This window comes from Quercus lobata, chromosome 4, assembly GCF_001633185.2.
Source record: "Quercus lobata isolate SW786 chromosome 4, ValleyOak3.0 Primary Assembly, whole genome shotgun sequence".
NCBI lineage: Eukaryota > Viridiplantae > Streptophyta > Magnoliopsida > Fagales > Fagaceae > Quercus > Quercus lobata.
Window position 1 is genome coordinate 25766175 of NC_044907.1, and position 72089 is coordinate 25838263.

Sequence of the window (72089 nt, forward strand, 5' to 3'; positions counted from 1 at the left end):
TAGTATAGGTATACAATGCCAACTAAGCAATTACAATACAGTCTATGACACAGCCACATTGTGTACTTCTAGCAGCACTGACACAGCACCCCCTCATCAGCACCACACGCACACCTCATCAGCACCATACGTATGCAGTTGCATCACAGCAGCCCAGCAACATTAACATACCACACACACACACACCACACACTCCTAACAGAAACAATTTTGTGTTCTCCATGTTGCTATAAAATAAAATAAAATAAAAAATTGGTTTTGTTTCAAGTACTAATTAACAAAACCAAAAGCATCCTTTGTTTCAAAGAAAAGAGGACGGGTTATTTACATTTCATTTGATTGGCGGAAACAAATTGAAAGTTAAGAAATGGTAATTCTAAGGTTCTCACTAGCTACCAATTAATCCCCAGACATATTCCTTTCATTTCATAAACTAAATTTATTCTTAAATCTTGTTTATAAGATTGGTAAAAATAATTATTTTATTTATTCCTTATAATTTTTCATATAAATTTTGTGTAGTAGTCATTTTCCTATATTAGATAATTTAAAATATTTTATTTTTAATTCAAAAATATACATACATGAACATTATATAATGCAATAAGATCTAATAATCCACATTTCAGAATAATATAAATAGATAAAAAAAATTAAATATTATATTAAAAATGTTGATATTTAATGTACAGAATAAAAAAGTAAAATAATTTCATTGTCTTAAATAATGACACCTTAACAAAAGAAATAATTACACTATTAATAAAAATATTAAATTTGAGAGAAGTTGAATAATTTTTGTATAAATATAATATGAGAAATCTTTAATATGTCTATTGTTTATTTAATTATTAAAAAATGTTTCTTTTAAAGTGTAATTTTTTCTCGTACGATAAACAATAATTCTTTTAAAACGTAATTGTTTTTTTTCTTGTACGGTTGAAATTCATTAAAAATGATTTATTTTATCAATTTCTTTTAAAGAAACATGATTGTCACTATATATTCAAAACTAATTAGAAATTGATAAGTAGAGTTCAAATTCTTTATGTAATCATCTATTGTTCTTCATAAAAATATTTGTATTAGCAATGCAATCCTGTGACAATTACATAAAAAGCTCTCTAGGATTTAATATTATTTTAAGGCCAAAACTCTAAGGTTTAGCTTTAGGTGAATAAATGTTCACAATATAGTTTTAAAATTGATACAATTGTTATTACTTCATGTTAACAACAATAATAGAAATTCACTCAAGTTGTAATTGAGATCTATTCAATGACTAATTAAAAATCATTTCATGTGAATTCTAAGTGAAATTTGAATTTGGAAAAAAAAAATTATTGCAAAAATGAGTTATTCATGTGTAAAAATATGTAATAAATACAATATAATAAATATATGAAAAGTATTATGTTTACAATATTTTCATAATACTTCTACAAAAATTCATAGGTAATAAATTTTTATTAGTTCCAATTTAAACATACTACTGAAATTACTTTTTGTCCATTAATAACAACCCATAATAATCTGCCATTTAAAATTTATTGTGAAAGTATAATGAAATTATTGCGGACATAGCATTTCTCTGAATATACTATGTTTTGTGATTTTTTCCTAAAAGAATCATTTAATGTTCACATAATGCCTATTTATATATGTCTTGTATACCTGTTCAACAATTTTTCCCAAAATCGCAAAATCCTAATTCTTTTAAATGACATTGCGATTCCTTCCTTTTGATAAAGCCTATGTTTATTTCACAAAATAAAAATAATAGATCAATGGTTATTGGGTAAAACTTAGGTACAGTACCTTATGTACAGTATGTTAGGTACCCCTTTTAAATTGCAGACACCTGTCCAATTAAATGACTCAATTAACGGAAGTTTAACGCTGTCTTTCTTTTTCTTTTCTTTTTTTCTTTTTACTTTTTTTCACTCTCTCTTTCAATGAGAAAATCTGTAGCTTCTCAAACTTGAAACTTCTCACGCACAATCTCAAAAGCCAGAACTCAAAAGTACCCAATGACCATTATGCTTCTCAAACCCAAACTCTCTAAGTTCTAATCAAAACCAAGCAAATAATGGCGAAGGGACTGGCTTGTGTGCATCACATCGACAACAAAACTCAGATTTTTCCTGCACAATCTCAGAAGAATCCAGTGGTTTCTTTAAATTGACAATCCTTCAACAGTATTTGACTTCTCACACTTAAACTCTCAAATTTCTCAACGAAATCAAACAAAGAAGGACAAAGGGCAATATTGTCCATTAATCCCATTATTTTCATTATGATGCAAAGCCAGATCTGGTTGTATTCTTGGTTCACGTGGTGAATGAATGTTGGTTTATGAGGTTGACTTGTTCGTCTTCCTTATTTCCTGTATTTACACTTGAACTCATTCTTTGCACCAGATTTTCCCTCTAAAGAATGCTAGGACGTTTCAATGATATTCTTTTTGAAACTTCACTTAAGCCAAATTTCTCCTTCTTTGAGTGCGAAAAGTCGAAGAGGATCGATGGTTTTCTTTTCTCCTGGGTTTTCTAATAATGGGTTCAACACATCTGTGAGAAATTTGACTTTGGGAGATCTGAAAGAGACGGTGAAAAAAAAAAGATGTGTTAAGTTTTAACTTCCGTTAACTGAGTCATTTAATTGGACAGGTGTCTGCAATTTAAAAGGGGTACCTAACATACTGTACATAAGGTACTGTATCTAAGTTTTACCCATGGTTATTATACACACTAACACACGCCATAAATACATGCATGTTTTTAACTAAAATCGTGATTCAATTAAAAACAAGCGTGTGTATGTAAGTGTTATTTCTCAAAATAATAATATGAGCTAACCAATTTGATTAACTAATATGGCAGCTGTGATTCATCCTTTCGCGGAACACATAGTATATTTCATGCTCTTCTCAATACCGATATTGACCACAGTGTTCATCGGAACTGGTTCCTTAGTATCCTTATTCCTTAACTGGTTACAGGGCCGGCTCAAGGCCTAGGCAAGTTAGGCCTAGGCCTAAGGCCCCACTCAAAAAAAAAATATTCCTTAGAAAAAAAAGGCCCCACTTTTTATAGTTAAAAATTTAAATTTTTATACAATCATATATATTTTCTAAATGTTGTACATTTTTTTTATTAGTGATATACAAATTTTACTATTGGCTTACAAATTGCCATGTTATTAATCACAAAAAACGTGATATAAACATTCATTAGTTAAATTGATGAAGTTTATCAATGAGAGATAATATCACATTATATTTTGAACATTTTATAGTGCTTTTAAGTAGCGCATTTTTCTTTTTCATTTCTATTAAGACTTTCAAAGTACGAGACCAATAGAACCTTAACTCAATTGAAACCCTAAAATATTTCAAAAAGATGTTGCAAATGTGTTAAATCATCAATTATAGATTAATCTCCCCTAAGAGTTTGAGACTTTGATTTTTGTAAATTAATATCCTACAAAACCATACACCAAATAATATCTATCTCTCTCTCTCTCTCTTAAAATCAAAATTAAAAATTAGATTACAACTTTATTTAACTATGCATCGTCTTATATCCAAAATAAAGTATCTTTTTCAATCATAATATATTTTTATTTCTTTTTATTAATATTTATAATTCAACTATGATATTCAATTCTCTATATGAAATTAACATTAGTCTAGTTGGTATTATTTATGTATTTAATGTATCAAATTAACCTTAATTTGATTAGTATTAAATAATTTTGTTTAATTAATATTTACATATTAAAGGCCCCGTATAAATTTTTCGCCTTAGGCCCCAAATTATGTTGGGCCGCCCCTGACTGGTTATATTCTGTATATTGATGTCATGAACAACATGGGTCACTGCAACTTTGAGCTCATTCCAAAGAGGCTCTTCTCCATCTTCCCTCCTTTAAAATATCTCATGTACACACCTTCGTAAGTCTCTTACTTTTTGTTCTACTTTTGTGAAACCAATCTCTTGTGCATGCATGTATGTAATATCTATTGGCCATCTTTCCTTTTACACAATGGCCATTGCGGCAATTTTGAGACCTATAATGATGGTTTCAAAACGTCATTATAGATCCTTTTTTTTATTACAGCAGTTTTGAGATCTATAACAGCGGTTTCAAAACGTGGTCTTTCTTTTTTTTTTCTTTTTTTCTTTTTTTCTAGTGGTAGAGAAAAAAAATGACTTGCCGACGAGAACATGGTGTGTATTTTAAGAGTAGTACTACATTCAACTGTATTGAAATGCTAATAACTAATAGCTAGCCATGTAGTGACCAAACTGCACCATCCCTTATTTTTGTTAGACATCACTTGTCCAATACCTAAAGTTTCTTACATTAATTACTCCACACAAAACCCATGTGAGATTGTTCTTCACACTGCAACAGGAATCCAAATCTATCCATTACAGATTTGGACTTAAGGGATTTGTAGGTACCTTTGCTTTCTATGATGTATAAAGCAAAAGTTAAGTGATGGGCTCCTTTGCTTTGGGTATGGGCAGAGAATTTTGTTACATCACCATGGGTGGTGGTCCAATGATTTTTTTTGGGTGTACTGGAATGGGAGTTAGTGGTTGACGAGATTCATTCTCGTCATCTTCTCTAGTAGTGACTTTGATGGTGGAATTCAGTTGTGGTTGGATATTTTGATGGTGGTGCTGTCAGGCATCAATTGTGATTATTTATTTATTTATTTTGGTTTGGAACGTGAGTTGGGAGGCTGAGGAGATTGACTCCGTTTAACCCTTCCGCTTGTGTTTAATAAATAATTTCCACATGGCTTGATTTGTTTGATAGAGTATAGGGTAGAGTATTTAAGTTGAGACAAATAATTTCGATTCATTTAGTTATACTATCAAATGAAAAAGTAAATCTTAACAAAACATCAAAAATACAAATACTTAAGTTGTTTGCAATCTTACTCATCAAAGAGTAAGAAAGAATGAATTTTAAATAAACAATTTATGATATAAAAAATTAAATAAAAATTATTTAAATAAAAAGACCTCACTTAAAATTGTTGCGTATCAAATCAATCTGTCTAATTGAACACAAACTCACCCACATGGGGTGAGCTGGAGACACAATCTCAACTAAGTAGGTTACAAGTTGGAACTTTTTTATGATAAATATTTTAATGAGTAGATGATAACTTTCAATTTATGATAAATAGTAGTAATAATAACAACTTTTAAGTTATTTTTATGAATATGGAGAAAGGAGAATATTGACAAGAAAAAAGAAAAAAAAAAAAAAAAAAAAAAAAAAAAGTGGACATGTTAGTGTTACTTGCATATCTTTTTGAGAATTGATTAGAAACTTTCATTAAAAATGAACCAAAAAACAAAAAAAAAAATGTAATGTAATAGTTATTCCTATGGTTTAGCTATTCAATAGTTTAGTTATGTTTTTATTACAAGGAATAGTCATTCCTTATGAATAGCTATTCTTTAAAATAAGGAATAAATATTCCTCTCTAAAAAGGTTGTAATAACTATTCCTTAGTAAATGTAATAATTTCTAATATTTATATATTTCCAAATAAATAAACTTTTCATATCCACCTAACAATTATGGAAATAAAAAATCATAAAAAAATAACTCATCTCTCTAAAATTTAAAAAAAAAATCAGTAAATCTTTGTCACTGAGAAATTTTTTTATGTTAGTTTAAAAATAAAAATTAAAAAAAAAAAAAAAAAAACTGATTCTTCTGGGCTTCCCTAGCTAATACAAAAGCTGACGTTGTTGTTGGTGATGCGCAACCAGGTCATCAAGCATCCAAAGGTCCACTGATTCCCTTAACTCGCTTCCGCTTTCACTCACCAAACTCGGCTCCGACTCAGGCTCCAAACCCAGGAACGATTCCAAGCTCGAGATTTGATCTTTCAGCTCAAACCCATGATCAAACGGAGCGACCTCATTCTTGCAACAAATCTCGTTCTGAATCAGTGGCTGCAATAGCATCGGTGATGGTGGTGGTGGTGGCGGCGGTGGCTCAGTGGTTTCAAAACTCGACTCACTTGACCCGAGAAAGATGCAGCGCTTCTTAGCAGCCGGCGGTAGCGGCTCAGGAGTGGAAGGTGGAGGTGGTTGGTGATGGTGATGGGCAAAGTTGAGCTTGGCTTTGTCACCGCGGATTCGCATGGCGGCTTGGTCATAAGCTAGAGCAGCTTCTTCGGCTATGTTGAAGGTACCGAGCCAGACTCAAACACCTTTTTGTGGGTCTCTGATCTCAGCCGCCCAAGATCACGCTCTGTGATTAAAACCCTGATCTTTCTTCTTCTTAGTTCAATCTCTTGATGTCTAGTTTGTTGTCTCTCTCTTTTTTTTTTTTAATTTAATTTCTTGATTTGTGTTCTTGGATCTGGATTTGTTTTCTTATTGTTCTTGTTCAAGATACACTTAAATCTCAATTCATATGATTTTTAGTTTTTGATTCTGTTTTTAATTTTTTTAATTAGTTAAAATTAATAAATTAATTTTTTTTAATTTAGATGCTGACATGGTATTTTTTAATGCCAAAAAATATTTTTTATTATTAATTTAGGCCATGTGGACATTAATTTAATATTATTTATTCATGCCGTTTGTCACGTCAGCTTTCTCCGTTTCTGAAATAACGGCAGAGACCAAAACGGGAAGCGTTTTTCAGGATAGGGACTAAAAGCAGTAAAAATAAAATGTAGGGACTAAAATGGAAATAGCCTGAAAATGTAGAGACTAAAATGTGTTCTTCGCCATAAAAAAATAAAAGAAAGAAGAAGAAAAGGGAGCAAAATAAAATTCTATGCTATAGTAGTGAACAAAGCTTCCAAACCTGATAGGGTAATATACAAGTTAAATGAGAGAAACCTGGATTTGGTTGGACCAAGTTAAACACAGATGGTTCTGTTATTGGCAATCCAAGGCTGGCAGGTGATGGGGGTCTTCTAATTAAGGAATTCTAAAGGGGAATAGGTTACTGGTTTTGCTAGATCTTTTGGGGTGACAATCAGTATTTTAGCTGAATTGCTTTAAAGGATGGGCTTACGATTGCCCAATAGCTTGGAGTTACCTCCCTTTTTGTAGAATTAGATGCAGATGTTGTTGTAAATTTTTTTTTCCTAACCCTTTCTCCAAAATCTTATGTTGTAACACCTCCTTGATGATTGCAAGAACCTATTGAAGATTTTCTCAACCCAATAGACCAGCACATATTCAGGAATTTTAATTAGTGCACTAATGCACTTGTTAGATTTGGGACTTCTCAAGAACAAAAGTTTGTTACTTTTATTAACCCACCGTCTATGGTAAAGAATTTGCTAACTTTTGATAAAGTTGAGCTATTTTGTAATAGAATAATTTGCATTTAATCTATACAATAGTCATTGGTTGAGTGATATTTTTCCCTTCCATAGGTTTTAGTTCCCAATTTGAATCTTATTTACACGTTTTAAAAGAAATACTATAATTACTACAAATTTTACTATAAAGAACTTATAAACCGACATAACAATGAATGTAATAAATACATATTCAACACATAATAAATAAAGAGTAATACTTGTTGCAGATAAACTGTTACACAGTTTTACAGTCACCCTATTTTTGAATAAGAACTATTTACAAATTCAAAATCCTGACATGATTTCAATTCAAAAATTGGGTGTGTAAAACTGTGTGTAACAAACACAACCCATACATAAATATCTTAAGGACAAATTTTGTTGTAACCTAAAACTACAACTTCTTTTTAAAAAGTTAACATTGCTACACATTTTGGAAATCTAACAATTAGATTGCAGGTTCTTTACACTCTCAGCATATACATCAAATTTTGTACTAATCAAATATTATTTGTTATATGATTCATAAACCTTTTTTTATGCAAAATTTCATACTATAAGAATTTGCAATTTAAACAATTGATTGATAACATAGCTATTGACTTTTGATCTTCTGAAAATTTTGCAAACATAGAGGACATAAGAAGAAAATGTAATCCGATAGTAGATTTATCAAAATTTACATTCAATAAAAAAAATATATTAAGCAAAGTTGTAGCATTAAGTTACAACTAAATTTGTAATCAAAGGTTATCCGTATCGTACCATTTGTGATACATTATATAAATACGTGTAATAAAATTTGTAGTATAGTACATATTACTTAAGATAGAAAAAGAAAAAACACAACATTTTTTCTATCTTTAATAAATATTAATTACGATATCAGTATTGGTATAAAAAAAGGTCAAAATCAGCAAGCCGTATTGTGTAGGTAGTTAGGGAAACGACAATTGCATTCATGACCCCTTCTCTACGATGAAGTAATCGTACGGTAGTAGAAAAAGCATTATATATTTCCCTCCAAATTCATGCATACAAAGCGCAGAGCACTGTTGAAGGTACCTTAATAAGCTTAAAAACTATGGCTACCAAACCAGGGATCTTGACTGACTGGCCATGGAAGCCTCTTGGGAGCTTTAAGGTATATTAATTGCTCCTCCCATGGATAATCCCTTCATTGTAGGATCTGAGGATCACTTTTGATCTATATTAATAACTATTAGGATGCTATAAAAAAAGTTCACCATCATATAAGTTTAGTCTTTATTAGAATGGTTAATTTCTATATGTATATTTGATTTACTCATATGACAACACAAATTGTTTAAACTTGTGTCATATGATGCAATTGTTACCACAAATTTTTACTATATATTTTTTATAAGGGATATGTTAACTTTTAAAATATAAAACAAGAAATAATTAATAAATTTATTTAATATGTTGTTCATGCGACACTAGATACTAATTTGAAATTTTTTAGAAACTGATCACTTGCTCTATGACACCACATACTAGTTAATTCTTAAATCTTTTTGCTATGAAATTACTAGTAGTTTTAGCTTCTTCTTTTATTCAATCATATCCCATCATCTTTGTTCCTTTAATATACATGCATTTTTAGTATTTTAACTTTCTTTTTGGCCTCTGGTTGGGAAGTATGTGATTTTGGTCCCATGGATGGTTCATAGCACATACTCAATGATAGTCAAGGGAGAAGGCGAAACAGACCTTTTCTACTTTCTCACATTCCCGTTCCTTTTGGTGAGGATGATTCACAATCAGATATGGATTTCTATTTCCCGTTACCAAACAGCCAAAGGCAAAAATAGAATTGTAGACAAAAGTATCGAATTCAAGCAAGTTGACAGAGAAAGAAATTGGTCAGTAAAACTCTTGCTTGCTTGCTCTCAAAGGTGCATGCTTCATGGTATATGTTCTTGAGATTCTTTGAGATCAAATAAGGTACTTCTTGAATAAGTGCCTCATTCAATCCCTAAGAATCTCTAGAAATATAATTTTGCATTTATTGGGTCTACATCAGCTTACAAACTCAGCTTTTATCTTTTTTTAACTTTTATGTATAGTTTTTTAAAACCTTACTTTTTCCTACATCTTTTCACTTTTTCAAAAAAATTTAAGATACAAGTATACTTTAACATACTTTCAGCAAAAAGTTTATAGTAAAAAGCTAGCTAAACAGTTCCTAAACAAACACATAGTACAAACACATATTATTTTCATTAATATTACACTTCTTTCTTCTTCTTTTTGGGTTTATAGGGATGACCAGATATTGTTGAATGGGATCATATTTTATATAGCATACATGACAATCCCTCAGAGTCATAACCTACCCTTCTGGAGAATAAATGGTGTAGTTATCACAAGTTTGCTTCATTCGGGTCCAGTGGAGTTCCTCTACTACTGGTTTCACTGAGCATTACACCATCATTATCTTTACTCGCGTTATCATTCCCACCACCATTCTTCCATCGTCACTGAACCTATTACATGTAAGATAATTTTATTATGCTTGTTCCTCCAACAACAAATAAAGCTGAGTCACTTCATTGGTTTGATGGGAATTTTTATTGAGCTAAGTTTAACAAATTTAAAAAAAAAAAAAAAAATGATCCTCTTCATTTACTTAATAATATATGACAGAATATAGATGCTATGGAGTATAGAAGCAATTTTATTTGGTTCAAGATTTTAAAAACATTGTAAAATAAGGTATAAAAAAATTAAATAGACATATCTACAAATATTGTACGAATTTGAATATATATATATATATATAAAAGAAAGTTAGGGTTAATATAATGGCTATATATGTTAAGTTATTTCTTCTATTATATCCAAAGTTTATACCATATTTATGTTATCTTAGTATAATTTTATAAGACTGCTTTATAAAAATATATTTAATGTATCTATATATTCAATTTTTATTTATGTTTACAAGAAAAATATATTACAAGTTAACGAATGAAATGTTTTTTCTAATATATTTCTTCGTTCACCTACCTAACAAAAAAACTGAAAACAAAACAAAAATATTTGTCGTCGTTGGAAAATGCTAGGATTTGAGGAGTTTGGGGTAGCTGAATTCGAGGACAACTAGGCCTCCTAGAACAGAGAAGGAAGAAAATAAGATAGGAAGAACAGAGAGGAAAATTTAGGTAAGGAAAACAAAAATCTTTTCTATATCTTTTGTACAATCACTCTACAAGTTTAATACCCTCAATAGCTCAGCAGTAACTAACTTCCTAGTTGCCTTCTCAAGCTAGATGTAGAACTACCTTGCCAGCTAGCCAATCCAATCTTACTCATCCCTAACTAACTACATTAACTAACTCTGGTACAATACAATGCTAATGTAGATACACTTCTAATACTAGTATATATACACTATGGTATAGGTATACAATGCCAACTAAGCAGTTACAATACAGTCTGTGTACTTCTAGCAGCACTGACACAGCACCCCCTCATCAGCACCACACGCACCCATCATCAGCACCATACGCATGCAGTTGCATCACAGCAGCCCAACAACATTAACATACCCCACACACACACCACACACTCCTAACAGAAACAATTTTGTGTTCTCCATGTTGCTATAAAAAAAATAAATAAAAATAAAAATTGGTTTTGTATGAAGTACTAACAAAACCAAAAGCATCCTTTGTTTCAAAGAAAAGAGGACAGATTATTTACATTTCATTTGATCGGTGGAAACAAATTGAAAGTTAAGAAATGGTAATTCTAAGGTTCTCACTAGCTACCAATTAATCCCCAGACATATTCCTTTCATTTCATAAACTAAATTTATTCTTAAATCTTGTTTGTAAGATTGGTAAAAATAATTATTTTATTTATTCCTTATAATTTTTCATATAAATTTTGTGTAGTAGTCATTATCCTATATTATATAATTTAAAATATTTTATTTTTAATTCAAAAATATACATACATGAACATTATATATTGCAATAAGATCTAATAATTCACATTTCAGAATAATATAAATAGATAAAAAAAAATAAATATTATATTAAAAATGTTGATATTTAATGTACAGAATAAAAAAGTAAAATAATTTCATTGTCTTACATAATGACACACCTTAACAAAAGAAATAATTACACTATTAATAAAAATAATAAATTTGAGAGAAGTTGAATAATTTTTGTATAAATATAATATGAGAAATCTTTAATATGTCTATTGTTTATTTAATTATTAAAAAATGTTTCTTTTAAAGTGTAATTTTTTCTCGTACGATAAACAATAATTCTTTTAAAACGTAATTGTTTTTTTTTCTTGTACGGTCGAAATTCATTAAAAATTATTTATTTTATCAATTTCTTTTAAGGCTCAAAACATAAAAGGCAAACAATGTGAGAGGAAAAAAAGCAAGCGTTTCCATCAAATAGAAAAACATACAAATAAAGAAACATTATTGTCACTATATATTCAAAACTAATTAGAAATTAATAAGTAGAGTTGAAATTCTTTATGTAATCATCTATTGTTCTTCATAAAAATATTTGTATTAGCAATGCAATCTTCTAACAATTACATAAAAAGCTCTCTAGGATTTAATATTATTTTAAGGCCAAAACTCTAAGGGTTAACTTTAGGTGAATAAGAGCACGTTTGGTAGACTGTAATAGGCATTGTAACGTAATAGTTATCCCTATGGTTTAGCTATTCAATAGTTTGGTTATGAGGAATAACTATTCCTCTCTAAAAGGGTTGTAATAGCTATTTCTTAGTAAATGTAATAATTTCTAATATTAATATATTTCCAAATAAATAAACTTTCCATATCCACCTAACAATTATGGAAATAAAAAATCATAAAAAAATAACTCATCTCTCTAAAATTTAAACTATATTATTTTCTAGGAAATATATTTGTATGAATGAGATATTTCCTAAAATAGATCATAAGTTTTATTCTAATATTACAACTCACAACCAAACTAATGAATAGGTTTAGTTATTCCATTACAACACCTTTTATTTCTGGTAATAAAGATTACCATTCCTGTTGTAATCCACATTCAGTGTACCAAACGTACCCTAAATGTTCACAATATAGTTTTAAAATTGATACAATTGTTATTACTTCATGTTAACAAAAATAATAGAAATTCACTTAAGTTGTAATTGAGATCTATTCAATGACTAATTAAAAATCATTTCATGTGAATTCTAAGTGAAATTTGAATTTGGGAAAAAAAAAATTATTGCAAAAATGAGTTATTCATGTGTAAAAATATGTAATAAATACAATATAATAAATATATGAAAAGTGCTATGTTTACAATATTTTCATAACACTTTTACAAAAATTCATAGGTAGTAAATTTTTATTAGTTCCAATTTAAACATACTACTGAACTTATTTTTTGTCCACTAATAACAACCCGTAACAACCTGCTACTTAAAATTTATTGTGAAAGTGTAATGAAATTATTGTGGACATAGAATTTCTCTGAATATATTATGTTTTGTGATTTTTTCCTAAAAGGATCATTTAATGTTTACATAATGCCTATTTATATATGTCTTGTATACCTGTTCTACAATTTTTCCCAAAATCGCAAAATCCTAATTCTTTTAAATGACATTGCGATTCCTTCCTTTTGATAAAGCCTATGTTTATTTCACAAAATAAAAATAATAGACCAATGGTTATTATACACACCAACACACGCCATAAATACATGTATGTTTGTAACTGAAATCGTGATTCAATTAAAAACAAGCGTGTGTATGTAAGAGTTATTTCTCAAAATAATAATATGAGCTAACCAATTTATTGATTAACTAATATGGCAGCTGTGATTCATCCTTTCGCGGAACACATAGTATATTTCATGCTCTTCTCAATACCGATATTGACCACAGTGTTCACCGGAACTGGTTCCTTAGTATCCTTAACTGGTTATATTCTGTATATTGATGTCATGAACAACATGGGTCACTGCAACTTTGAGCTCATTCCAAAGAGGCTCTTCTCCATCTTCCCTCCTTTAAAATATCTCATGTACACACCTTCGTAAGTCTCTTACTTTTTGTTCTACTTTTGTGAAGCCAATCTCTTGTGCATGCATGTATGTAATATCTATTGGCCATCTTTCCTTTTACACAATGGCCATTGCGGCAATTTTGAGACCTATAATGATGGTTTCAAAACATCACTATAGATCCTTATTTTTATTGTGCCAGTTTTGAGATCTCTAATGGTGGTTTCAAAACGTGGTCTTTTTTTTTCTAGTGGCAGAGAAAAAAATGACTTGCCGAGAAGAACATGGTGTGTATTTTAACAGTAGTACTACATTCAATTGCATTGAAATGCTAATTACTAATAGCTAGCCATGTAGTGACCAAACCGCACCAACCCTTTTTTTTTGTTAGACATCACTGTCCAATACCTAAAGTTTCTTACATTAATTACTCCTATATCTTGTCAACTGAAGGGTTGTAGTTATCTTTGTTTGTTTTCTAAATTTAGTCTGTACGTGTAATGACTCCTTTCTTCTGTGTAGATCTTAATGGGTTTTTATATGGCATGCAAATAATCTATGAGATCGCATATATTCCTTTGGCTTTCGAACAATATTCTACAGTATGATCCAATCAGTCCAATTAGAGTTTGCCAACCAATTAAAAAAGCCAACAACTCAACCTCAATTCAATTCAATGACCTTTCAATGTGGACAAAAGTCACAAAACTTTATTGGAGAACTTGATCGATTACAAAACAGCTCAATAGACAATTTTAGACACATGTAGTGTTTGTATTGGTTCCAAAACTTCAATACGTGTTGTGTTCGTGTTGTGTCCAGACACAAACAAATCCTTTCAACATCTCTTTCTCCACATCCCAAACTTAAAATTACGATGAAATTATTTGTAAATCATGCAAATGAGACACATTTTTGTGAGCAGTAAGTATAATATACTAGATATAAAATAATTTATTATAACTGAGATTAGAGATATTCATGATGGAGATCATGGTAGTCTATTTTCATGTTGTTTGTTTAGCAATGAGCATTGCACCATATTAGAGGTATTGTTGTTTTACACACCAGTCCACCTTCAGAGACACCCAACCAACAAACCCACATCCAATTTCACACCGTGGTTGAATTTCAGCACTTATACACAACTTCACCTTGGGTACTTGCTAAAAATAAATATTTAGGTGCATCAATCTCAATGTGACATGCACTTAAAAGTATGTTGTGAATTTGAGTGTGTACATAGTTAGGTGTGTTTCCTAACATTATTCTTTGCGTAGGGGTGGAACTACATCTACTCTTGGTCCTAAGATTTTAGATTTTCATAATATGTATTATTAAATATTTGGAAGTTTTGGCCCATAAACATAGGAGCTAGCCCCCAACAATGCTAAAGGATCTTCTTTAGTGGTTATAGAGAGAACTTTTTTTTTCCTTGATTTTAATTTTTATTGTAAAATTTGCTCTTATATCTAGCTCTAAATTTTTTGAATCATCTATAGTTATGAAGACGTAATTATTTCCATTATAATTTCTTATTCACTTTTAGTAGGCTGTTTTGTTAAAATTTCACTATGAAGAAGCATGATAATAGATGAATTTCATTATATGATTGATTGTCATCTAGCATAACATTAGTAAGAGATAATAGGTAATTTAAAAAATAATTTTTCACATGTCTAAAACAAACTGGACAAATTTTGTACACTTATTAGAGTTTGAAAATAATAAGTTCTCTCCCCAAAAATATTTATTTAGTGTATATGTATACACATGTATCATAAGTATCATAACAATAATGTGGGATCCCAAACAAAATTTTTGGTTCTACCTTTGGTTTTTACACATGACTTACAGTAATACACACACACATATATATATATATATAGACACACACACATATATCATTAGCATAATGTAGGTTCTCAACCAAAAATTCATGGTTTCACCTCTAGGTTTACACACCCTTGGGAGAAAGAGAAACCTTACAACTGAAAGGCATTTGAGTTTTGTTAAAGTTTAGTTAGGTGAAGTTGAGTTGAGTTTTTATTGATTTGAAATGCTTTAATTGGACCAAGATTCCATATCAATAAATAGCAAAAGATATGTTCCCTCGATATATTATCATAATCATTAGTATTATAATTATTATTAAATGAATTAATTTCATGAATTTGTGTATAATCTTTGACTCAACAGGTTTCATTCACTACATCACACCCAATTCCGCACCAATTATTCACTTTTCATGCCTATATATGACTGTCTATGGAACAATGGACAAGTCCACGGATGCTGTATATGAGACTTCACTTGAAAGACCTGAAGAGTCACCAAAAGTGGTACATCTAACCCATCTGACCACATTGGAGTCCATCTATTATCTAAGCCTAGGATTTGCCACCTTGGCCTCCAAGCCCCACACTTCCAAATGGTACTTGTGGTTGATGTGGCCTATGACATCTTGGTCCCTGATCATCACGTGGATCTATGGAAATACGTTTGTTGTAGAGGCAAACACCTTCGAAAAGCTCAAATGGCAGTCTTGGGTGGTTCCAAGATACACTGTACAAGTAAAAAAAGAAAAACCTCTCTTTTTTTTCTTTTAAGTTCTTCGTATCAACCATTTTTGTTGGCTAATATGCAATTTGATTCAGCTTGTTTTTCTCTAACTTCCTATTAAAAAAAAATTGAAGTACAAGTTACAATGGCCAAGGGAAGAAATCAATAGCATGATTGAAAGAGCCATACTACATGCTGAAATGAAAGGAGTTAAGGTGCTAAGTCTAGGCCTACTAAATCAGGCAAGCAAATTCAAGTATTTATTTGCATATATCAAATGTATAAGATATCTTCTTCTCAAACCAGGGCCGGCTCAAGGCCTAGGCCTAAGGCCCCACCCAAAAAAAAAAAAAAAAAAATTCCTTAGGAAAAAAAGGCCCCACTTTTCATAGTTAAAGGCTCAAATTTTTAAACAATCATATATATTTTCTAAATGTTGTACATTTTTTTTATTAGTGATATACAAATTTTATTATTGGCTTACAAATTGCCATGTTATTAATCACAAAAGACGTGATATAAACATTCATTAGTTAAATTGATAAAGTTTATCAATAAGAGACAATATCACATTATATTTTGAACATTTTATAGTGCTTTTAATTAGTGCATTTTTCTTTTTCATTTCTATTAAGACTCTCAAAGTACGAGACCAATAGAACCTTAACTCAATTGAAACCCGAAAATATTTCAAAAAGATGTTGCAAATGTGTTAAATCATCAATTATAGATTAATCTCCCCTAAGAGTTTGAGACTTTGATTTTTGTAAATTAATATCCTACAAAACCATACACCAAATAATATCTATCTCTCTCTCTCTTAAAATCAAAATATAAAATTAAAAATTAGATTACAACTTTATTTAACTATGCATCGTCTTATATCCAAAAAAAAAGTATCTTTTTCAATCATAATATATATTTATTTCTTTTTATTAATATTTATAATTCAACTATGATATTCAATTCTCTATATGAAATTAACATTAGTCTAGTTGGTATTATTTATGTATTTAATGTATCAAATTAACCTTAATTTGATTAGTATTAAATAATTTTGTTTAATTAATATTTACATATTAAAGGTCCCGTATAAATTTTTCGCCTTAGGCCCCAAATTATGTTGGGCCGCCCCTGCTCAAATTCATATGTGCATGCATGCATGCATTTGTGTCCTCACAGAAACCTCATGGACCCTAATGTAAATTTTGCAGGGTGAGGAACTTAATAGGAATGGTGAGCTTTACATCCAAAGGTACCCTCAGCTGAAACTAAATCTGGTGGATGGAAGTAGTTTAGTAGTGGCTGTTGTGCTAAATAGCATTCCAAAAGGAACAACCGAAGTGCTCCTTAGAGGCAAACTTACTAAGGTTGCTTATGCCATTGCCAATACTCTATGTGAAAGGGATATAAAGGTTCGTTTTAATTGAAAAATCCTTACTCATTATAAAGCTTGGGTTGACTAGAGGAAGGCCTACATTGCAATGTTTATATTTTTATTTGTTGAAGGCCAAGAAAATTTGGAAAGTGCACCAACCTAATTTACTGTTGAATACCAACTGTTAAGGAAAATACACCAACCAAATTGGAAAAGTATGACTCGAGTGATCAGAAAAATCAAATGGAAAAGGAAAGCAACATTTTAATAATAAATTCAAATTAAACAAACGTGGGGATTATGTTCCCCACGTGTATATAAACAACGCACAGCAGAAAGATTAAAGATAAGAGACTTTGTGGATATAGAGAGTCCGTTTGGCATGAGCTTATTTGAGTTTTTAGTTTTTTTTTGATACTATCAATGAGTTTTATTACACTTTTTGGTACTATTTATGAGTCTCATTATACTATTCAATTGGCTTTTAACTTTTTTTTTACACTTTTAGCAAAAGGTTTTCTGTTTCAGCTACATAAACTGTTCTCAAACGAACTCATAATGGTTTCTAGCTGAACCACTTAAAATTTGTATTCCATTTTCTTTTATTTGTCTCTCTATCTTGAATTTTTTACATTATATTGATGTTGTTTATCTTTTTTTATATATATATATAAAAGAGAAAAAGGAGAAGATCATTGAAAACCACATTTAGCTTAAACAAGCTCACTTTTTTTTTTCTTTTTCTGACTAAGATGGGGTCAAAGGCTCAAAGAATACCTAACTAATCCCTCGGACATGTATAGCTTACCATCCCACATCGAATAATTACTAAGAGAAATCCTTTTAAACAAATTTGTTTTCTTTAATATATAAGTCCTTTCAAATATTCATATTTATACATAGGGATAACAATATATAGCATGCATTGCAGTCAATATGTAGGGTAAAAGGAAAAATTATTCAATATTTTATATACTATTTTCTCTCATATTAATTGTGAACCATTTTATAAATATTTCTGTCAAACTCCATATTAATTATTTGCGAAGAGAAGATGTTGTTATCTGAATTTTTTATTAATTATTTGGGAAAACTTGCTATAGCTATCTATGCTTTTTCATCCCATCTGTAATAAATAATTAAATATAATTGTATCAGGTGGCAACATTATACAAGGACGAGTATGAGAAGCTTCACTTAAGGCTTACCACCAAGATGAAAAGTAACTTAATACATTCAACAAGTTATGCTCAGAAGGTAAAATTTGCAACCATTTCATGACTTCTTGTGACAACAACCTGTTGTCCTTTAATCATTTTGGATTTAAGAAAGAAAAAAGTAGGCTTTTGTTATGAGTATTGAGTAATATTATTGTGCCAGTTAAAATTGATCCATTTTTTTTCATGTTTGATGTATAGTGAATTAGTGATCCGCGTATAATATTGAGACATTATTAAAAATGCACTTTGTAAAGCAAATACAGTTTACTGAAAAAATAAAAATAAAAATAAAAAACACTACACAACACAACACAAAACACAAAACACAAAAGGAACTAACAATTTAGAACACTTTGAAATGACATAACGAGTTTTGCAGACATGGTTAGTAGGAGATGGATGGACCGAAGAGGAACAACTGAAGGCATCAAAAGGAACATTATTCATTCCTTTTTCTCAATTCCCACCGAAGAACATGAGCAAAGACTGTTTCTATCATAGCACACCAGCAATGATCGCTCCCAAATCTTTTACGAACATTCACTCTTGTGAGGTTAGCAATGAACTAACATTTTCTTTTCCTTTACTATTAGTGAATTGACACTCTTATTTATTTGCGAACACATCAAAATCTTTTTATCTAAACAACAACATCACAAAACATTTTTCATTTTACCTTTGGTTTGTTGAAATGTTTCATTATGGAACAGAATTGGCTAACAAGAAGAGTGATGAGTGCTTGGCGTATTGCTGGGATATTGCATGGTTTAGAAGGATGGAATGTGCACGAGTGTGGGGACTCCATGTTCAACATCGAGGAGATATGGCAAGCAAGTCTTCGACATGGTTTCCAACCATTAACGATGCCCAACTGATGATGCTTAATTTGAGCTTGCTCTAATATAAATAAGAGTGTACATCTATTTGCTTAAAAAGATTTTTAAGAAGATAGATTTGACACTATATTAGAATTCTACAATAAATACTCGATGAAATATTATCTATGTCATTATCTAAATGATGATTTATCTTAATTGACCATGTATCTGAAACTGTATTTTATTTCTGTGACTTTATTTTATGAATTTATGGGGTTCGAATAATTGTGGACAAAGTCATGACATTGGTATGTATTATGAGGTATTTTTTACTCTTTTGAGAGAAGATGGAAATAGTAAGGTCTGGGTCCGTTTCGCTTCACTAATGCCATTTTTAATTTGACCCTAAAAAGTGTAGCTAGCCCAACTCAAACAGACCTATTTCCCCAACCCAAGATCAAATTCTCCTAAGCTTGGCTTTTGTAAGTCCATGTATGTCTAACACTAGTTCTCTCTATATATAAACTCTACTTAAGGTTTATTGTAATTCAGTGAATTAAGATTATAGCGAAAATGTAACTGTTAAGGTTTTCTTTTTGTAACTATAAACCGTTAAATCGAATCACATAAACCTTGTATTCTCTCTCTTCTCTCTTTCTTCACTCTCAAATATATATATATATATATATATATATATATTTATATCATTGGTATTAGAAAGGGAGGGATCCCTTATCAAAGAGTTTAACATCATTTTGCTCAGATCCCTTATCATTTTGCTCAGTCCTTTGTCTTGAGGTGATCAGAAGCCTATTATGCAAATGGATATCTGTCTTCTCAGTCACTGACAAGACAGTATCCATTCATTTAGCTATCAATCTAAACTTTATGGTTGGATTTTCTAAAATATCCAGCAGGGCTGATTCGATATTTTCTGGATCTACCCTTACACTTCTACTTCTTAATAATGGGTACTGTAAATTTTTTTTTTTTTTTTTTTTCAGTACTGTAAAATATTTCATATTACATTAAAACACTTCAAAGTAAATAAATTTGAAGCGTAATATTATTTTTCAGTTGTTTCGGCCAATGTTCTTTCCAAACAATTCTAAAATATTATTCATCCATATTGAAATGAATGATCAAATTTTACCATTTTATCTATAATTTAAATACATAGCAAAATATAATTTCTTAGTCATTTCAAAATAATTGGACAGGATTATAGAAACTCGACCATGGAATTACCTATATACACTTTCTTAATCCTAACAGCAACAATCTATGCCTATTCAGACGCTGTAAGCAATTATCAAATAAGTAAAATATTGCTAAAGGAAAACAAACTAAATGAACGAATTAATATGCAATACATTATTGAGGGGATGCTGTTACATAATAAGAAACAAACCTATAAAATATGCCTTGAGTTTTCACCCAAAACCAAGGAAATTTCAAGGTTGATCAGAGGATTAAATACTGAAAGAAACTGGGGGAGCAGACCTAGATTACGCTGACGATGATTTACAAGACAGACCTGATTTCTACAAAGTGGGCAAGTAGAGTTGGACTCCAACCATATGTCAATGCAATTAACATGGAAGCAGTGGTTGCATTTGGGCAATTTTCGGAACCTTTCGCCGTCCACGACTTCATGAAGGCACACCACACAGTATAAGATGTCCTTGTTGCCAGAAGAACTGTGGTGGAAGGTGAACATAGGGAGGCGGTGATGGTTGTGCCAGAAATTCTTTGAGCAAAAATGGATGGTGAAGAAGATGAATAATATTGTGATGATGATGACTATGATATGCTTGCAACTTGTTGTGGTCAATGTGGTGACTATGGAATTGGCTATTTGGACCATCAACTCTAAATAATACTCTTTCATTTGTTTTCTACCAAACTTTCAATGTTCTCCTTCTATCTACTCTCTTCTCGCAGACTCGCACATGGATGATGGAACTATGGAAGATGGGGATGATATATATGTCTATTATTTTAATATAGCAAGAACTGAGTCGTCAAGTTTTTTTAATTTTGTTACGTACGTAAATAATAGTAGCTTCCAAGAAATCACGAAGGTAGGTAAGTGTGAAGTCCCAATTTTCACACCATGCGTCAAACATGGGCATGTGGAGAACTAGTAAATTATTTTTTGCTCTTGTAACTGACTCTCTATCATAGTGTATAGACTCTATAGTCACATGTCATGCAAGGAATGATTCATATATTTGATGTATAAGATACGTTCTTCAATTAATAAGAAGTATATGTTTTATTTTGTTTTGTTTTTTGGAAAATCTAATCTAAAATATTTTCACCGTTTTCTAAAATTTTTAGGGTAAATTTAATATAGAAGTCTTTAAAATCCTATCTATTTATTATGAAATGAGAATATTGGATTAATTTAATCATGTCATCAACTATTCAATAAATATTATGGGAAATCACAGTGGAGTTTTGACATGTGTATCTTTCCCTCTAAATTATTAAACAATTAATGATATTACGGGTATGTTTTTTTTTAAATAACTAGTTGTAGACTCACATGATGTGTAGAAAAATATAATTATTTTGATATGTAGTATATTGTATGATTTATTATCTAAAATTTATTGTAGGTAATTTGTTTTCCCTAAAAATTAAACAATTTATAAAAGTGATTTCTATCTTTCTATCTTTCACACACACACACAGTAATCACCTTCTTTTGTGGGAAAAATATGGATTGAACTAAAAATTTTTATATGGATTGAAAAATAAAAATTTATATGGATTAACATATCTCTGATAAAACCTCAACACCTTTAATGAACTTTCAACGCATACGGCACCGCCTCTCACTGTGTTGGTGATGTTTAGACCAATTTCATTCATGTGTTCTTCTCAGCGATTGCAAGATTAGCTCAAAAAGGTTGAAGGTCGAAAGCTAAAAAAATTCCAAAGTGGAAGAGCCAATTGCATTTGAGATAAGAAAAAGGAAGAGAGTAGTAACGCTGAGTTAAATCAAAAAGTTGAAAAGATGGGAGAAAGTGTTAAACACTTCAAAGAAGAATAAGATATATGAGGTTGGTTCATGGTTGAATTCAACAAGTTAGTTTTGATTTCTGGGAGAGGAAGAGATAAAAAAGAAAGAAATAGAATAGGAGAATGACTAAATAATGAGTGAGTTAGATTTAATGTGGAAAAGGGATAAAAAAGTAACTAGGGATATTATGTAATTAATTGGTATCCAAATATATATAAGTCAACTAGGCAAGTCAAGCATTCTCCAAAAAAAAAAAAAAAACTAGGCAAGCCAGGAAACGTTAGACAATTGTGTTGTTGGGTAGATGAGGAGTCCAAAATCCAGATGCAAACTGTTTTGGCTTTCTTTGAAGTGGACTGAATTGTATTGAATTAGACCGAAATAGACTGAAGTGAACTGAATAGATCGGAAATGAATCAAAATGGGCCAAAGTGGGCAAATAAAAATGTCTGTCCTCATCTGAATTTTTTAAAACAGTTCTATGAGAATATTATTGCTCTCTTTTTTTCCCCCTTAATTTTTTAGCAGAACCAAATTTTGTTGGAGGTAAACATAACCGAATTTAAGCTACAATGAAAAGTGAACCCGATCCTATGCTAGAATGGCCAGACCTATAACCTACCAAAGAGAAAAAAACGGAACAAGAAGATCAAAACACATCACATGCACAAGCTCAAAGTCAAAAGTGAAACAAAACCACCAACCAAACGTGCTTTGGCAACTTTCTTATTTTGGGGGGTAATCATCCACCCACTTTCAGAACTAATTTGTTTTTTTTTTTTTTTTTTTGAGAAAAGAACTAATTTGTTTAATTTGTCACAATTGTGACTACTCTAGCGTGCTGCTGATGCTCTTTCCCCAAGTATAAGCATAAAATAGTTGCATGATGTGTCAGTGGCACAAACTGATTTGACAATTTAGCATACACGTCACCGAGAAGAAACCTTGACATAACTAATTGGCTATCAGTTCATTTACGCAAGATAAAGTAGTTAAAAAGTTTTAATAAACTGGCAATGATTTATTTAGGATCGAATAAATAGCTACGAAACGAAAGCCAGTGGTATTTTTGCATGAAGATGTTTAAATAGATAGTAAAGAATATATATATATATATATATATATCAGCAGGAGCAAAAGCAGTGTCCGGATCTTCAATCCAAAGAACTAGTTTGTGCCGAAAGTAACCAAATGACTATAATGATCAATTGATCATGAGCAGTGGTGGAGCCAGGATTTGACCTTAGAGGGGGCAAAATTTATAACTAATATACATGTGTTTCCATAAACAAATACATATTGTGTATGTAGCATACAACATATGCATCATATATACAAAATATTAACCAAACTTGACAATTAAATGCCAGTAATATGAATAGTAAGTGATCACTCAATATTGAAAGATCCCCTAAAATCATTGCATATCATTATATTTTGTATATTTTATTAGTTTTTTTTTGAATATATAGCCAATAAAATAATCCCCTTATATATTTTATGAAATTTTTCATGTAATTGTTTCCAAATTTTATTGCTTAATACTTTTGAAAGGAAACTTTTTTTTTTTTTGGGATGGTATTTTCATCTCTTCAATTAAGACTTTTTCTTCTTTATTTAAGTTTATTTTTTATCATTTTTTTTATAAATTTTGAACTTTAAAAAATATTAATAAAGTAAAAAAAGATATGGATATAAAATTTTGATACATGAAAAAGGAAAATTTTGGGCAAGGTCAGGGAGGGCAAGTGCCCCCTCTCGACCCCCCCTGACTCCGCCCCTGATCATGAGGAATCTTCTTTATCAAAAGCAGCATCACTTGTGGGGGGCAAGCAGTACAATAATTGGGACTATATATATATATATATATATATATATATATACCTATTGGGAGGCCTTTTGTAGAACACCTAGCAGATGTATTAATTTGTTTTTACTTACATAATCCTTATGGAAAAATAAATAAATAAATAAACAAGAGATATGGTTCTATAGAGCCTAAGTATTAACAACCAAAACATACCCCATACTTTAGGCCAAATTAGTTAATAGCAAAGTGATGCCATGTTGTCTTTGGCAAGATGGTATATGGGATGGATGTTTTATACAAGATTGAAGTAGAAGGATATCTTCCTTTGAGTTTTATAGAGTGCAACTCAATGCATCATTTATGTTTTATGCTAATGCTATTATTTATGAATATTTTATTTTTATTTTGCTAGGTCTTAATTGCTACTTAGAGCCAGAGAGTGTTGAAAAAGAGGTAGAGACAAATAAGAAAATGAATATTGGTGATACTGAGAAAAGTGCAAATATTATCAAGATCCTAATGAAGTAGTAGTAGATGGAAAAGGATAGTGATAGGAAGCATCAAGAAATTGAAAACCAAATGTACACAGTTCAAGGAAAGAGCAAGGCAATGCAGATTTCTATTGGTACCAGCTCTTATCTTTTAATGATCGCTATTAAGAAAATTTTATAATGGAAGACATGGTTAGGCTTAACATAGCCACTTTCTTTGTACTTACATAGGCTTGGACATTTGATCTTGAAGGACCAATTTTTAGTTTCAATCAATGCAAGTGCAAAATAAGGATTGGCTTTAAGAGATCTCTTTTTTTCTCCCCCTACCTCAAGATTTGTTTTTTTTTTTTTTTTTTTTTTTGACTTTGTATTCTTGGAAATAATTATAATTGTCCACTTTGCAATGTTAATGTAAATTGGGAGTTACAGTGAGAATCCTATAATGGTGATGGGGTGTTTTGTAAGGGGGATATTATAATCTCCTTTAAAAAAAGGAAGTTTATAAAAAAACAAATAATAGGGTTTTTTTTTTTTTGTCTTTTTCTTTTTTGACGGAAGTATTTAGTTTTCTGTTAATCATCTATAGAGTTATCATAAGATTTTTATGATATCACATTTATGATTAGTTGGCTTAAGGAGCTATCATGGAGTTTTTAAGATATCATGTTTACATTATTAGAGAATAATATTGGTAGGATTAAACACTTAGTGAAAATAGCAATTTCCTAACAATAGAATTTAAATATTTTATTATTATTATTACTTTTACATATTCTACCATGAATAAGAATTAAACTATCCCGCGCATTGCGCAGGTTATATGCTAGTATATATAATGTACAAGACAGTATTTAAGTGCAATTCGTTAGGTTCCCCTCTTAAGATTCTGTCATGTGAATTTTTTTTCATATGATGAAACTTTATTTTTTAGTTAACTATCCACATGTAAAAATTTTAAAAAATGAATCTAAAAAACTACACCTAAAATATTGTATCTAAAATTTGTCCAAATATAATTAAATAGACTTGTTGCAGGAGAGTTTTTTTTTTTTTGACCGAAATGATAGATGTTACAGGGGAGTTAAACGTCTTAATGATGTGAATGCCACCCAACCAATCTACCAGAAAGAGGTTACCACGCATCGCTTGTACTATACTTGTTAGAGGGAGCAGAAACAGGTGCACCTACTTGCACAATTGTTAATTCTTCATTGTTTCCGTGTGCACAACCCATAGCCGAAAAAGCTCTAAATTAGTAGGGTTTTTTTTTTTTTTTTTTTTTTAAAATGATTCAAGTCTGTTTCAGGACTACTATCTCCAAAAACTGTAAGAAAATTCTGGACCAATTTGACATGTAAAAGGAAAGCCTTAATTTTATAAATGCTATAGGACCAAAGTTTGTTTTCACAAATAACCGAAATTCAATTTCATAATTTTATCTTCAATTCTTTTAACCTTACATAAAGTTCTTCTGAATGAACCTATAAACCCTTTAAATTGTTTGATTGAACCAAGGTATTGTAGTCGTCCCCTCAGCCAATTCAATTTCAATTATATATATATATATATATATATATATATATATAAGGGGGACATTCTTAGCATTGTTTTTGTTTTCAATAAGAGCATTAGCAAGCTCAATCGGTAGGAACCTCAAAGCTATCTAGGACAGGAGCAAAGATGAAATTATCTCAATCCACACGCTCACACATACACACACAATAATTGCTGAACCTACAGAACTATTTACCATGCAAAACATTCAAAATTTCAATCATAATACAAAAAATTGCTACAGACAATTAATTGATTGCACTTAATGTTTTTCTGATCAAAGGTGAAAAAAGAAAATGAAATTTCAAAACATTTATATGTATGTAGAAAAGAAACAACAAAGCAATCATGTATATACAACAAAGTCTCACTCTTTTTTGCTAGGTCAAAGTCCCACTCTATTAAAGATTAAAGTGCAAAATTAAAAAATTGAATAACAAATATGTAGGAAGCCTTCCAGTTACTGTATAGTTGGTCTCGATAAGTTTAATGAAAACAGCTTCACCTGATGCAGATAGTCAATGGTTTTCCCATGTCCCTCATTGCTTAAAAGCACAGGCTTTTTTAGCAATGAAGAGCAAGAACACCAAGGAAATGCAACTGCTCCGAGTAAACAAGAGTAAGAACCCAACATAAGAGTGAGAAAGTTGACATCAACAAAAGGGGAGAGAGAGACATGCAAAGAGCAGAGGGGCAGACAATCATCCAGATAGAGAGAAAAGGCAAGACAAAGGGTTTGACATGCTTGAGGCTTGCATGGGAAAACATAGGCTTCACATACATGCCCTACTCAACCCTCTACACTTTATCTTTTCTTTCTACAGTTTTTATCCTGATGGAATGCAAGTCATAGACTAGAAAAATCAACCAAAGACCTTTATGTATGTATGTGAAACACCTAAGGCATGTTGTCACTCTTATATAATGTATAGACATGACCATTTCAGCTGAAAGTGATTCTGAATGTAAAAATAATAGTGGAAAAAATAAGAACGTACATCAGTAGGGCACGACATGCAGGCAGCACTTAGTAATGCGATGAAAAACTGCATTGGGAACCAACACAGCAGGTGTAGCATCTAAGTGACCGCTCTCAACATCTTCCTTATGTGCTTGAACTCGCCCATCATTCATTTGAATGAACATTTCTCCAAAAAAGGAAAATAGCTTCTGAGCTTCATGGGTGCTAATCTGGCTTAAACACTTGTATTTCAGCTGGTTAGGTCTACCTGTGTCATGAAGAAACCTTATCCTATATAAAAAATATTCAATTATACATGATAAATTAGCATTATTACAACTAGTTCTTTATAAATTCTTGTCTTCTCATATTACTGTACTCTAACCACAATCTTAAGTACTTGCTTGACAGAAACAGAATAAGAACAACAGTTCTTGAAAGGAAGAGAGAGATCCACAATATGTAAATTTATTAATCCTCAATGGACAAAACTTAGGTGCAGTACATTAGGTTCCCCAAATTAAAATCAAACAAATAGTTGCATTGACCAATAAAGCACAATGTAATTTTTTCCAAGAACAATAAATTCAACGCAACTGTGTTTTAACAAAATTGGGTACTTAATGTGCTACACCTAAACAACTGTACCTAAGTCTTACCCATCCTCAACATATGCTAACAAGTTTCAGTTTATGACAAAGTTACTTCAATTAAATCAACAATTTAAGTAACCTTTCAATTATGCACCCACAATGGCTCCAAAGAGAAGAGTTTCTCACTGCGGTTGTGACCACCAGAAGTCCCAGGTGGAGGAGCATGCACAGTAATTGGAAGAACCCACTCACTTTTGTCTCTTCCCTCTATCAGAAGCGGATGCTCATATCTGATGTCAGAAAATCCAAAGATTATTGGGATTCTCAACAACTACTGAAATAGCATATAGTTGGGTACAATTAAAATCTCTAACTGCAAAGCATGGTTATAAACTAAAATAGAACAGCAAAAGCCCTAGCATTGAACTAGTCCACAACTTCTAATAAATTGATTTAACTTGTCTCCTCAAGTCATACCTATGAGCACAAGTCAATGAAGAACGTAGTTAGATGCATGGCATACCTTATCATCTAATGTCGTTTCTTCATTTAAAGAACTAGTTATATTTATATATATATATATATATATATATATAACTAAAAAAAATTCATTAATAAAATAAGAACAGAGGGGTGGAGCTGGGGAGTATACAAAGGGACACCCTAATAGGGAAAAGAGCTACAATGAAAGTCATCTAAAGTACAATTTGTCCAAAAAACTACAAGTTCTGGAGCAGAAGATGGTCTGACTCAGTTTGCTCCTACTCAATAAAGAGTTCCCAAGAACTGAGACTTCAGCTGATTTATCAAACGTTCTATACCTTTGAAACTACATATATTCCTTTTCTCTCCATAAAGTCCACATCAAATACAAAGGAGTAGCCCCCCAAATTTCAGAATGTGCCATTTTGCTACATAAAGAACTAGATGCCAAAGAAAACTGCCATAATTTTTCCCTGACATTATTGATATTTATTGGTGCCATGTGTAAAGGCAATGGAGAATTGGTGGATCATCTTCTTCTTCACTATCCCATAATGTACAAATTGTGGACAATGGTGTAGAGTTTGTTTTGTCTTATATGGGTTATACCAAAAAGGGTACTCAATTTATTAGCAGCGTGGCCAGGTCCTTTTGGTCAACACCGAAATTTAGCTTTTTGGAGGCTTTACCACATTGCATGATGTGGTATCTTTGGTGGGAATGAAATGTGAGATGCTTTGAGGGGAGTGAACGGTCCATTCCTGAGATTAAATCTCTCTTTTTTCATACTTTATTGGTTTGGAATGTAGATTTTAATTATCTCCACTGTTCTTTGCTAGATATGCTTGAGCATTGTAATTTGAAATATTGATTTTATCCCCTAGTACACCCCCCGTGTACAAGGGTGACTCTTTTTTAATAATTAATTTTTTTGTTACTTATTTAAAAAATATCTTTCCCTGACATGACCATATAACTTTTTCACATCATGTACTTCAGGTATAGTTCTCATAACATGCAAACCTTCACAGCATACAAATCACTTGGACAGGAACAAGCAACAGTATTGTGATACTGTTAAGTCATACCTGGTCCAATCTACATTCTTTGGAGTGGTAAAAAATTCAAATCGAAGTGACCATTGTACGGATACATGTGGTGTGGAAAAGGACATGGGCCCATCCATGGGAATGGAGAAAAGAAAGCTCGTTTGCACCAAATCTGCAACAACCTCATAATGATCACTTTGAACCTGCAAGGATATTGGTCCAACAAACATGAGACATAACGAAAAGTAAAAAACCTAATAAGTAATAACTATCTAGCTCTTTCAAATTATTTCTGTAAGCTTTTCAAGATTAGTATTTGAGCAATGTAAGGTGTATGGTTTACAACATAAACTTACAAAAGGTGGACATGCTTGATTGGAAAGAACACAAGTGAAAAAAAAAAAGGGGGGGGGGGGAGAAAAAAGGAACCAGAAGCAAATGAATAGCATAGGTTACTATTCTATAATGTATTACAAATAAATAAAAAAATTATAAAGCACCAAGATCAACCAGAAAAAAGTGCTCTTTCTGAGAGAGAGAGAGAGAGAGAAGAATACCCCTAAATTTCCTAAACAAAAAATCTTAAGTCTTAACAATATTTGCAAATATTATGATTGTGGCACTGAGCAAAACTTGTCTGTACCTCTCAAATATAAGGACCCGACAGAAAACCTGTTTTTTGACATTAGACTTCACTAACTTCAAATCCATGTTAGCCTTGCCCAGTTCCACATCATGTGACAACTCTTAGTGACAATCATCAGAATCCAACTCTTAATCATCATTTATATATATACACACACACACGAAGATATTAATGACAAACAAAATTTTGACACAGCTTTAAAGCGTTGCATCAAACTTAAGATTTGGCTGAATATAATAGTAGTTTAAGGTTGCAATCAAACTGAGACAAGCTGAATATTGGCTGGTCACACTTGGCTCTACACATTTAGGAGTTGTTAAGAGTAGCTAAAGCTTGAACCAAGCTTAGCTAAGATTGTTCAAACTTGGCTCAGCCAAACTTGAGCTTCGCTTGTCAGAAAGCTCAGCTCCACATATATAAACAGAAACTTAGCATGAACTAAAGCTGCAACACGCACATCCTGAAGCTTTAGGCAGAGATTTAGAGAGAAATTTTATAATGAAATCCTTATCTAAGCAAAAATCTCATGAACAAACTACATACTATAAGAAGAGAAATAGCACAAATCTCACATATACCAAATAATGGAAAGAATAAACCAGAATTCAAGCATTCCATAATGGGATTTGACAAAGAATATAATTAAGTGTAAACTGTCTTCAAAAAAGGTACAAACACCTAATCCATCAAAAAGTCAATTCAAGTGGGATAGATTGATTTATAAATAGTTTTTTATATAAGTAATAAATTCATTGAAAAAGCACAAAAGGGGCACAACCCTAGTAAACTAGAAGTATACAAAGGAAGAGTCAAAAAGAAAAGAAAAATACAATATATGTGTTATCTAAAATTCATATTATCCAAATGAAGTTCTAAGTAGAATATGAGATAGAAGAAGCAGAAGTCACTCATAAATTGCCTTAAAAAATAATACCTTTGTAATTGTAGGGGAATTCCTCCGAGAAGGATGGATAAATCGCCGATTTACAGTCTCTAAAGTCTCCAATGTTATTGAAACCTGGAACACAAATGCTTTCATTAAGCATCAATAGCACTAAACAGATTGGTACTTACTTTTGATGATCTTTCTATTGCTTATGGAACCAAAAGTACCTCAAGGCATCTCCTAGCTCCTTCTTCATGAAAGAAAGTAAGAGTTCCACCAATCTGTTACCATTACAGGTTGTTGAAAATGGGATAACCAAGAACAAAAACAAAATGAAAACTAATAAGGGAGAAAAAAAGAGGAGGAGAAGAAGAAGAAGAAAGCCATAGAATATGCAAAACAGGCACAGGATTATAGCATAAAACTGAAAATGGACTTCTACAGACCTTCGCCAGGTGAAGGTCCAATCTTCACTGTTGGATGAAGCCAACGCCTCTATCTGGGTCCCACTCCAGTAAAGATCCACATGGTAGGACCCACACAGCTGCTTGGCACCCTCACAGTGCGAAGAATGGACTTTCATGAAGGTCTGTAGCATTTCTCAAACTAAAATTACCATATCACTGAAGTAATAAGTTGAGTCAGAGTTTTTTGGAGAAAATCTAAGCAGAACTTGATCATCCAGCCTGATATTGTATGACCTTCCTCGAATAAAGCCTTCTGCTGTAGAAAATGCTTGCATCTAATTAGTTTACCATGTCTTATAACACACTGAAATCATTTGATCCAACAGATATGACAAGTACATAGATAAATTAAATAGGAAAGTGAAATAATTTACATGCTACAGGCTCAACAGCTCCTGATGCCAGTGAAGGGGTTACACCTGTATCATCATCTGTAAGCTTCTGCTGCTGGCCTGGAGATACAATGGCAGCTTCCTTCTGTGGAGATAAAACATCTGTTTGCAAAGATAAGCTATATTCAGAAAAGCTGATTTGCTTTTTCTTTTTCATTTTTCCTTTATTTAATACATTTTAAGTGGGAGGGGGGATTTGACCCCTGGATGCCTCGGTTATAAACACCAGGAAATGCCAATTGACCAAAGGGTCATTGACGAAAAATAAAAAAACAGATGGCTTAAAAAACTCACCAGAACTAGAATCATATAAGACCTCAGCAGACAACGGAGGAAGTGCAGCATTTGAAGATAAGCTTGTATGTTCTCCTTCAAGATATGGAATGTCTTTAGTTAAAGACCTTGCTGTAGATAATTGCAAGGACGGTGAACTTCCAAAGGTTTTGTGTACATTTGGAATGTCTTTAGTCAAAGACCTTGCTGTAGATGATTGCAAGGACAGTGAACTTCCAAAAGTTTTGTGTACATTTTCTTTCATGGGATTGTAGGAAGAAACAGATGAGATCTCATCCCTTGAGCTTTCATAGCCTTCCTCAACTCCATCATATATGTCATTAGCTCTAACCTGTAAGGAAGTAATTCCGCTTTATAATCTAAAAGATCAAGTAAATGACTAAATTACTTATTAAGTGAAAATATACAATTGATCCCTCAAATTTGGGTTAGGTTCTATTTCAATCCCTGAAATCTGAAAAGTTCTTTTTTAGTCCTCAAAAGATTGTAAACATACCAAGTTAGTCCTTCCATAGCCTTGCCTTTAAAACAGAGCGCCGCATGGCTTTGTCAAATTTTATCATGTAAGCAAGAATTATAACAGCACGGCTATAGAAGGACTTAGCATGTTTACAATTTTTTGAAGACTAAAAAAGGAACTTTTCAAATTTAGGGACTAAAATATAACCTGACCCAAATTTTTGAGACCAAATGTCTTTTTTTGCCTAATTATTTTGAAGATGTTAGTGGACAGCATTGCTTGAAAGAACAAAGTATACAATGGCTCTATGCATGCAGAGTTTTAAGTGTGATAGTGTGTGTGCGTGTCAAAACTTGAAAAGTAATAGCCTACCCAATCAGAGTCTCCATCCATCTCTTTCCAAAATATATCCATTTGGATGGTTGTAGAAGGAACAATCCCTGAAAATATTGACAAAAGGACATTTTTCAGGTTTTCCTTTTAAATGCATATGAAAACCTATTAGATTTTACAATGAGCTATATGATACTCAAAATCTGTTAGTATCAAGAAGCTGAACTGCTTTTTTTGCTGATTTTAGAACTTGTAACATGACATTAGATAAATATTAGAAATAAATAACAAGATAATACCAATCCGCATTACTGGGATGCCTTTTTTTTTATATATAAGTAATAAAAAAAATTATGAAACAGATATATTCCTTTCTATTAAAAATTATATTAAAAAAGGTTCACTTTCATGCCTTTTCATTCATCGAAACAACCTATGAAAGCATAAAAAATCAGCTGGCACTATTTGACATACAGACAAAAGGAGATTCTTCACAAACGGCAAATTTGCACACCAAACCTTACTTCAACCATGGAAGTAAAATTGTCAAGAGCCTTGCAGCTCAACTAACACTTCTAGGTGTTTCCAATAGAGACATCCAAGGTTCAAATCCCCCCTCCCCTTCTTGTAACTATCAAATTATAAAAAATTATAGAAATAAAATTTACTTATTGAAAATATTACAGAAAAGTATTTGTTATGAACAAATTATCTGAGCATGTAGGGCACAAGCAGAAAGCTAACTCAGCTCTCTCTCTCATGCAAAAGTTGGAATAGCGGTGTTTATGATACCCATAGCCTGAACATCTAGAGTCATGATATTGATACACTTAAAAGTAGGACATTCATGGACAAGAGTACCAGCTAAAGGTACTACATGGCTGAGTTACAAATATACTCATTGATCCCTGAAAACGCTGGTACTATGGGAACTAAAACCCTGTTTAAAAGTTCACATGCATGAGTAATCTTACTAGCATGTGAATCAGGCATTCATATTTGCATACCACATAATGCACAAATCCATCACTATGAATGATTTTTTAATAGGTAATAAAACTTTTATTCAAAAAAACTGAGCATCATGTTCACGATGGTGAACATTCTGATCAAAAAAAATTACAGCAGGTTCAAAGACTCAATCTAATAGAATCTAAGAAATCAAAAATGGAAATACAATTTGTAAAACCCCAAACACGCGCCCACTGAAACAAAGTATTGAAGAGAAGAGCTTTTAAAAGATCTAAGGTTCCCTCCTTGTCTTCAAAGATGCGTTTATTACATTCCATCCAAACCAGCCACATTAAGCATGCCGGGACCATGTTCCATATGGTTGACAGATGCTTTCCAAACCAGTTTCTCCAAGCAAAGAGGAGAGAGCTAACTGTCATCGGCATTACCCAATGGATCCCAAATACCTTGAAAATTGCACTCCATAAAGCATGAGAAAACTTACAGTGGAGAAGAAGATGATCCACAGTTTCCCCATCACAACAACACAAACAACACCTATTAACCAAGGTCTGACCACGCTAAACTAGATTATCAATAGTGAGTATCCCATCCCTAGCTATTGTCCATAAAAAGAAAGACACCCGTTTAGGCACCTTTGTACACCAAATACACTCCCAGGGAAAAACCTCATTGCAGGGACCAAACAACAACTTATGGTAAGAGCGCACATCAAACACCCCCTTCTTAGACAACTTCCAAATCAAAGTATCCTCCCCCTCACCCCTCAGCATGTGGGAGTACATAAACTCAATGAAAGAACAAACATTTTCCTGCTCCCAATCCTCCGGAGCTCGACAGAATTGAAAATTCCAGCTCCTACTTCCCCTTCTGAGGCAGATACAATGAGGTCAGAAATCCAAGCCTCCTTAGAACGGGAACGGGTAAACAACAGAAATAGGGAATCACATGATTTTCTGATTGTATTTCATTTACTATGGTGATGAATCCAACTTCTCTCAAAGGCCACATTCAAGAAGGGAAACGAAGAAATCCAATTCTATAGGACAACCAAAAAGGCCCTTGGTAAATGAATTATATACTCATAAGATGCATAAAAATGCTCCAATGAGCATCAGTGCCGGTACTGTTTCCTATACAACTACTCAATCAATAGCCAATAGCCAATAGCCAATTGCAAATTGCAAATACATGGATACTCAGCTAGAGAAAGATAAGTGAAGAACTTCCCTCATTAAAGGTGAGAGCAAACTAGAACTTCTAATCAATATTCAACTCCACTTCAAGTAAAACACAAACAGGAGACGGGCGAAGATAACAAGAGCTTCACTGTTTATCACTCCCACTGATTTACATAAAAACAAAAATTGATTCAACATCCCACTTTTTTCCCCTCTGCTTAATAAGGTTTGAATACACACTTAAATTTGTTACAGAGACAGAAAATTCCAAATGGGAACCCACAGGTTGACTCAATAATTTTCACAAGCCATATTGTGAATCAAATGAATCCAATTCTGAGAAAGCAGTGACATAGGTTTTGGAGTAAATGAAACATAAAGGAAAACTCACCACCACTTTGACCTTCTTCCATTAGCAAGCCACTGGTTTTTTGAGTGACCCATACTTGTAATGGTATACGATCTTCCTGTATTGATTAAAATTCAACAATTAAAATCTAATTCATCATATCAAATCAATCTACTAAAAGGCTGGCATCTCAACAAGGACTTGGAGGTTTTCTCCAATATTCCCACCACCCAAACACATATATACACATGTATGTACGCCTCTATGTGTGTGTTTGTGAGCATGTGACTGCACATGTTTGCTAATGTCTGGACATAACAAATGCTATTCTTTTTTTTTTGGATAGGTATAACAAACACCATACTGCTAATGTTACATCTGCATCTGATGGAACAACCATAGAGAAAAGTCATTTTTTTATTGGTAAATTACACAAGTAAATATAATAAGGGTTAGGAATTTCTGGATGCTTACTTAATATTTCAGAAGCTTGTTGATATGTTGCAAGTATTCAGAGGTGTCAGAACAAATTTGGACACTGATACTTGTTGTTCCAGGTTAGAGGAGTTAAAATATCATGCGAGACATGTTACGGACTTATGGGACCATAACTAGAGTTGTCACTTCATTTATTATCACTCATGATGCACCACTGTTCATGTTGCTTATGCAATAGCCAGCATATCATGATTTGGTTATCAAAGACATTTCTCTATGGTTGCCAATGAGTTATGGCTCAACTGGCACTTCTCCAATAATAATGGGATGAAGGGTAAGGTCATGATTTCAAGATCCATATCCTCTAATGAATGTGAATGAACATATATCAAACAAAAAATCAGATAATGACCTAGCTAAAGAATACCACTTAGCTGGCATTTATGCAACTATATGTACCAACTACCATGTGCTGTACAATTGTATTAGACATCATATGAATATAACAACCATCACACTATTCATATGAAGAAAATTCCAAGCAAAATAAGCATTAGTGACTACAAATACTGTACAATGATGTCATCTTAGGCATGAAACCCCAGCTGTTGCATTGTGCAGTGTTGCGTTGATAAGCATGCTTCATAGTTGTATCAGACATTATATGAATATAACAACCATCACAAGATGCTATCCATATGAAGAAAAGGTCAAGCAATATAAAAGTTAGTGGCTACAAGTGTTTTTTGATAAATTAAAAAATAAATAAATAAAAAATAAAAAACCAAAACAAAACAAAACAAAGTAAGCAAGCAAAATCATTTCAGCAAACTTTAAATCAAGTTAAAGGAGACCAACCAGTTCACTAAAACCTTGTACTGACTCTCTATGAGAGTGGCCATTTTCCAGTATCAGCCATTGTCCAGACAAAGTACTTTTAACATAATAAAAGTAGCGAATGGTAGCCCCCTTGTAAGATGGTGGTATAATGTCTGGCAGCACAGTTCGCACCACATCTGCAGGTAGCATTGCAATGTTTGACAGAATCAATTGGCTTAAATCAAAATGATAGAATAGGAAACTTTAGACAGAGTTTGACATAACAATATTGACACCATATAATTAATTCACAACACTCAAAAAATTGACCATCAAAACAACACACTGCAACTTTTTACGAAAATCATCCAATTACAAGCTTGGATTCATATAGACTCAGCCAAAGAATTTTGAGTTTGGAGCTCCATGGAAACCCATGATTATCGACATTCATAAAGCACCGACCTCCAATTTGGATTAAAGGATTAACTCTTCTTCTATACCCTATAGTTCTACTTGGGTGTCATCATAGCAGAATTTCTGCTTGTACTTCTTTTGCGTTGACAAATTATTACCCTTCTCTATCAACCAACTAGCTATACAAGTGACATAACAATGTCTAAAGAGACATTCAAATGAATGAATATTTGATTCAACCAAAAGAGAGAGACAAAGCAGATATAGCAGTAAACAAAAAGCAATATAAGCAGATAGCATATAACATCAAGAAGTGCTACTACGCCCACAACATTTTCATAACACTTTCACAACAAATGTCAGGTGGTAAGTTGTTATTGGTGGTAAGTTGTTATTTGTTCTAATTTTGAATCCACCACTAAATTACTTTTTTGCCCATCCATAATAGCCAGTAACAACTTTATCACTTAAGATTTGTTATGAAAATCCTGTGGACATAGCATTTCTCTATACCATCACCTAAATTGATACTACTTCTATAGCAACAAACAAAGGAACTAACAGCTAATATAGCTGCAAAACAAACATTTCAGAAAACGATGTTCAAAATTCACTGTACCTATATGAACAAATGTTCTTTGAAAAAAAAAATCCTCTTTCCTATTTAGAAAAAGGGGAAATTGTTCTACATTTCTAAATAATCACCTATAAAAACACTTATTAAAAGCAATACACATGACCGACCCTGGTTAGTCTATTGAGGATCCATAGCGAACCACCGAAATTTTCAGACTAATAAGATTTGGTTGTTGTTGCTGTTGTTATAGTAAAACTAAAAACACTCAGTGATCCAAGCCTTAGTGTATTTCACAGTGCAATAAATTAATTTGTTATACAAAACACAAGTTCATGAATTCAACAAAAACAAATAAAATCACTGAATTTCAAAAATACTCATTACTCGAATTGAAAATTCATATGCAAAATCGCAAGCAAAACAGCAGATAACACATACAAATGTTCTTCAATGGAACTCGGTGCTATTCATTCTTTAACAATTTTTTTCCCTCTTAAAAAATGTTCTTCCAAAAAAACACCTCTTTCCTATTAGGAAAAGGGGAAATTTTACTACATTTCTAAATAATTACCTATAAAAACACTCTTCAAAAGTAACACATGTGACCGACCCTAATTAGTCTATTGAGGATCCATAGCGAACACCCCCGAAATTTTCGGACTAATAAGACTTGGCTGTTGTTGCTGTTGTTATAGTAAAACTAAAAACACTCAGTGATCCAAGCCTTAGTGTATTTCACGGTGCAATAAATTAATTTGTTATACAAAAACACAAGTTCATGAATTCAACAAAAACAAATAAAATCACTGAATTTAAAATAAAAAAAACACATTACTTGAATTGAAAATTAGAATGCAAAATCACAAGCAAAGCAGCATATAACACATACAAATGTTCTTCGATGGAATTCAGTGCTACTCATCTTTAATAGTTTTTTTTCCCTCTTCAAAAAATGTTCTTCCAGAGAATATAAAATAAAACTCTTTCCTATTAAGAAAAGGGGAAATTTTGCTACATTTCTAGATAATCACCTATAAAACCACTCCTTACAAGCAATACATGTGACCGACCCTGATTAGTCTATTGAGGATCCATAGCGAACACCCCCGAAATTTTTGGACTAATAAGACTTGGTTGTTGTTGTTGTTGCTGCTGCTGTTGTTATAGTAGTAAAACTAAAAACACAAAGTGATCCAAAATCGCGAGAAAAACAGCACAAAACACATACATGATTTAGTGGCACCGGCAGAAACAATCTGATTCGAAACCATCGAAGGCACGGCGCATTCCACAAACACAAATTCGCCTAATATAAAAAAAATCAAACACTCGCATTTCAGCTTTGAGAAAATGACAAAAACGAAGAAATTGAAGAAGAAGGTGAGGGAGAAAGAGAGAGAGAGACCTCGTCGTTGTTTGGATCCAGGTAAGGGTTTGTGAGTGGCGAACCATTGAGAATCGAGCTTCTCGACGGCTCTGATTTCGAAACCGATTCGGTCGAGCAAGAGTGACGAGGCGGTGTCGGGGTTGGAGATCTGGATTGTGACGATCAGAGGATCGCCGGGGCGGTACACGTCCTTGTCCGCTTGGATTTTGAGAGTGGGAACTCGTTGACGGAACTCGGACTCAGCGGTGGTGGTGTTCCGCGGATTTCGGTTGTTGGTGGTGGTGGTGATGGAATTGGAAGAAGTTCCTCCGCCGCTTCCGCTGAAGAAGGGAAAGCGAGGTGGCAGCATTGTAATGCGACGTCGTGTTTGGTGTGTGGTAAAGCACTGAGCTGAATACAGTTTGATTCCTCTCTCTCTCTCTCTCTCTCTCTCTCTCTCTCTCCCTTTGGCCTCGTGTTCTTCGTTCGGTGAGATCTGATCTGTCTATTCGGTTCGTTTTATTGGTTTGTTATTTTTTTGGGTCAATCTTTGGTGCGAGAGTGCAACGGCAACGCACACCTTTTTTTCTTTTCTTTTTTTTCTTTATAAAGAAAGATACATTTGACATTTTTTGTGGGTAGTGATGTTTGTTGGCAATTGGGATTCTTTAGCAATAAATGTAGGAAAAGGATAATAATCTAATTATAATCATAATTTATCACATAAACGATTTATAACAAAAATTTTATGAAAAAAAAATATATATTTTCTAAGAAAATATTGGACTTAGTGGATCCATAGAGGTTTTTATTTTTTATTTTTAAGTCTCATTCATTCGTATAAATGTTATTTAAAATAATATATTTTGACTTTTATTTTTATAATTCAATAATTGGAGATGGAGAAACTTATATAATGAATGATTGTATAAATTAAAATATAATTTTAATTTCATTTGCAATAACACTAAAATAGTTGTAGGTCATAAAAATAAATAAATAAATAGTTGTAGGAGAGTGGTCCTTTGATTGTGTTCTACGGATCGTGAACTATGAGTCCACTAAGAAGACAAGGTGATTTGAGAGGCCGAGCTCGACGAATATCCTTTGGAAGAATGGGCCTAGACTTAATCGAGGGACCAAGGACCCACCCTAGGAAGGAAACTTTTTCTCCACTTATGGATGCTGATGAAATATAGCCGATTAGATAGTATCAACTGAGGGTACCCTACCAATGACATAATTGAGGAGAACCTAGAGCCCATGAAAGATGTCCGAGTAGTCTGAGGAACTCATGGAGGTAGCTCCTAAATCAAGCAGTTGTAAACTCTGCATTAACTAGATATTTTCACCTTACACAACCGCATTTATTACTGAATGAGTTCATCTTCATCATCAAAATGAGAGGAGGAGACACCTGAGGGGACAAATATCTCTTGACTCTCATCATGATAGTCCACTAAGAGAAGAAGGCTTATGGGTCTAAATAGAGGCTCCATGCACACATAGAGGGACACAGAAAGTTAGAAAGAGAAAATAGTTGAGAGAATTTGTATTTGCTTTTGTATGCATTTAACCTTTACAAGAATAAAACTTCTTAGTTTATCAATATTAAACCCATATTATTCAATTTTTACTTTTGTTTAGATCTCCCATTGTGGATTATCTATCTCTCGTTCATTATAAATTAGTTGTGACAATCAAGTGTTGACTTAGAGCTCAAACTTTAGTTAATTTTTTACCACACAATGGTTATAAGAATATATGATTGTATAATTCAAAATTAGCTTGAGAAAATATGAGCGTAATTTTAAAAAAAAAAATTTATATTCCTACTTCAATAAAAGATACAAATAAAAAAGTAAAAAATTTTACCCAATTACAATTTTTTTTTCTTGTCATTCTCTTTTTCTAAAACATAGGAAGTCCAAAGAAAGAAAATAATTTTACTCCTATCTTTTAATTTTAAAAATAATAATTGTACCCATCACTTCTGTTCATATTTCATTCCTTTCTAATTTATTATTTTAATTTTTTATTTATAAATTCCTAATATCCTAGACCTATTTTATTGAAAATTTTTAACAAAAAAACGTTTTATAACGTTTTAAAAAGAATTTTACTTTCAATAGAATATATTTTACAAGTTTAATTACATTTTACTTGCAAACAAACTAGGAAATAAAAATGAAAAAAAATATTTTCCTAAAAAATATTTTGCTTACAAATTTGACTATTTTTCCCATAGTTTTAAAAACTGAAACGGTCAAAAAACCGAAAAATGGACTAATTACCAATTTTGTGGTCCAACCGAAGTTGAACCAATAGTCTAACTGATGACGTAATAAATAATTTAATTTATGAATAAATAATTATAATAAAATAATAAAATTAAATAAATAAGAATATAGCTACTGATATTTACTAAAAAAAATAAATATAAAATTTTAGAAATATTTTCATGTCAAATTTTAGTCAAATTCAAAGAAAAAATAAATTATCCTTTTTTTAGAGGAAGAAAAAGAAATGAACCTAAACAAACTACCAAATAAAAAAGGTTATGGTTTTAAAGCTTTATAATCATATATATAATTTTCATTACTTTTAACAAAACCATTACGTATTTATTTAAAAAAATATTTATCTATGTTAATATAATTTCACATCTAAATATTTCTTCTAAAAAAAATTTTGTATTTATTATAAGAATATTTTATGCTTGTTTACGTGGCCAAAGGACATCCAACCACGTTTTTATACCATTCTACCTTATTTCGTAATCATTTTCTCACATATTCTCAAACAAATATGAGAATTTTGCCCAATCTAAAAAAGTGTCTCCCCAAAGCCCATCATTGCCGTAGACTGTGAAGTGTGGTAGACTGTAGAGAGTGTGGAAGAAAGAGGACGACGACCCAGAAGAAAAGGATCCTGCTGTGATAGTCTTTGTAGTCAGACATCTACAGAGCCTTAACATGGCATCAGCATGCATATTATCCACACCATCCTCATCTTCATCAGCGTCTTTTCTTCTTCCCTCAGAGTTGCTTCCAAGCCGCGCAGTGAAACCCACCTCGCTTTCTTGGGCATCTTCCTTTCCCAAGCTTGGCATCTTTGGCTTTGTTTCCAACACAAGCCCACCAATCCCCACACTCAAAAAGGTATGCCATTTCAGCTACTGTCTCACTTTCCCCTCTCTTTTGGTTGATTTTGATAGAATTGTAGAAGTAGTTGAAAACCCAGTTGGTAAATCTTGGTTTGTCATGTTGAGTATGGTATATTAGTATGTAAGTGGACTTAAATCATTTTTCAGCTGAAAACCCAGTTTGTGGATTTAATAAACACATCCAGGTCCTAATTGAAGGGAAAAATATTGACTTTCTCAGCATCATTAGTAGTTTTAAGGTTTGGATAATCACCGCATTTTTTTTTTTTTGCTAGAATGTTAGAAATAGTTAAAAACCCAGGTGGTAAATCTTGGTTTGTGGTGTAGGGTATGTATGCAAGTGGACTTAATAATTTTTAGCAGAAACCCATTTTGTGGATTTAATAAGCAAACCCAATTCCTAATAGAATTATGGAAGAAAAAAAAAAGAACCTTTTCAGCTAAATTAGTAGTTTTTAAGCTTTGTGGTAGCCGAGTGGAGAGCCCAGAAAACCGGTTTGGAGGGTTGCATTTACAGTGATTATTATTAACTATATGATCCAATTTGATTCTCCGTGCTATAAAAATTAGTTAGTGTTGATTTTAGAGCAGAGTCTGATGTGACTATTGTGTTTGTTGAAATTCTTGAGACAATGATTGTAGTGTTTTGAAAGGAAAGGTGATTGATCTGAAACATACATTGTAATGGGGAGTGGACTTACCCAGTTGGTTCTGTGCGTAATTATTTATTACATAGTCTCAAGAATTATAAATTCATTTGTGGTTCAATTAATTAGAAAGGTGGCTGTCAACTTGGTTGAAAACTGTTTTTTTGTTGGTAAGTTACACATGTACCATCATGGTTTTGAACCCACAATCTTACCAGCCACCCATTCTTATGGAAGGAAGAAGTTTCATTTAGTCATTGGCTATGTTCTACTTGAATTTTACAGCAACAGTTTAAAGATCTATATCTTGATGTTAACTTGATTTGAGTGGGTAATTAATTTCCATTAATTGAATAATAGTATGTTAAATTCGTTGGGATTCAGGCCAATTTAGCATATTAAACTACTAGCCATAAAGGCTATCTTACAAGAATGCATTCATTTATGAAAAAATGAACTGTCCTGTTGGAAAATAAATTATGAATGAAACTTCTACATTTTAGCACCATTTCTGGTTTTATGCATCCATAGAAACTTTGTGCTATATGACATATAAATGTTATGCTAAGTAGGAGAAGCCAAAGTAGATATCAGACGAATTTCACTTTATGATTATGTTTTGGATAGGGTGAAGAGATTAAACATAAAGACAATTGTGTGCCCGAAACCTCGCAATTGAGTTGAAACAACCTAGAGTGAATCCATTCTACACATGCACTTACGAATTTACTACAAACCACTAGGTTTAGGGCATAGAGAAGGTGTTGCTATTCTGTTTAGGTCTGAAAGGCAACTTGATCCTGTAGGCAGGAGTCTTAAGTCATCATAATTAAGGTAAGGTTCAGAGTTAGGGTACAAGGAGGGAAAGTTGTTGGGCACTCAAGCTCGCCTAATCAAATATATCAGCCTCCACTAGTTTTAAGTAGAATCTTTACCTAATCACATCAACCTACTGCAACCCTTCTCATTTAAGGCTTGAGACAAGACATGGGCAGATTCATTTTCTTAGTTATAAAAAAAATATAATTATTGGTAATCATTCTGTTATTCAAAATGCAGCACATTGCATTTCAGCAATTCTAACCACTCTTTGAATATGGCACCTGCTCATGAGGATGACATTCAATTTTCCTTGGTTTGATCTTCTCATTTAACCCTCATTTGAGAAGACTACCAATTGAATGATCAAACTAGATGAGTTGGCATGTTTATATGAGTGTCTCGAGGGTTAGGTGCGTTGCTAATAGAGAACAACATTCCAACACTGTTGTTATGATGTCTATACTTACTAGTTACTACTGTGCATATGGAGAAAAAGCTGCAAGTAATTTTAAGGGTCTGTTTGGATACCATTTATTGTTGAAAACTGAAAACTTATTGTTGAAAACACTGTAGCAAAATAATTTTTAAATGTGTGAATAGTGCTGTGAGACCCAATTTTAAAGCAAAATTTGTGTTTTTCTGTACTTGTGGGTCCTGTGAACATTGCACAGGACCCAGGAAAAAAACACCAAACGCAGACGTGGGTTGTTTTCAGTGCAATCCAAACTCAGCTCAATGCTAAAGTAACCCCCCTAAAGAGGAGCTCATTTATTTTGTGGAAATTTTTTTAGGGAGAGCCATTCTGTAGATTGAATAATAAAATTTTGTTTGAAGTGGCCTTTTCGTGTCTGCCTTCACCTTTTTATCTTGCAAATTTCATTCTGAATAGGCCACTGCATATTTCTCTTTCATGTAGAGAAGCTTAATTCGCTTGCTTGGTGGAAAAAGGTTGTTTTGTTGGTATTTTTGTTGTTCCCAAATATATTGGGTAATAACTTCCTGTTTATTTTTACCAAGTTGACCTCTCGTATCTGTTGCTTGAGTTATGATTTCTAATGCCTATAGCCTGCAAGACTGAGGATTAAACCTTTTTCCCAAGTGAAATGTGCACCCAATTAGTCATTCTTTCTTGAGGTTGGTTGTTATGGTCAGTTTCACTGTTCATTTGGATTACAAAAAGTAATGGTTGATAAAATAATAAATACATTCTTCTTTAAATAATTTGTATACTCTGTTCAGGTTAACTCATTAATATTTCTTTAAATTAAAGGAAATCAGCTCTATCACATTTGTTTTTTTAGGATTCTTTCATTCAAGCTGCCTGGACCCGGAGATCTCGAGGTGAGCTTGCTAAAAGGCCTAATAGGAAATCATGGAAGCAAAGGACAGATATGTTCATGAGGCCGTTTTTACTTAATGTTTTCTTTTCAAAACGATTTATCCATGCCAAAGTAATGCACCGGGGTACCAGCAAAGTTATATCTGTTGCTACTACAAATTCAAAGGATCTGAGGCATTCATTACCATCACTCACTGATCACAATGCCTGTCGAGTTGTAGGGCAACTAATTGCGGAGAGGTCCAAGGAAGCTGATGTATTTGCAATGTCTTATGAGCCTAGAAAGGATGAGAGAATTGAGGGTAAACTTGGGATTGTCATTGATACCATTAAGGAAAATGGGATTATATTTGTTTGAAAGCTTTTTTTAGTATTAGACTGCTACCAGTACTATATTTTCCATCTTCCAGTATAAACTGTCTCACTAGCAATTGTTTTCCATTTTCCAGCTGATGTATTTGCACATCAACAAGTTTTTAGTTTCTTCCAATATTTTAATAATTTTTCTCAAAAGTCTATAACTCAATTGGTTAGTACCCCTTTCGATTTCGAATAGAGACATTCAGAGTTCAAATCTTCCTCATCCCAAACTATAAAATAAAAAAATTTCTCTATCCCAAATTGTTAGTCTTTTGCATTTGACAGTTGATCAAAAGGTTTTTTTTTTTTTTTTTTTTAATTATCTACTATTTGTGAGTCTCGCAATACTTTTAACTTTTTGGAATTAAGCTAGTTTTTACTTTTTTGTCTCATGTCTTCTCTCTCCGTTGCTTCCTCTTGCCATATTTTGGGAGCCAAAGTGCACATATTCTTGATTCTTTAATGATGGATGAAGAAGAGCTCATATCAATATGGCAAGAGGAAGCAATGGAGAGAGAAAACATGAGAGAATTTTGTTGCATGAGAGAGAAAATATGATAGAATTTTGTAATTTACAATAATAAATAAGAGAGAGAACTAAAACATGCTATATTAATTAAATAAGATAATATTATTTTTGAACTATTAGAGATCTATGGTAGTGAAAATGTGTAAATTCAACTCCTCTCTCTCTCTCTCTCTCTCTCTCTATATATATATATATATATATATTATTACATGTCACTAAAAGGTGTTAGGAAACTTTTTATTTTTTTTTATAGAGTTTCAATGTTTGGCATCCGTTCTTGATAATAATTCTTTATCATTGGACCAAGACACCAATTGATTTTTTAGTATAGGCGGAGATTGAACCCTAAATCTTTTATTCAACAATCAGAGATTTTACGAGTTAAGCTAATTGGAACCTACAAAGCTATTAGGAAACCTAAATGGTTAAAATTAATTTTAGTGAATTTATAAATATTTACTTTTTATGGTTTTTATTATTATACCAAATAAAAAAAATTATTATATAAAATTTATAAAAATAATCATATAAATTCCTTTCATACAAATAATTAATGCACAATTATAGATAATTAATATATGTATTTACTTTATTAGCTAATTCAATAGACTAATATTTTGATATAAATGCAAACTTTTTTGAAGTAAATAAAGAGAATTTTAAGAAATGCGCCACATGACACTCTAGAATTGACAGTTGAAGCATCAAAGGTTTCATTAATTGTGGATACATGACAAAAGGAATTGTTTTATCTACAAACTGCATCTTCACAAAAAGCAAAGATTTATTTCAAATTTGTTTTCTTTCTATCCCAAAGTGTCTTTCTCTGAAGATTGTAAGCAGTAATTAAAAAAATCAAATCGTGCCATCTCTGTAATAAGTGAATGTGCATGGCAGTCGTCAACTCGTGTCATATGGTGTTGGGTTAAGTGCCTCAATGAGCACAACCCTTATGTTTAGTTGCCATCATTGAGTTTGAAACTCTAAGCAAACTGCTAGTGATAAGCCGGTGGAAGGTGAGGATGATGTAAAGTCATAATGGCCCTTATGCCTTATGAGTAATAATACTAAGTTTTCAATATTTTCACAATAAGTAGAAAATTGTTAGCCACATATTATTTGTTATGAAATTGTTGTGAAAAATATTGTGGATGTAACATTTCATATATATATATATATATATATATTTAGCAATCCACAATATTCTCGAATGACAAACTGAATTTCCTGGTAGTGATCTCCTAAGTCAAGATTAGCATTTTTTGATCCCATGAACAACTCTATTCCCATTTAGCCTCGCTTTTATGAATAATATAAGGATTTCCTTATAGTGACTTTGTATCTAAGCATTACCTCATCTTGAAAATTGCTCATGCCTGTGAAATCTTGTATTGGCAGTCTAGCAGATACCATAAGCAATAAAAATATTTTGTGGTTCAACTATACAGAAACTTAACACCATTTTCATGCCTACAAAGTCAGCTCTACGCATTAACTCAATTTCATGCCTGCAAACTCAGTTCTACACATTTTGGGAGCATAAGGTGGCAATTTGATATATTTTAAATTTATTTTATGTTAAAATTATTAGTTTCTTTCAATATCCCAATGGTGATCCTCGCTGGTAACTTCTTTACAAAGCTATCAATTTAATATTTATTTGATTTTAACAATTTTAGGATCAATTGAATTGATTTCTTTTTTCTAATATCATAATGATCACTCCAAAATCATGAAATATTAATCATATAATTGGCATGTTATATGCATTTCATTCAAAATATGGCCACATTGCTATGATGATATTTCATATGTGTGGATCATTTTAAATATAAAATAATTATTTTTAAAAAAAGTTGCAAATTCTAAATTGTATTAAATACCTCAATTTAGTTTCAAGAATATTAATTTCAGACTTCATTTAAATTCATGGTTTTAAAAATTGAACCAAACCAGCCAGTTGAACTGGACACAAAACTAATCTAGTAAAAAACTGAAAAAATTGGCCATTCAATATTGAAAACCGTAGGTTTAAACGGTAAAAATTGGGAACTAAACCCATTTTCGTTTCTTTGACCGTTTCGGTTTTCAAAACCTTGTTGAAATTTGCATCCATGAAAATCCCAATCTAGGTCCAACTTAGCACATTTTGGAGCATTTTATTATATGTTAAATATTTTGAATTTTATTTCATTTAAGAAATCTATTTTTTTTATCTTTTGAGATGCAAGATTACAATTAATTTTGTTTTTGTGTTCAAGGTCCACCATGATTTCCTTTTTAATTGATAATATCTCTAATTTGCTTAATCTTTCTTGTGAGATAATCAATCTTAAAGATGTTATCAATTTTAATTTTGAATAACTTTTTTTTGTATGTACAAATGTAAAATATATTGTTAGTTAATATTTTGTAAGCGATAAATGTTTTAAAAAAAGAAACTAACCTTCTTTTTTTTTTCATAATTTAATATGTTAATTTGAATATTTTCATCTATTTATAAAAAAATATTCTAAAATTTTAATTATAAAAATAAATCTAAACAATAAGTATTAGAATAAATTGTTTAAAAATATCAAGCTTGAAAAAATGGTCATAGTATTATTTTATAGGTTTCAATAATGAATGTCTAGAAAATTATTAATTCCAATTTTAATTTTAATAGATAGAGTAAGCAAATAAAATTTTTGAGAGAAAGAAAATTTTCACTCTTAAACTATCGCAAATATAGTAAAACGCATAAATAGAATATAATTTTTTATTCTTAAACGCATAAAGAGAATTCACAACATTAAAAAAAGAATATAATATTCTAAAAAATAATTTTTAATCATTAAACTGCCTTAATTAAAATCTGAACATTGTAAGACACAAAACATTCTATTGGTCAATAGAAGTTTTTTTTTTTGCTTGGTGGAAGTGGAAGGCCTTAACTTTTTTTTTTATTTAATTATTTTTTACAATATTATAAGACAGATAAATATAATTTATTATATTTTATTTGGGGCTTAGGCCATTGCCTAAATAGCCCAATGCCTGATAAAAAAAAAAGTGAAGAAAAAAAAAATCATAGTTGACATTAGAATAAGGAGGTTTATTGCTATTAATACCATTAATCTTGGTATGAAGAATTCAGTCACAATAATAAAAATATGGAGTTACAAAACCCCGTTGCATAAACTACAACCTTCTATAATAATTGACAAATGTGAGACATAACACCCCCGATAAAGTACAGTCATAGAGCGACAATACATCACCTGAAATAAGGATACCAGGAAGAAATATTAGTCAGCAAGCTGAAACATTAACTCGTACAATTTTGCATAAATATATATATATATATATATATATATATATAGGCATCTATTTTTGCATGTGACTTCTCAATTCTCATGCAAACTATGTACTACTTTTTCCATCATGGATAGATTTCATGTAAATTGGTCGTACTACGATCTAAATCACTACTCTTCGCAGGAACCAAGAAACTGAACCTACTTAAAATTGAATTAACAGATCCAAGATTTTAAGGGAAGAGGAAAAAATGTCGTTGATTTATAATATATTACTGTATTCATATTTATGAAAATAATTTGTGTCTATGTAGCTTCGAGTACCCAAGGAAAATACAAAAACATGGAAGCCTATATAAGTTGTTCAATATATGTGCATTGTGCTTATAAAGATGTGTGTCAAAAGAACATGCTCATAAATATTCCGTACTTTAACCATGAAACTCATCGATTGCCAATTCAGCAAAGGACAACTGATAAATGTGGCACATAAAGATGTGTGTCAAACGGAATGAGATTAGATGCAATACCTAGGGTATTGCACCTGATGCAATTCACCCACTTCCTCTCACAAATTTATTTACATTTTTTACTTTTTAACTTTCCTTTAATATATTTTATTTAATAGTTGAGATTGAAAGTTACTTTTTCAACTTTCAATCTCAACCATTGATTACAATTGCATTAGGTGCAATATCTCTGAGTCCATGTCAAACGAACATGATCAGAGATATTCCTTTCTTTCACCATGAAAATCATTAATTGCCTATTTAGTGAAGGAGATATTCCTTTCTTTCACATGCACATACACACACATATATACATCAAGCATTTCAATTTCTCAAGGAGTTGTGCATAAACAAGGTAACAAGGCACATACTATTCCTTCGATATGATGTGGGAGATGGCACTCGTGTGAAGTTTTGGGAGGATGCGTGGTGTAAGGATTGTTCTCTTAAGGAGGCTTTTCTAGAATTTTATCTCATTAGTCGAACATGATATTCTTCCATTGCGGAGGTCATGCAGTACATTGGGATATACAGTTTTGTAGTCTTGTCGTTGGGTGCACAATTGGTTATTACAATCCTTTGTTTGTTTATGGATTTGGTCTATTCCACGAATGTGCGGGTAATTGGATCTTACAAAGCTTGTTGGAAGCCAGCTATGAGTAAAGGCTTTGAGGTGCGAGGTTATCATCTTTCTCTATACCCTACTTTTTTTTTGGGGGGATGAAATTCTCATCTCTTCTCTTTACCCTACTACTATCATATCTTTTCCTTGGAAAATGGTGTGGCAATCAAAGGTTCCTCCTAGAGTAGCTTTCTTTTCTTGGTTAAACTCCTTTGGTAAAATTCTTACTACAGATAATCTTCAAAATAGGTATATTCTAGTTCTTGATTGGTGCTATATGTGTAAGGGCTGTGGGGAATCGGTAGATCATCTTCTTCTTTACTGCCCTATAGCTTATGAGTTGTGGACTACAATCTTTTGTTTGTTTGGTATTTATTGGACCATGCCGCATAGGGTTATTGAGTTGTTAGCTTCATGGCAAGGAAAGTTCATTTGACATCGAAATATAGCTATTTGGAGGTTCGTACCATGCACTGTTTGATGTGATGTATTTGGAGGGAATGCTAGATGCTTTGAAGGCTGTGAATAGTCTATTCTCTAGCTTAAGGCTGTTTTCTTTTTTACTCTCCTTGAATGGAGTTTAGTGTTGCCGAAATATTCATGTTTTTCCCTTCCTGTTTTAATTGATTTTTGTAATTTGGGTTCTTGGTTCTTGCCCCTATGGTATATTTCCAGTGTACTTGGGTTGGCTTTTTTCCTTTTTAATAAATGTTTTTTCGTTATCTACCAATATATATATGTGTATATATATATATATTGAAGAGATTGTCAAACATGTGAGATTTTTCTAAAGTTCAAAATCAACCATTTTTTGATCCTAACCTAACCAAAACAAGATGACCGTCATGGGAATTGATGCTAAAAATGTATTCTTAATCACAGATTTATTTTAAAATTTTCTTTAAGCCATGATTAACTTCTGATTTCAGTGGCATTTCTCAGTTCAAGAAGTGAACAAAGTTGTAGCACATAGTATTAAAAAAAAAAAAAAAAAAAAAAAAAAAAAACCAAAACAAAACTAGAATTAAGAATAACATACTGTAATCATAAACAAATATATAGAAAACCTTAAAAGTTCATGATCAAAGATTTACCTCATTAGACATAAAATTTGAATTTAAGGTAGATTTGCATCACTCAATCAGCCTGAAAATACCACAGATCAACATCAACGATGGAAAAATGTGCAACAGAAATGGCCACATATATGTGTTCAGTGAGTGAAATAGAAAAATAGAACTTTAAATTTCTTCTTTTTCTGCAGTTCATGTAGTAGTTAATAGCAATATGCTGCATAATGTACTTTGAGGGCCTAGTCACTGTCCTATATATGTTGTTTAAGTTTAATACAGACAACAGTGAAGTGGATTGGTCATAAGGCTAACTCCAAGAACTGTAAAATAGAATTAACACTTAGGGAGGACACATGTCACAACTTATTAATGACATATCCAACTAATTCATTGAGCATAAACAATCAACTTCATTGAACACAACTCAATATGTGGCAAAACTTGCTTCTCTGCACATTATATACACATACATGATATTTACACCTTTGCTCATGCCATTTATGATTTCTATTGGTACCACAGAAATTCAGTCAATTGTAAAACTATTCCACGATGGTGGCACAGGAAAGCTGATTGATTCACTACTGCACAACTCCCCTAATTCTATGAAATGTGGAAAATATTAAATATTCAATATTAATTTTTATGTGAACTAGAACTTCAAAAACTATAAGCTGCCAATAAAGCTAAATTTACCTCAAATCATTTTATTCAATAAGTATAATTACAAAAGCACACTTATGTAATTATTGAGACAACACAACCCTCAATCTACAGCATTTAAACTCAATTCGTGAGTTTATTCCTCATAAAACAAAGTCTATTTTGAAAAAACCCCCACAAAGCACGACGACGATGACCCTTTACCTTCTCATCTTTAGGGGTAAATAGAGCTTTAACTGACTCAAAAACCTCTTCAACAGGCCTTCCAGCATCAATCTGGGGATGAAAGAACAACTTTAGTATTGGGATAAACATTTAAGAAGATTTTAACCAAAAGTTATATATACATAACTTAGAACATCAAGAAAAAATTACCTTTCGAACTTTCTCCCTAGCGGTATAGTGCTCAATCACAGGGAGACTAGATTCCAAGAAAACCTTAAACCGCTTCCTAATGGTTTCAATGTTATCATCTTCCCTTCCCTTCATTACACAGAAAAAGAACAAGAACAAAGAAAATTCAGATTTAAGGGGAAAAACCTCAGGAAAGATACAATTAAACTGAGGAAGGATATTAACTCCCGCAGAAAGAGAGAGAGAGAGAAAGAGAGAGAGAACACAGCTGTCTAACCTGGTTCCTACTCAAAAGACGCCTCTCCATCTCTTCTTCAGGACAATCAAAAAACAGGACAAATGCTGGCTCAATTTTTGTCTGCATAACCATCAAGGCATTGTGAAATCTTAGTTTCGAATAAATATAATCTAACTGATCTACTCAGAGATATCTACTCCAAACAGGACAATATATTCTAAAACTAATAAAATCAAAATAAAAAGAAAGATTTATGCAGAGGGCTTACAACTTCCTCAAACGCTGCTCGATTTTCCTCATTGCGAGGAAAACCATCAATAAGAAATTTGTCATTTCCATTTTCCTGCATTGCTCGTTGGAGAAGCTTAATGGTTACCTCCGAGGGAACAATCTTTCCTTCTTTAATCATGTTCTGAATCATGGTGCTGTAAAGCATGAGAAACAAAAAAAACATTATATAGTATCCAATATCCAGATCCAAGTCAGAAGACCAAGAAGAATATTTCAGAATTAATAAATAGCAAGTATTGTCAGAAGACCAAGCAAAATACATTGTAAACAATAATATTAAAAATTTGAAATATATATATTTGGAGCAGTGCACAAACATGCTTCCAATGATAATGCCCACATGCTGCACAATGGTGAATCCAATAAAAGCATAGGCAGGGAAAAAAATGGCACTGAGCAAACAAATTTATGATATATGAAATTTAGTGGACAATAACAAGTACTAACTTGTTACCAGATCAATCATTTCATAGCAAAGGGGATAGCAAAGGGCAGGTTTGGGATGGGGAGCCCCTTCCCAACCCCAGGGCCAACGGGGTAAATTAGCAATCCAAACATAATCAATCATTTTCGAACTGATGATTCACAAAAGCACAACTTTTAAAGATTTAGTTATAACATTGTAAGACTTCATGCCCAGATTGATGCTCTACAAAGCTGGGTGTAACTTTCTTTACACATGATGGTAATCATGCTAAGTATAGCTGTTCAATACAAACACAATGTTAATAGTTTAGATAAATATTCATATAAACCTTACCCATTTTCAGAACCAGATTTGATTTCTGCTCGGAGAAGATCACCAGCACTGAGATGGGTATAACCAAAGTGTTCAACAATATTTGCACATTGGGTACCCTTTCCACTACCCGGGCCACCTGGTCAATGAAAAGAATCAGGAAATCAACTTAGAATGGTCTACAAGAACTTTTAAAGAAATGGGAGGAGGATGACTGGCTTGAAAATAACTTGCAACAAAAGCAAATAACACAAGCTCTATAATGATATAATAGCAAGATCCTTAGATCCTTCATGCAGTAAGATTATAACATTGAAACACAGACACACAATACAAAAGTCTTAATAGACCATCCAAAAATCATTATTTTATTTAGAACTCTTTGAATTAGTGGTGTTACTTGCAGCAAACCTGTTACTACAATAGCATAAGGTTCTATGACATACATAGAAATCAACAACAAAGCCTTAATCCTAAAACTATGGGGTTGACTATAAATCCTCAACTGAGTAATTGGGGGTTTTCACATGTATTACTCATCATTCTATCCTAAATCTTACCCTGTTACCTCCTTAATTTACATGTCCTCTTTTACTGCTTCTACTAGTTTTTTATTTTTATTTATTTTTTATAAGTACCTCTTCTACTGCTTCTACTAGTGTTATTTCAAGTCTTCGCCTACCTCTCTTTGTTCCCTCAACTTGAATCAAATGAGTCTTCCTTACTAATGCATCAATATCAAGCTACCCCCTCCCTCACCTTGAGGCTTACTTTTTGTTTAGAGACTGGCATGTAGCCAAATTTTAATATTAATACTTTAAATTATTCCAAGATCCCATTTATATTCTTTCAAAGGAACCTAATTGGAAGTTTGGGGCGAGAGGAGAGGTTAAGGGAGGGAAGGAGAGAAGAGGAGGGGAGGGGAATGGTTACCCCTTCCCCTTCTTTGGATGTTTTAAAAATTTACGGGAAAAAAGAATAGATTTTCTTCCCCTTTGTTTGGATGTTTAAAATTAAGTAGGGGGAGGAGATGAGAGAGGAGATGGTCATATTAATTGACAATTATGACCCTCTTTTGCTAATTTTAAAGAAATAGTTATAAATTGAAACCACATAGAGTAAATTTGACAAAAAAAGTTAAATATAAGTGGAACCCCTCGCTCGAAATTCCTCCAATTTGGGGAGACTGAAAAAGTGGGGTTACTGGGTTAGGAGGGATAAAACACCCTTCAAACCCCTCCTCCTCCCCCTTCCCCTTCCCCGTTATAAAAACATCCAAATAGGATTCATTAAATCCTGCCCACACATTATGGATGGCTTCGGTACTTCACCATTATTCTAGGACCCATTTGCAGTAGGACAATTAAAAATTAAGCTTTGGATCAAACCAGAGGGTTTAGACATATTCATTTGATGCAACAGTTGACTAATCACTCTCTCATTCATTGATGAGGTAAATAGCTGAAGTGACCTCCTTTTCACTAAAGAAAACAGTTGTTCAAATGATTTTAAAAGCACATAGGTGTCATTTTATGACGTCATATCTTAGCATCATGGTCATTTGCAATTATAAATTAATCCTAAATAACCTCCAGTCTTTCAAAACTAAACAGAAATCATTTATTGTTTCAAAAGGTGACAGAGCTGATATAAAAAATACAGAAGTATCTCCAAAGAAAGAAAAAAAATTTCTTCTCAACTCATCTTTTATATCATGTAGATTTCAAAATTCAATTAAGTAAATTAATCATTTAGAAAGCAGTGGGAACAAGACCTTCCCACAGCTTCCCTGGCAATCCTTTTTTTATTCAATGAACAAAAAACTAACTTAAAGTGAAAGCCAAGAAGAATCAACCCAAAATCTTTTACAGGAACTAAATTCTGATTCCCTTATATTTTAAGCATATTAGCTTTTCTAGCAGTCTGACCAGGTCAGATACTTGGTGAATAATTGAGATTCTCTTGCTCACAAAGACCTTATTGGAAATAATATACAAGCAGAAACCATACAGACTACAATTAACTGTAAGAAACATCATAACCAAAGATTTCGAGCCAGACATTCACCTAAAACAAAAACAACTGTAGGGTTCTTCACAGCTACGCTTCCATTAACCTCCTGCAGTTGAATAAAGTTATCATGTGATAACATCAAAAGTCAAAACAAGAAATATTCCAAAACAGAAAAGATTCTCTCATAGAAGAAACTGCATGTATGCATCAATAAGAACAAACATACAAGCTAATTATCATTTCCCAACCCTAGCAAAGTCTAATTGTTTCAAGGCACACCATAAACAAACCCAAATTCCAGAAGACCCCATGATTGCCAGAAACTACAAAGTCAATATATACCTTGTTTGTAGATTTGACAACCGATCCCATGAGCACGAATTAAGTTCCTTTTCTTAATAAATTATCTGCATAAAGCCAAAGTTACAATTAAACAAACAAATACACAAACAAAACTTGATCTATTTTGTTTTGCTACACAAAAGAAATAAAATATTTAGCTGATTTCAAATTGATTAAGAAATTGACATGCTAATATACACAAACACAAATATATTCTTGCATGCATATGCAAGTATATAAACATATTTCCAAAGCAATGTATCAGATCTACATGGCCACATGATATTCCAACTTAAAACAAAGATTTCCAATCAACATTTCAACTATTACCAAGCATCATAGTTATTCTTTGCCAAAACGAACACATTTAAATAGTAAAACAAGATTTCACTTTGATCCACGTGGTTCCTGCACAATTCACATCTTCCAAACAACAAAATCACATTTGTTTTCCATCCAAATCTCAACAGATCCAGCTTTAACAACCTAAAATCCTCCATTTACAGTAAAAAGAAAAGGCAGATAAACCGTCAAAAATTCAAAATTCATGTTCCATTACTTTCCCTCTGTTTTCTCAAGGTTGAACCAAACATGAACAAAGATTTCCAATCAAAATTTCAAATATCAGCACGCATCATTGCTATTCTCGACCAAAAACGCGTACATTCAAATAGTAACATCAAAATTTCACTTTGATCCACGTGGTTCCTGCACAATTCACATCTTCCAAACAACAAAATCACATTTATTTTCCATCCAAATCTCAACAGATCCAGCATTAACAACCTAAAATCTTCCATTTTCAATCAAAAAATTCAAAATTCACGTTCCATTACTTCCCCTCTATTTTCTCGGGAAACAAACACGAACAAGCGAACTTTAAAAAAAAATGCGGATCTAACTCAAACACCCAACCAAAAATGCGAAAAATACAAAATTCAACTGAATTTCACAAAGTAGAGAGAGAGAAACGCAAAGAAAAAGAAGCTTACCTTTGCAATAGAGAGAGAAAGAGAGGGAGAGATCTGAGAGGTAAATGGGGGGAAATGAGAGAATGACACTGGTGCGAATAAAAGGGCTCAGAGTCACGCCCTTTATATAGAGGTGGAAACAAACAAAAAAAAAAAAACTGATTTCCAAAAGGAAACAAAAATTGGAAAATTGGAAATTCTCTCTGTGAGAGCTTAATCGGAGCGTTTTGGACGGTACAGGGAATAAGGGTAGGATTGGGAATTTGGAATTTTAGGTTGGTTTTGCGTAATTCTAACGGCTAAAGCCACTTTCAGGTTTCACCACCACCTGCTTATTAATTCTCTACTCAAAGACTTTAAGTGATTCTTAAGCTGACTTTAGTTTACTTCTTGGAACGTTTTTTTAATAAAAACTATTGCATGGTTTGTGTTCACCAATGGATTGAAGAACATGGCTTGGTTTGGTCTTTAGGGATACAAATAATTCTTTTTTTTTCTTCTTAATTATGATTAATATTCGCCAATCACGGCAAATTTTTCGACATTTATGCGCATGTATATGGGGTTTTAGAATAGGAATAAATCTATTGACACGTATGATAGATACTTTCTGACTAGTGGATTTGAATCCCAAATTTGGCCATAAACTTAGAAAAATTATTGGCTCTTTGTAGAGGACCACATTGGCAATACACTTATTTCTGACTAGAGGATAAATTTCATATTCTCTAAACAATTTAGGTACTCCACTCTTTTATGATCTAAGATTCTAGATTCTGTCATATCAGTGTTCTATTAACATTGTAAAATCTAGACCCTTAAATTATAAAAAAATGGTTAAGATTTAAAAAATCTATCAGTAAAGTACTCTAGGAAATCTAAAATATTTGAATCTCAAATTTGGCCATGAACTTGGAAAAATTATTTGGTCTTTATGGAGGACCACATTGGCAATGCATTTATGTAATTTTTATGACTGTGTTGGTGACTAGGATCTCAGTCAATAAATTATAAGACTTAGGTGTTGTGGACCTTGTGGTCTTCCATGAAAATTGAATAATTTCTCACAAACTTGGTTGTAACTTAAGATTACAACTCCTATTAAAAAATTAATATGATTATATATTTTAAAATTTTAACCATGAAATTTTATGTTTTTTTTTATATATTCTTAACACTCTCATCAAATTTTGTGTCAATAAGATATTATTTGTTATTTGATCCATAAACTTATTTTTATGCATAATTTTATACTACAAAAGCTTGAAATATAAACATTTGATTAATAAAGTAACTATTGATCTTTGATATTTTGAAAATTTTGCAAGCATGAAGGATATAAGAAAAAAAAAATGTAATCTAACAATGGGTTAGTTAAAATTCATATTCAATAAAAAAAATATTAAGTGGCCAAATTTTTTCCCTTTTTCTATACTCATTACATTAGTCAATTCATCTTTTTACTATTCTTATCTTCAACTAATTGTGAAATGGTATATCCATGACGTGAGATTGTTGGGTTGTTTAATGTATATTTGTTAAAATTATATAGAAGAGAAAGATTAAATTTTGGTCAAATGGTCCCTAAAATTTTAACTTATGAATGATTTAATCTTTGAGAGCATTTCCATTTGGAAATGTCAAAAACAATATCATCAAAGAGTCACTTTGTCTATTTTACATAATCACTTTTACAACATACTGTACATCTCTCTTTTTTTTTTTTTTTTTTTTTTGGCATTCCATCATATTAATAAAATATTATTTTATAAACACATTAGCAACAAAAGGTAAAAAAAAAGTTAAACCCAAGCAAGAGAGTGTTAGCCAGCAAAGGGGAGAGAAAATAAAAGGGGAATATTTTTTCTTTCTTTTTGGTGAAAGAGGAATTAAAAGTGTGTGTTTGTGTACTGATTTTTTTGTGTCTATGTTTGCATTTCTCTGGGTCCCGTGCACTATTCTCGGACCCGCAAATATGGAATCTGACAAATGCAACATTAAAATTAGGTCCCACGGTACTATTTATATTTTTAAAAATTATTTTGCTACAATGTTTTCAACAATAAGTTTTCAATTTTCAACAATAAATGATATTCAAATAGACCCTAAATTAAAGATAATTAAGTAGTACAACATTTAGGATAAATAAAGCTATAAGCTTGTGCAAAAGTTTTTTTTTTTTTTTTTTTGGGGGGGGGGGGGTGGTGGTGTGTGGTGTTTAAGAATGCAATACAAAAGGTTTAAGAATGCAATAGAAGAGTTCCCTTATTTGGCCAAAGATTCAAGCAATGATTCCCTTTGCAGTGGGTGTGACTGATGTGAGCTTTCTCAAAGTGTTGGATAATGGACCTGTAGTCAAAAATTTAAAGCACCACATGGATGTTGCATCTAGCAAATTATAGTGGGATGTAATAATGTTAACAACAGATTGTGCATCAATTTCAATGAGTTGCTTGCAGATATTGAGGGTTCTTGCAAGGGCAAGGCCATCACGTCGACCCTAAGGCTCCGTTTGGTTGGTTTAGTGGAAGAGTGAAATGATGAAAAATTGAGGGAGGATGGAAAAGTAAGAGGATGGAAAATATTTAGTTTTCCCTTGTATGTGTTTGGTTGGAGGGATGGAAAAGTGGGAGGGTGAAAAACTCTTTTGTTTGGTTGAAAAGAAAAGTGGGAAGATAGAAAATGTAATTTATATAAATTAACTATTATACCCTTATTACATAATAGGTAAGAAATAGATTTATTTATACTCATTAAATAATATAAAATTTACTAACAATTATATTTTTCAATGATAAGTGTTACATTCACAACAAAATTTATGTGGAAATGTTGTTACTTTCACAACAATCTGTTACTTAAAATTTATTGTGAAAATATTGTAGTAACATTTCTCAATTAGGATTTTTTATTCTTTATATTATTTCTCCTTTCTCTCATTTCATTTCATCCATACGTTGTTTTGTTTTGTTTTGTTTTTTTCCTCCTCCATACACGTTTGTCCTTATCTCTTTATCTCCCCCTTCTTTTCTTTCTTTTTCTCCCTTATTCAAGAAGTGCTCTCATTCTCTCTTCTTCTTTTATTTCTCCAGCTCTCGCTCTCTTGGTTTTTTTTTTTTTTTTTTTCATACATGTTTGTCCTTATCTCTTTATCTCCCCCTTCTTTTCTTTCTTTTTCTCCCTCATTCAAGAACGTTCCAGCTAGTGCTCTCATTCTCTCTTTTTTTTTTTTTCTCTAGCTCTCGCTCTCTGTTTTTTTTTTACTTGATTCCAGAACAGCCCTTGTGTTTGTGAAGAGGGTAGGTGGGAGAGGGCATTTATGTAATTCCATAGTGAGAGCACTTTTCTCGCCACAATTTTCCTCCCGATTTGGGAGGATGTAAATTGTGGGCCCGGGAGAGAAAATTTTCTCCCAAGTTTTCCATCCTCAGCATTTTCCTTCTTTTGCCAAACAGTGGAAAACATTGTTTTCCATCCTATGTTCCTCCTTTTATTTTCCATCCTCCCTATTATGCCCCAACCAAACACAGTCAAAACTCAACAACTATAGAATGGGTGAGTCTAATGCTTCTAGAGAAGCTTTCTAACTTGTATATTTACATGTGCATTGTAGCAACGAGATTTTTTTTTTTTGTTTTTTTTTTTTGTTTTTTGGGGTAATATTCATTACCACAAACATATTGTACAGTAGTGGAGTCTTTTCAACAAAAAAAAAAAAAAGGTGGTGGAGTCTGGAAATTTTTTCAGGGGTCAAAAAAAAATTATATATATATATATATATATATATCTCTCTCTCCAAAGAATAACACAAATATTGTGTGTGTATATATGTATTATATTTTTTTTATAAATATATTATATTTATTTATTGCTTCTACATGAAGAATGTTTGTAATTTTGACTTAACACATGATATTTTCTTACTTAAAAATAATAATAGCATCAAGTAAGTCTTTTTTTTTTGGGGGGTGGGGGGAGGGAAGAGAGTAAGTCTTGACATATCTAAAAATAAAAATATACAAGTTAATTTAATAAAAATAAAACATAATTAAAAATAATTAGAGGGCACAAAAGTGCATTAGTCAACTATGTAATTGCATCAGGGGCGGCGCTATGTATACTTTAGGGTGGTCACAGGACCACCTTGAACTTGGAAAAAATAATTTTTATACCTTTAAAAAACAAAGAATTTTAAATTAACGTGTGTTGTTAACCATCCTAGAAAAAAAACTTGACCACCCTAAAAATAAACGTGAACATTTTAAATAAAAATTTAAGCCCGTTAAAAATAAAATTTGACCTCTCCAAAATTTTGGTCAATTGAAAATTGAATAAAAAATTTGCGAGAAATGCTATGTTCACAATATTTCCACAACACCTTTACAACAAATCTTAAGTGGCAAATTGTTATCAGTCGACAAAAAAAACAATTTCAGTGATATGTAAATTAGAACCGGTGACAATTGCTACCTTGAATTTGTTGTGAAAATGTTGTGGATGTAACATTTTTCAAAAATTGTCCAAACAAACAAATTAGCCTAAAAGCCTAAATCTAATGTTTAATTGTGATATTTTCATTTTTTTTTCAAAAGATATATTTTAAAATTGCTATTTTTTTTAAATCGCATATTTTTCAATAGCTAGTTTGTTAATGCTTGCTTTTGTCTTTAGCTTAATTTATTGGATTTATGTTATACATCTTGTACATAAGCATATGCACTAAATTTATTGGATTTATCGAACATGAATGTAATGATTTAATGCCTAAGTTGAATATGCTAAATGAACTTCTAGTTTACCCTTTATTCTTTTGTTACCACTATGGACAAAATTCTTATAAAGAAATCACTTTTATTGCAAAATTTATCTTCTAAGCAAATTCATATTTATTTGAATAATCTTCTTTCAAATCCTACACTATGGCTATGAGAAAAGGTCTCATCTTTTTATCCTAATGATCAGGGAAAAATAAAAAGAGCATATTTACAAAGGGGTTTTAGCCATGATTTCCCTAAAAAAGAAATTAGTGAAGCATTGCATTGATTAAATCTTGATTAGTTTAAAAAATACAAAATATTGGTAGGAATATATATATCATAAAAAATGATGATGCATTTTGTTTATATTGTTACTTATTTAGGCTAGATGTTGGTTTTTTTTTTTTAATAGGAAGATGTTGGCAATTGAATGGAAGATCAGTAGTTTAATAATTAGTTTGTTGTGTATATTGAAAAAAATGTAGTTGATAACATTAATAATAAAGCTATCATACAACAATTTCAAAATATGAAAAACTCATAGGAAATTTTAAAACTTTATGTGTAGGGGTGGCTTTTGGGGCCTGGGCCTAGCAAGTAAGTGGTTCTGGTCCAAAAGTCCCCAGACAATGAATTTGTAGAGAGTGGGTTACAAAGCTAGGACTAGACGAAGTGAACGTCAGTTAGATGTACGTCATGCAACATGTTGAATGTGAGAATATTCCATTTACGTTTAATGGGATATCGGTCCGAGAAGATGTATAAGTGCACCTCTTGCTCTGTTTACAGACTACCGAGTTCTTTCACCTTTCTCTCTCTCTTTTTTCTTGATTCTCCGATCCCCTCTTCATGGGGATCTCCTTCTCTTATATAGCCTCCTTAAATTGATAAGGACCTTACACTTGTTAACCATCTGGACCTTCACTTGAGTGCCTGTCCTATCGGACATCTTCCTTATCTTTCTGTGAGTTGCACTGGCCAATGTAACACTGTTCGCCTGTCTTCTCCACATTAATGCGGCTGAAAAAGTAGCTTTCTTACATTTAATGCGGCAGTTGTGACTTCTCCCTGATGTCTTACATTTTCTTTTTTCCTGTTGTGTGAGGCTCACCCTCCTACCCACGTTCACCTGGATGGGTTCTTCACTGTGGAGGGGATGCACATTGGGCCCATATTCGTGTGTCCGAGGAGGCATTCCTCCTCGGACGTCTTTTAGATCAAACCGGGCTCAACAGGGTTGGGCCAGAAGTCACTTGGGCCCCTATTCCCCGTTGGGTCATGGTTAGGCTTCGTGTGGGTCCCCAGGCCCATTTGTTGATTTTGGGAATTTCACCCCTACATTATGTATTTGAGCTTTTTTTTATGTCAATATATTCAAGTCATATTTTTATTAAAATTTTTTAAATTTAAATTTCTTAATGACCACCCTAAAAAAAATTTCTAGAGCTGTCACTAAATTGTATTACATGTTTTTAGTAAAAATCTAGGGGGGCAATATTTAAATTTCATGTCCAAAATTAAAATTATATTTTTTCCAAAAATACAAGAGGGAGGGAGGGAGGATTTAGAAAAGTCAAGGGGCCAACACCCCACACCCCCCCCCCCCCCCCCCCGCGCGATTGTACATGAGTTTTCTTGTAGTTAAGGGGAGTATAGTATTAAGTAACTCTTTAGATGCTAGTGTATACGAGATTTTGAGGTAATTAGACGTATTCATCACATGCTTCACTTTATATGGTCACATATTCTGCCTTATCCCGTCACAAAATTAAGGTCTCGAGTTTGCTCACTAACTCACTATCACACACTGCCACAGAATGACTTCTCAAATCATCATTGATTCATTGAAGCATTTAGTTCATGCTCACTTACATCATCCTCAAGCTTTATTTCTTGATTTCACGCAGTGAGTTACTTGTTGTCTTATAAAATGACATGGTCATAATTACTCATAATTAAGCATGTTACACTTGCTTGGAATGTGCTTCATCAAGTACTCTCTCACTTTTTAGGCACCTTAGGTTCGCGCTCCCTTGTTTGGCCTCCTGCATTGAAGTTTTAGAGTGTCTCACCTTCTCCTGCCATGCATTGTTACATAATTACATTTATCCTTTGTCATTTCGTGGCAGAATGAGGAGTGGTTTTATACTTAGCTCAAAATTAGGGGGAGTAAACTATATGTGTGTGCACGCGTGTTTTCTGATAAGGAGAGTAGTAGTTTATATACCATGTTCTTTGTGAACTTCTACTCAAGATTATGTAAGCTACTGGATTTTATAACTTGTGTTTCTATACATGTTTTCTTCTCTATGCATTTAATGTGTTTGTTCTTGCTTTTATTTGTGGGTACTTGAGCTTATATATTATTACTTGAGTTTGCATTAGGATGTTTTGACGCGGAATTACCAAATGAGAATTTTGTTAAGATTTTAGGTTGACCAATTCGATGACAAAAAGAGTCTTGCTCAAGCGAAACATTAAATCAACATGAGACTTCACTTGTCCGTTGCTCGAGGCTCGCTCGAGAAAGATTATATCAACTATCTTGGTGTTACAACCTAGCATTCATACTAGTTTTAATTAGTTAGCCAGATTGATCTTTTGGGCATGATCCTGGATTGACAAAAAGAAGGATGGATCGATCACTTGTGTAATCTTGTTTGGTGGGTCTAGCTTTGCATATTAGAAAGTGAGTATTAGTGTGTTCTTAACTTCAATCGAGGAACACACGTCTAACCAGTGTAATTCAAAAAAAAAAAAAAAAAACCACAGTGGATGCAATATCTTATGCAATCACATCTGGCTGATTTATTAGGCACATCTAAAGGTCATCAAATAGCCCATGACCCATGGGCTGGCCCAGTAGCCCGCTAGCCCACCAGGCTAATGGGCAACCCAGTCCGATAATATTGAAGCCCGTGGGCATCCCAGTAGCCCAATGAGACAGGCTATGGGTTGGTTTCTTTACCCATGGGCGCCCGGTGGGCTGGCCCGTTAGCCCAGCCCAGTAGCCCTACCCATTAGCCTAACTCATTACCCAAAATTTATAACAAAATAATTTGGGAGTTGGGTGGGTGAGGGATTGAACTTTAGACATTATAAAAACTTTAAGACCACACACCTAACCGCTAAATACTTGGAATGATTGTGATACAATATGCATAATAAATATATATTTTGGTATTAGTCTAGTAGCTTTGATTTTTAAAACAAAGTTACTAAGATAACTGTTGCCTTACCTCTATGCCTCTGGAAAGAAAGTCATTCTTTCCTTTGATAAATTCCAATTCTTTCCTTACAATTATAGAAGAAATTCCTTTAAAAAAAAAGCTTACCGTTGGTTGGAAGAAATTCTTTCTTTAATGAGTTGATATTTGATTCTTCATATATTTCCTTTAAGAATTGATATTTTATTTTTCAAATATTTCCTTTAAGAGTTGATATTTAATTCAATGTAGTTATTTATTCTTATCAATAAAAGTTAATTAATCTTATTTTAGTACCTTTTTAAGAGGTATGTCTTAGTATTTTTTTTTAATTGAATCTTTTTAGTAGATTTAATTGTTCAATTTGATAGTTTGTAATAATATATAATTATAATTTTTTTGGTTAAATTTTTATAACCCCATTGAAGACCTATTAAAAATGCCCATGGATAGCCCATTAAACCCATCTCACTAGCCCAGCCCGCTAAATCCCAAATGGGCATTGCCCATGGGTAGGGCCATAGGCTAAGGTTTTTCCATCCAGCCCGGCCCGACCTAGCCCATTGACTAGTCATCAGCTCGTTAAGCCCAGCCCATTAGACCCATGGGCCAAGTAAAAACGGGTCGGGCCGGCCCGGCCCGGCCCATTGACGAGGCCTAGGCACATCTCTAGCTAGCTAGTTGCATTAGATTGAAACAATTATGAGAAATGTTAAGAGACTTAGAGTTAGCCTTTGAGGCACTATCACTATTTATAACTTTAAGACGGAGGACATTTTAAAACTTTTCAGAGTTTTATGCTATACTGTGGGACATTGTCAACTCTAGCATTACCTTGGGTGAGCCTATTCTTAAGTATAGGGCAACTAGAAAATTTTTGAGGTCGCTCTTCCTATAGGTTTAGATCTATGATCTCTACAATTGAAGAGCCAAAAACTTATATAAGTTTTCTGAACTTGTTGGATATTTTCAATTATATGAACTCACCTTTGATGATCCTAACTAAGAAAAATTAAGGTTGCCTTTAAAATTTAGATCCTATATAGGTTTAAGTCCTCTTATGCCGCAACGCCGAGGAAGAAGGGGAATAAATGAAGAGGAGAAGTTCAGGGTAATCTTGAGTAACAAATTTCAAGTTTCCTCCTAAAAGGACATGGCATTAAACATCACATGGGATGTCAGTGAAAGTGAGGAAGAATAAGCTGCTTCTTCTTTAATCCAATGAATACCAATGCAATTTCACTACTTTTATGACTTCTCACACTTATTTTGTGGAGCATCAAGATGGGCATTAACTTTTCTCTAAATTTTCTAATCAACTGGCTCAAAATCCACAACGTCACTCTTTCAAGCTGATTCTACGTACAACTCGAATTTTTTCTCCAAAGGAAAGGTGCCCCTCAAAGCACCATTGAAGCATTTAGTTCACACTCACTTACATCATCCTCAAGCTTTCTTTCTTGATTTCATGCAGTGAGTTACTTGTTGTCTTATAAATGACATGGCCAAAAGCATATTGCACTATGTGCTTCATCATAAGTCTCACTTTTTAGGCACCTTAGGTTCACCTTCTCCATGTAAGTTTTAGAGTCACTACAAAACGCGGGGGCCTTGGGCCGCGTTTTTTAATCCGCGGCCATAAAAAACGCGGCCCAAGGTGAGGCTAAAGCCCCGTTTTTAAAAATGTGGCCCAAGGCGAACCTTAAGGCCGCGTTTTATACGCGGGGCCATAGACAGGTTCTGAGGCCGCGTTTTTTTGAGATAAAAACGCGGCCTAAGGACTTCCGCATTTTATTTTTTCTCAAACTCTTTTTTTTTGTCTTCTTTTACTGTGGCCGCATTTTTAAAATGCGGCCCAAGGTTGAGCCTAAAGCCCCGTTTAAGAAAACGCGGCTTCACAGAACCTTAAGGTCGCGTTTTGTATGCGGGGCCATAGACAGGTTCTGAGGCCGCGTTTTTTTGAGATAAAAACGCGGCCTAAAGACTGGTTCTGAAGCCGCGTGTTTAAAACGCGGCTCTAGTTCGGGATGGGGCCACGTTTTTGAAACGGGGCTTCAGATTTCCCCTATAGCCGCATGTTAAAAATGCGGCTTTAAGGGAAGTATAAATATTAATAATAAACTCTCTCCAACCCATCAGCTACCCTCCACCCGATCTGAAGCCTCCATCTCTGAAGCCCTCATCACCTCCATCTCTACGCTCCATCCGATCTGACCCCTCATCACCTCCATCTCTACGCTCCATCCGATCTGACCCTCATCACCTCCGTCCGATCTCAAGCCTCCATCTCTGAAGCCCTCACCCTCCATCTCCGACCTCAACCCTCACCCTTCATCCGATCTCAACCCTCACCCTCCATCTGATCTCAACCTCTTTGTCCGTCAGTTGAGTTTACTCTCCAGTGAAGGTTAGGATCAAGATAAAACCCTAAATTTCACCCACTTTTTTTTAAATTTTTTTTCTTTCTTCAGAGAAACCCTAATTTTTTTTCTTTCTTCAGATAAATCCTTCCATAAAAAACTCCGCCGACGCCGACGTTGAGAGACCAGCCTAGCGCCGACAACCCCAACGCTGACAAGGCCGAACCCAACTCAGCCTGCCGAATTCTCATACCCATTGGCGACCCATACCCAACGCCGCCAAGCCCATCGCCGACAAGGCTGGTTCACAAGGCTTTCGGTGGTAAAAAGCGTATGTACTCTCTCTCTCTCTCTAGTGTGAGATTTGTAGAAGATGTTGGCAACACACCACCACTACTCAAGTTATTCATCACATAAGCGATGAGCAAATGATTCTATCATTTTTGTCATCCTCTTAATTAGTCTCTATAGATTGATTGGCAAGATAGATAATTTTTTAGGGAAGAACTTTTGGGGTCGGGTCTGAGAACTAATACTCTGGAATTTTTTAGATTAGTCGTTGATATGGCATTTTTTTTTTTTTTGAGAAACTTGATATAGCATGTTGAAAGTTGAAAAAAAAAAGTTGCAACACAACATTAAAATCTTGAGCTAGTAGGATAAATCCAGTAATTTTATGTCAGCAGTCACTCTTTTACCTATCATGTTTGAATATTTTGACAAAAACAATAATCCCGTATGACGGCAGGGAATGACAACAAATTAAAGACTATAAAAACTAAAATAAAAGCTATAAAATGTTGAGGACCAAATTAAAAATAAAGCTAAAATCCTTGATGTTAAACAAGTAGAAGGGGTCAATTGATAAAATAGCAGGTAGATTTGAAGAGTTCGTGTGATGTGTTGTGCTAATTTCACTATTAGATTGTAAAATTTTTATTGAACCAGAAAACTATACAACTTAGGAGGAGCCCATATAATTAGAACCAAAGCAATGCTCCTGTAAGATAACATCAACAAATGCTTGGGGACTTGAACTTAAATCAAAGAAACCAAAAGCCTATTCTTCAAAGACCACCTAGCCAAAACATAAGGAGATTTATTACCTTCCCTACTAATCCAATAGAAAATACATACGCTAAAAACCTCCGCTAGATTACTAAATATATATCTCCGGCTTATAATCCTCCAAGGACAACTCTAACCTAGCCCCTGAAACGCCTCTATGCAAGCTTTGGAATCAGTTCCGATAATTATTCTCGCCAAGTTCTGGGCTTTGGCTAGTTGCACTGCCCATAGTATTGCTTTGACCCCTGCTTAGAGAGGGATAATGGTATCGGCTTTTTTAGATGCAGCCAAAACCATTGTCCCTCTCCAAACTCTAGTGACCACCGCAACAATTGAGAACTCTTTGCCCATTGCAGCGTTGCAATTGAATTTCACATGTCCTTTTGGAGGATGAGACTATTTACTGTGGATTTTTAAGACAGAATTGTTATGTGGGATCTCACTTCTCCAGCCGTGTTCTTTTTTTAGCTAGCATAGATTCCCAACTAGGCTGTCAATCTCAAAAGTCTTCTTTTCAAACAACACCTAGTTCCTATTTTTCCAAATCAATTCTAGTATTATGGCTCCAGAAAAAGTAAAAGCTTCCTTATGTTCCATATTCAAACCAAATATCATTGGTGGATCTAAAATCCATCTATAAGACCTTCCCAACTTTGAAAGAATATAGCATTAGTTTTAACTTTCCACTCACTTCCAAACCATAATGCCATTGCGACTTGAAAATTCCAGAAAAGATGAATAGGGGATTCAATATTATGGTCACATAAAACATAAGAATTTTCTTCCTTCTTAAATGATGTATGATAGTTTTGTTCAACTTATGCATTAAGTATGATGTCGTGCCCTTATTTGTTTATTAGCCATTAATGATGTCGTAGTTTTAAATTTTCTTTTTGATAATATGTATAGTTTTGATTTTGGTGCTAAACTAGATAGATATCAATTTGCTAAACTACAAATTCTTAACTCATCCCTTTAAAGCTTAAGAATAGATCTATTTTACACGAGTTAAACTTCACCCTCAAAGATAACAATGTATATATGTTGACAGGAAGCTAGATTTGTATAATGAGATTGAAGTTTAGATTTTTCATGAGTAGTACTTGTCGGAAGCTTCGCTACGATTTTAGTTATACTGATTCAAGAACTCAATAATAAGTAAATGAGCACAAGAGTTATGCTAAATATTTGAGTGAATGAAAAAAAAAAGGAACGATGGGTTGGTGTAATTTTTCTTTTTGAACATTAGATAATCTAACTTTGTTGTTAGTGGTACTATTTTGTGTGTGTATATATATATATATATATATTGACAGTGGTCACATTATATTCGTGACGATAAGTATAATGAAATGTATAACAACAACTGATGTCTAATGAAATCTTTCTTAAACAAAGTGCTGTGCCAACTACCATTTAGGAGAGATACTTGACCAAAGTGAACTGAAATGAACTAAATTGCACCAAAGTGGACCAATAGATCGAATGGACTGAAATGCATTGAAGTAGGCTGGAGTAGACCTTTTTTTTTTTCTTCTTTTTTTTTGAGAAACAATCGGAGTAGATTAAATGGATTACATTAGCACATTTCAAACCTCTTGCCTTTCACGGAGACAAGGCTGCCTATAAACAAAAGTTAAGAGATGGAACATAAATAATAAATTGTACTTTCTACATGGATTACATTTTTTGTTACTTCTAAGAACTGAAGTTGGATAGCCGAGCAACACAACAGAAGCCCCCACAGCATAGCCCTCCCTTGCTTCTACCACAAATTCCATAAACCTCCATTTGTGAGTCTAGTTTTTCCCTTCCCTTCTTGCTCTTAGTTTTCATAAGAAATCAAATGGATGGTTTTACCTCTCGGACAATTTTTTTGAGCTGGAACTAAATTTAGAGGAATTGCCTAAACCTCTAATGTTCCATTGGAGGCCCATTTGGGCCAGCCCTCCAAAAGCCCCATAGTGTTAGTTTGCTCCAGAAACACCCATTGGGCTTTTATTCTTCTTTCGCAATGCTTTTGTGTACTAGTATGCTCGGCATTTTCTCGCCTTGCGTTGAGTCAAACTGGTTAATTGGGCCTATGGTAACTTGAGGTGAGTATGGGCAAGTATCAGGTGGGCTGTTTTCATTGAGTGGGCTTTATCTTATTAGGCTCAGAATGGCAAAATTATACAGCCATGTAGGTGGGTCCAGTCCTTCTAAAGGGATCGTATGCAGTCCCTGGTCCATGGGCTTGATAGAATCACATTTTTAAAAAACCTGTTTTCTAAGGGGTGGGGGGGGGGGTGGTAAATTTTCTATTGCTTTTAAGATTTTTTTTTTTTTTTTTTTTTTGTTTTAGTGAGTTTCAATTTATGATGTCTACTTCTATTGTTTTAAGGTACGATTTAAAACTTTTAGATAAATCAATGAAATATGTATATATATTATGTGTTATTGAAACTAAATGGTGTACTATATTTATATGAACTACTTACATTTGGTTTAAAAAAAAAAAACTACTTACATTTGAGACTCTTTCAATATTTTTTTGTTTTAGAATGTTTGAGACTCCTTTATTTTTATTCTTTCTGATCTGTTTGAAAATAGGGTTAATTTAGCTCAGTTTTTGTGCTTAACAAAAAAATAAAACGATAAATTTTTTTTTTTTTTTTTGCATAAAAAAACAAACTATGATTTGATGATAGTAATATTCCTTTAATTTTATCTTCTGAGGATATTTTTCCTTTTATCCTCAGCCTTGATTTTAAATCATTTTTATTTATTCATTTATTTTTACTAACTTTCCAGCCATGCATCCGACACCTTTATATTCATCTCAAGTGGTAAAATATTTAAATTACTACAGAAGTTTTTTTTTTTTTTTTTTTTCAACTTACAAAAAAAAAAAAAAATCAAGAATAGACTAGGTTAAGCACAAGCCACAAGGTACGAATTTATCAATGTCTTTTTCCCCTCCTTTAATTGGACTGGAAATGACTAAGTTTCCTAGTGTGTGTATATATATATATATATATATATATATTTAGACAGTGGTCACATTAGATTTTCTCTCAATTTTTATTTTTGGAGTAAAAGTTCCTCCCAAATTTAGAGTCGAGGTATTGAGCAAGCTTTGGCTCATGATTTAATCCATCTTACTTGTCATGAATAAAGAATTCACAATCTTCCTATAAAAAACTAAAAATAAAAATAGAGTTGTGGTTTACTGATGATATTGATAATCTTTTCTGTCATCTCATACACACACACACACACAGATATATATATATATATATATTATCTTTCATAGTTTTATTTTCTTTTTTCTTTTTTTTCTTCAAAAAATCTCTTAGTCTCTCTCTTTTTTCTTTTTCTTTTTTTTTCCCTAAAAAAAAAAAAACAATGATTTTGATCTTAGGAATATATATTTTAATGCCCATTGTATCTATTTTTCTTTCTACTCATCTTTGTTTCTTTTGTTTGCTTGTTAGATATTCTCAAGCTCATTATAGTATTCACAATCAATTGTGTGTGAGAATTCTATTTGTAGGCTCTTTTGTGTGTGAAACGTGCTTTTGAAATGAAAGGCAAAACGGTGCATTTAGTGATTTTTTAGCGATCTGTGATTAATATTGTCTTATTTATTAATTTTACTATTATTCCTTATAATAAATGTATTTGAACTTTGGCTGCTGCTGTATCATGACCAACTAGCCTATAGAAAGTTATAGAAAAATGGTACTATGCGTTATTGTTACTCAATGCCTTGAAATGCAGCT

At 32.6% G+C, this 72089-nt stretch overlaps 3 protein-coding genes and 2 pseudogenes across 5 annotated transcripts; 2 read left to right on the plus strand and 3 right to left on the minus strand.

The window, feature by feature from the left end:
- Positions 1-5751: 5751 nt before the first annotated feature.
- Positions 5752-6278, minus strand: LOC115984905 (annotated as a pseudogene).
- Positions 6279-8377: 2099 nt separating this feature from the next.
- LOC115987044 lies at positions 8378-19843 on the plus strand (annotated as a pseudogene).
- Positions 19844-26533: 6690 nt separating this feature from the next.
- Positions 26534-39529, minus strand: LOC115986628. Of its 3 annotated transcripts, XR_004090807.1 has the most exons (14): positions 39000-39528; positions 38823-38900; positions 36640-36797; positions 35386-35461; positions 32881-32948; positions 32049-32379; positions 31737-31856; positions 31512-31618; positions 31123-31176; positions 30944-31027; positions 29403-29566; positions 27971-28121; positions 27276-27506; positions 26534-26877 (listed from the first exon to the last, which is right to left on the minus strand). XR_004090807.1 is itself a non-coding variant. In XM_031109841.1 (13 exons), exons 1-12 carry the CDS (start codon positions 39328-39330, stop codon positions 27974-27976), a joined length of 1719 nt encoding a protein of 572 aa, XP_030965701.1. In that variant the 5' UTR covers positions 39331-39529; the 3' UTR covers positions 26534-27529; positions 27971-27973. The 3 variants fall into 3 exon arrangements, 2 of the variants coding, with proteins under 2 accessions (XP_030965701.1, XP_030965699.1); XM_031109841.1 differs by having other exon boundaries at positions 26534-27529; positions 39000-39529; XM_031109839.1 differs by having other exon boundaries at positions 26534-27506.
- Positions 39530-41749: 2220 nt separating this feature from the next.
- Positions 41750-45424, plus strand: LOC115987885 (50S ribosomal protein L18). The gene is made up of 2 exons (XM_031111497.1): positions 41750-42121; positions 44897-45424. Exons 1-2 carry the CDS (start codon positions 41936-41938, stop codon positions 45290-45292), a joined length of 582 nt encoding a protein of 193 aa, XP_030967357.1. The 5' UTR covers positions 41750-41935; the 3' UTR covers positions 45293-45424.
- Positions 45425-48883: 3459 nt separating this feature from the next.
- Positions 48884-57230, minus strand: LOC115986970 (UMP-CMP kinase 3-like). Its single transcript, XM_031110402.1, has 10 exons — positions 56956-57230; positions 55964-56028; positions 55676-55727; positions 53630-53747; positions 52847-53003; positions 52618-52698; positions 52362-52469; positions 52191-52262; positions 51345-51396; positions 48884-49083 (listed from the first exon to the last, which is right to left on the minus strand). The coding sequence occupies exons 2-9, from the start codon at positions 55991-55993 to the stop codon at positions 51388-51390; spliced, it is 627 nt and encodes a 208-aa protein (XP_030966262.1). The 5' UTR covers positions 55994-56028; positions 56956-57230; the 3' UTR covers positions 48884-49083; positions 51345-51387.
- Between the last annotated feature and the right edge of the window lie 14859 nt (positions 57231-72089).

Excerpts from the sequence above, each read along its gene's own strand:
- LOC115986628 (XM_031109841.1), bottom strand. The coding sequence starts at position 39,330 with ATGCTGCCACCTCGCTTTCCCTTCTTCAGCGGAAGCGGCGGAGGAACT. Across the intron at positions 32,949-35,385 it reads GGAAGAAGGTCAAAGTGGTG|GGATTGTTCCTTCTACAACC; the intron begins GTGAGTTTTCCT and ends CAATATTTTCAG. Across the intron at positions 31,619-31,736 it reads AGCTGTTGAGCCTGTAGCAT|CAGAAGGCTTTATTCGAGGA; the intron begins GTAAATTATTTC and ends CATTTTCTACAG.
- LOC115987885 (XM_031111497.1), top strand. The coding sequence starts at position 41,936 with ATGGCATCAGCATGCATATTATCCACACCATCCTCATCTTCATCAGCG. Across the intron at positions 42,122-44,896 it reads CAATCCCCACACTCAAAAAG|GATTCTTTCATTCAAGCTGC; the intron begins GTATGCCATTTC and ends TTGTTTTTTTAG.
- LOC115986970 (XM_031110402.1), bottom strand. The coding sequence starts at position 55,993 with ATGGGATCGGTTGTCAAATCTACAAACAAG. Across the intron at positions 55,728-55,963 it reads TTGTCAAATCTACAAACAAG|GAGGTTAATGGAAGCGTAGC; the intron begins GTATATATTGAC and ends ATTCAACTGCAG. Across the intron at positions 53,004-53,629 it reads AAATCTGGTTCTGAAAATGG|CACCATGATTCAGAACATGA; the intron begins GTAAGGTTTATA and ends CATGCTTTACAG.